Source organism: Lampris incognitus, chromosome 21 (assembly GCF_029633865.1).
Source record: "Lampris incognitus isolate fLamInc1 chromosome 21, fLamInc1.hap2, whole genome shotgun sequence".
NCBI lineage: Eukaryota > Metazoa > Chordata > Actinopteri > Lampriformes > Lampridae > Lampris > Lampris incognitus.
The window spans coordinates 1,046,478-1,118,566 of NC_079231.1; the positions used below are offsets into that span (position 1 = coordinate 1,046,478).

At 46.9% G+C, this 72,089-nt stretch overlaps 1 protein-coding gene across 1 annotated transcript; it reads left to right on the forward strand.

The window, feature by feature from the left end:
* Positions 1-5,092: 5,092 nt before the first annotated feature.
* On the forward strand, positions 5,093-49,077 carry iqcb1 (IQ motif containing B1). The gene is made up of 14 exons (XM_056301448.1): positions 5,093-5,317; positions 5,421-5,586; positions 12,388-12,499; positions 18,824-18,908; positions 19,896-19,989; positions 24,052-24,221; positions 24,484-24,599; positions 29,339-29,457; positions 35,945-36,011; positions 36,381-36,456; positions 43,715-43,863; positions 44,534-44,671; positions 45,189-45,345; positions 47,825-49,077. Exons 1-14 carry the CDS (start codon positions 5,221-5,223, stop codon positions 48,049-48,051), a joined length of 1,773 nt encoding a protein of 590 aa, XP_056157423.1. The 5' UTR covers positions 5,093-5,220; the 3' UTR covers positions 48,052-49,077.
* Positions 49,078-72,089: the final 23,012 nt, after the last annotated feature.

The window sequence follows — 72,089 nt, forward strand, 5'->3', positions numbered from 1 at the left end:
GGAGTGCAAAGGCTGCTAGGTATGGTAAATTATCTAGCCAAGTTTTGTCCCCACCTCTCAGACCAGTGCGTAGTGTTGAGAGATTTGACACACAAAAACAGGGAGTGGAACTGGACAGCACAGCACGAGAGGCTTTCCTCAAATTGAAAGAGACTATAGCAAAGGTCCCAGTACTGAAATATTACAACCCAGATGAGGAACTCACAGTGCGGTGTGACGCTTCAGACACAGGCTTAGGCGCAGCGCTCATGCAGATGGGTAAGCCAATAGCATTTGCAAGCAGAGCACTCACTCAAACAGAGCGTGGATATGCACAAATAGAAAAGGAGTTCTTAGCAATGGTTTTTGGCATGGAAAGATTTCACCAGTACACATACGGCCGAAAAGTGACGGTGCAAAGTGATCACAAGCCGTTGGAAACAATAGTGAGAAAACCTCTACTAAGTGCACCCAAAAGGCTGCAGGGAATGATGCTGCGCATACAAAAGTATGATCTAGATGTAGTATATGTGCCAGGTAGAGACATGCTGCTAGCAGACACTCTGAGCAGAGCTTATCTTCCTGAGAGTGCACCGGATGCAGAACTAGAGACCGTCAACATGGCACAACACTTACCTATCGCAGCAGACAGGCTACATGATATACGATCTGCCACAAAAGAGGATGAAACACTGCAGCTTCTCATCAAAATGATGCAGCAAGGATGGCCTGACGATAAGTCAAAAACACCGAGGGAAATCAAGCCCTACTTCTCATTCCAAGAGGAGTTAAGCCACCAAGATGGAATAGTGTTCAGGAGTGAGCGCGCTGTCATCCCTGATGCATTGAGGAAAGACATCACTTGCCGCCTACACGCATCACATCTGGGTGTGGAAGGATGCCTACGGAGGGCTAGGGAGTGTGTCTATTGGCAGGGCATGAACGACCAAATAAAATCATATATAGCAAAGTGTGACATCTGCAGATCCATGGACATTAAGCAACAAAAAGAAACACTAATGTCACATGATGTGCCAAGCAGGCCGTGGGCAAAGGTGGGCACGGATCTGTTCATGTTTGAAAACAAAGACTACCTCATAATTGTTGATTTTTTCTCAAATTTTTGGGAAATAGATTACCTGGCAGATACCAAGTCAACCACAGTGATACAGAAGCTGAAAGCTCATTTTGCCCGCCAAGGTATCCCAGATATTGTAATCTCGGATAATGGCCCACAGTATTCGTCACAAGAATTCCAGAAGTTCAGTCGACTGTGGGGATTTCAACATAAAACCTCATCACCAGGTTACCCGCAAAGCAACGGCAAAGCTGAGTCAGCTGTTAAGACAGCAAAAAGACTCTCGCTCAAAGCCAAGGCTGCTGGACGGGATCTTTATCTCGCCCTTCTGGACCACCGCAACACACCATCACAGGGTACTGATACCACACCAGCACAGCGGCTGCTCAGTCGCCGTACCAAAACACTACTGCCAACCAAGGCAAGCCTGTTACAGCCGAAAGTTGTGCAGGTGAAACAGGATTTACAAAATAACCAACAATGGCAGAGGGCATACTACGACAGGTCGGCTAAAGACTTGGACACGCTTGCCCCAGGTGAATGTGTGAGAGTTCAGCCTCTCGCACCCCACACTGGCTGGAGAGTGGGCAAGGTGCTGAGGCCGGTCGATAGGAGATCCTATGAGGTCCAGCTGCACACGGGTGGTGTCATCAGGAGTAATCGCAGACACCTCAGGCATGCACCAGGAGCAATCTTCACTGACACTATGGACATGGAGATCAGCAGCCCCAGTCAGCCAGAGAGTGTTGAACCCGGACATTCAGAGTGTTCCTTCTTGCGGTGTCTTAGCAGAACACAAAACCAAGGACACTGGTGACAGGGCCAACCCTGTTACCACCAGATCAGGCCGCTCTGTGGTGCAGCCGCAGCGATACAAAGACTTTGTGACCTCACACAGATGAATGGATCTGCAGCACTAATGGACTTTGGGGGGGCATGAATGAAAAAAAAGAAAAGAAAAAAAAGTGAATCACAAATGTTGTGCAAATGTATTAAAGGTTCTAAAAAAAAGAGGAAACTGAAAGGAGAAGGGATGTAACAATAGGGGCTGTTGTTGGGAACCATTGTTTGGTTCCTTGTTTACACAGGGGTCGTTTGGGTTGTTGCACCTGGAATAACGGACCGAGCATGATGCATAACCTTACGTGCCGACGTTATTATTAAAGTTTATAGCCCCGTGGGGTTGAAACGAGTTGTAACGTCTCATTAGTAGAAGGAAACAACACACTTTAACACCTCTGTCCCGCTTGCTCGCGTCGTTCCGCTCAGAGACTCCACGGTTTGGGCTTGATTGCAGGGTGCTTGGACTCAAGGTGCCGAAGCAGTTTGAGGCTTCATCGCCTCCTTCGACAGCTTGTCTCCACATCTCACACACGGGGGGCTCGGAGCATGCGAGCCGCCGTATTTTAGCTCCGACTCGTCCTACTTTCTGTTGGAGGACGTTTTGGTTTTTTTGCCGTCTCTGCGTTACCGTCGGTCGTCCCGCTTCTCTCCCCGACCTCTCCCGAAGAAACGCTCAAGCCACGTTTGTTTCTACCCGTACTCATGCTAGCTAGCTAGCTAACTAGTTAGCTGCTAGTAGCGCGCGCGCTGACTGCGTGCGTGCGTCTCTTGAGTGATTAGTTATTTGGTCTGCCGAATGCCACGTGAATGAGTGATACAATTACATCATTGTACACGCTTCAAGTATCCGTTTCAAATTAAAAGCCCTCTAGCGTTACACGGTCGAGCCATATATGGCTGGACTCGGCATTTATTTGAATATTGTATATTATATTGTTTCCTTGCGACCCGGTAGAAAATGCTTTGCGGCCTGGTGGTTGGGGACCCCTGATCTATGTGAAGAGGGAACCACCATCCCTGAACCGGGGCGGCGGCGGACTAAGAGTACATCTGTCACCATCTTACCGTGCTGTGGTTGCAACTATTCCCCGGTCCTCTGAGAATAGTCCACATGACCACTGTAACTCCACTTAATGGTCACACCCATATTTGCATATGAAGCTGGTCGTTGGTTTGGGTCGTTATGCCACTGTATTGTTTATAAGGGTGGGGACACCTGCAGTCACTGTATTGTTTATAAGGGTGGGGACACCTGCAGTCACTGTATTGTTTATAAGGGTGGGGACACCTGCAGTCACTGTATTGTTTATAAGGGTGGGGACACCTGCAGTCACTGTATTGTTTATAAGGGTGGGGACACCTGCAGTCACTGTAATGTTTATAAGGGTGGGGACACCTGCAGTCAGGTGAGACTGAAGAGGTCACTTAGATGAGGATGAAATGTATCTGTCAACAAACGTGTCCAGATAATGACCTGGTTCACCTTCCTGATTCCATGTCAGCTGTTAATTCTAGATCTAATGTGTGACTTTAGTTTGAATTTAAGTTTATTTTTCTCCAGCCTGTCAACACAGTGAATTTTTAGTTTACTTTTTTAAAACTTTTTTATTGCTCATGCTGGACTGTAAATACTGTAATTTTATAGTTTTATATTTAATTTTCAATTTTTTTTCAGTTTTAGCTTAATCTGATATGTCATATTCTTTGGCTTTTTTGAGGTTGAACTGGTGCCTAAGCATTTCATTGCCTGCCACGCTGTATTGTTGTGTTTGACAAATAAAACAACTTGAGCTGAACGTCGTATCACTTTGCTCATTTAATTCACATCTGGAAGCAGACCAAGTCCTCTGATTATTTGATTAACTTTTTGAACCAGTTTGGAGTCCACATGGAGGGTTCACGCCTAAACAAAATGTTCTTTAATTCCACCAAATGTGGAAAGTCAACTGAGCTTCTGACAGAATGTTGGGACAAGCTCCTGAAACTGGACTGGGCTGAGAACACTGATGTCCTCTACAAGAAGGGACAGTGCCGTCTCTACTGTTTGAGGAGGCTGAGCTCCTTCAACATCTGCCAGACAATGCACAGGATGTGGTCTGAGTCTGTGGTGGCCAGTGCTCTCCTGTTTGCTGTTGTGTGTTGGGGCAGCCGGTTGAGGGTAGCGGATGCAAACAGGCTCAATAAACTGATCCACAAGGCCAGCGACGTTGTGGGGGTGGAACTGGACTCTATGGCGGCAGGTTTTGAGAGGAGGGCGCTGTTAAAGTTACGTGCCAACATGGACAATGTCTCCCACCCACTCCATTGACGTGCTGGTTGGGCACAGGAGTATGTTTGGTGATAGACTCATTCTGCCGAAATGCACAACAGAGCGCCACCGGAGGTCAGTCCTGCCTGTGGCCATCAGACTGTACAACTCCTCCCTCAGAGGGTCACACACTCTGAGTTAATGGTCATTGGACTGGCCCTTGCACTTGTTTTACCCTGTCAGGTTTTGTTTGTGCTGTTTGTTTTGTGCTGCGGTAGCGCAGTATAGATAGGGTGTTATGTGTTTATATGTTTTGTTCTTATTTTTGTTTCTTATTTTATCTTTGATTTCTATTTGTGTCTATTTTTTTGTTATCTTGTAAGTTTTTAGTTTTTCTTTACTAGAGCGCGTGTCTGTAATAGTACCCAATTTCCCCTCAGGACTCTGATTCTGATTCTGGTTCTGAAACAAGGAACTGGCCCAATTCAAAAAATGGTAATAATTTATATAGGCGATGATAATAACTCCAATATCCTTAACTGGGGGTCTTGATGGCTCTCCGAGGAAAGAAAATTATATTGAGAAATAAAGCATTTCTTTTGTAAACCAGGCGGTGGGACGGTGTGTCCTGGAGCTGCAGTTCTCATGTTTGACCACAAGAATGCAGCAGAAAAAAATGAGCTTTATAGACTCGCCGCCTCCTTTGTTTAAAAAACGGCGTCATGTTCGAAGAAAGCAACTCTGTAGATTAAAAGGCATTACTGTCTCTCAAACGGAAAAGAATTGAAATATATCCCGATTTAACGATGGCACCGCGACCGAGTCCCAATCAACGGACAATAGAAAGGAATGGGGAGGAGACTTCCATGTCTCTGTCGCAGTCTGATGACGTTTGTTACCATGGCAACGAAATGGCACGCAACCGTGAGCGTCCATCTTGTTGCTGTACACCGGTTTTTTAGTTAAAAATACGCCCTCGCTTGTGTCGTTATTACAACGTTATTTTATTCTTATTACTACTTTATTGTTATTTGCTTTCTTATTCAATATTCGTGCCTGGGAAGAGCATCAAATGATTTGTACCGTTGTAGCGGATCTGAGGAGAGTGGTGGAAAACACCGAGATTAGCCGGCAGGAGAAGAACCGCTGGGTCCTATCCAAGCTAAAAGGTGCGGCCCGGTCAAACTCACAAGTCTGTCTCTGTGTCTTATGTCCTTAACGTAATCTAAACATGAAGGGAATCGTCTGCCTGCTTTCTGCTCTGGACCGCAGATGTTCTGACCACGGCTTCCGTCCAGATGGACGAGGCGGATGTGACTGAGCTGAAGAGGGAGCTGTACCGGGCCGGCATCCTGGACTTCTGTGTCCGAGCCCTGAGGCTGTCCGGCGGGGTGCATGGAGAATGGACCGCCGCCACCCGTTTGGCTGAAGTCCTCAGGTATCCGGTAGCACTTCCACCAGCTCTGTGCCACATGTGTAATATTAAATGTGCAACGTGTAAACGACAAAGAACACCAACAACACAAACTGCTGCTGCCTACTTTCTGTGATAGAATACAATTATAGTCATACTTAAGTTGTGTTAGAACCCCAAGATCCTTGATATTGAAGTTACTTTTCAAGTCTGCCTCAACCATCTTAATTTCATCTTCAATTTCTGCCTGCTTTACAATGCTTTTTTTTCTCATGAGAAGCATACTGAATGACAAAGCCTCTCAGTATTGCTTTGAGAGCTTCCCAGGCAATCCCTGCAGAGGGTGCTGTGGGTTCACTTTATTCTATATACAGGTTCATACGACTTCTTGGGGTCTCCTTAAATTTACTCTTGTAAAAGAGATGAGTTAAATCTCCATCTAAACATTCGTGTTCTATCACTGAAAGGGAGGACCTACAGGTCTACTAAAGCATGATCTGAGACTAAAATGCTCCCGATTGAACAAGTAACCACTGACTTTAAAAGGCTTTTGGAAATTAAAAGTCTATTTGAGTAAATGTATGTGGGGTGGGGAAAAAAGTATATCTTCCTTTTGGATCTAACATCCTTCACACGTCCACATAATGTCCACATAACATAGTTCCCCCCATCGCCTCAGGTTAAGAGTCTGGGTGTCATCCTGGACAGCACATTATCTTTTGAAGCTCACATCAACAATGTTACTCGGTCTGCATACTTCCACCTACGCAATATTGATTGTCTTCGCCTGTCACTTACACCTAACAGCACCGCCATACTCACTCACACCCTGGTTACATCCCGTATTGACTACTGTAATTCTATCCTCTTTGGTCTTCCCCTCAAGTGTCTTCATAAACTTCAATTGGTCCAGAATTCAGCTGCCCGTATCATTACCAGAACTCCTTCCATAGATCATATCACTCCTGTTCTTCAACAACTCCATTGGCTCCCTTTTAAATACTGTATTGACTTCAAGATCCTGCTCCTCACCTTTAAGGCCTTTAATAACTGAGCTCCTTCATATCTTTCTTAATTCCTTCATATCCACATGCCTTCCCGCACTCTCAGATCCTCTTCTGCTCTCCAACTCATTACACCATCAGCCCGCTTGACTACCATGGGGTCTAGGAGCCTTCAGTCATTCTGCCCCCCGCCTATGGAATTCTCTCCCACAAGACATTCACAACATTGACTCTCTTTCAACCTTCAAATTCCATCTCAAAACGTACCTTTTCAAACTGGCATATTCAGTCTGATATATTCTTCATTGAGTTTTGTGCAGGTGTCCCCCCGCCTGCCGTCCAATGACTGCTGGGATAGGCTCCAGCATCCCTATGACCCTGAGAGCAGGATGAGCGGTTTGGATAATGGATGGATGGATGATGATTTTAAACTTATCTGTTGTATTAACTTTTTATTGTCTACCCTGTTTTGTTTTGATTTTATGCTGTCTGATACAGTACTGCTGGTTTTTTTTTTATCTGTGTTCTGTAAGGTATCCTTGAGTGCTCTGAAAGGTGCCCACAAATAAAATGTATTATTATTATTATTATTATTATTTCTTTCACATTTCCTGTTTTACATCCTGTAGACCCGGGTCCAAACTATGGACATGAGGCACTATAGGGCAGATGTCACTTGATTAACAGTACTTGTCGTAATATGTGGGCTGTTACGAGTAGAGCAATCTTCTGGACTGCACAGATGTTGATGCTGCCTGGGATACGGTTGGTGAACTTTTCCATTCCCTTCTTCATGAGTCCTAGAGCTCCGATGACCACTGGTGTTGTTTCGGTCTTCATTCCCCACATTCTGTTGATTTCAATCTCCAGGTCTTTGTACTTGGTCAGCTTCTCTGTGACTTTCACTGAGGTGTTTTTTTTGTTAGGTGTTGCCATGTTGATGAGCATGCCCCTCTTTCGCTTCCTGTCCCTGATAACGATGTTGGGCTTGTTGGCTTTTATCTCTCTGTCAGTGTGGATGGGCCTGTCCCAGAGAATGGTGACATCATTGTTTTCAGTGACCGTTTTTTGGCTGATGTTCGTACCACTTCTCAGTCGTCTTGATCTTGTAACTCCTGCAGATCTTCCAGTGCAGGTATGCTGCTGCCTTGTTGTGCCTGTACATGTACTCTGTCTTTGCCAGTTCTGGGCAGCCTGAGACAAGGTCGATGGTTTCTTCGTACATTCCACAGGTTCTGCATTTTGGGTCTGTTCCATCTTTGATGATGCGATGGTGATAGGATCTGGTTACCAGGCTCTGGTCTTGTGCAGCAATTATCAGGCCCTCCATCTCTGCTTTCAGTCCAGTGCTTCTCAGCCACTGGTGTGTTTTTTGTTGGTCCATGTCTGCGTCTTTCATTCTTTTTGGGTACTTCCCATGCATTGCTTTGTCCTCCCAGTTTTTTTTGCAGTTGCCGCTGGCCATGGTGTTTTGCCTTCTGCTTCAGTCGTTTGGCGTAGATGGTAGTTGCCTCATTTTCTGTTGGTGGGGTTTCTGAGACATCAAGCTCTTTCTTGAATTGTGCAGCTTCTTTACTGATGGAGTAGATCTGATGTTTTACTATTCGGAGGAGTGGGTCATCTGTTTTTGTCAGGTATGCATCCAGCCCGATAGTGGAAGTCTTGAAGGTCAGTTTGAGTAGGCCTTGTCCTCCTGAAACTCTTGGTAGGTTCAGCCTGTCGACGTCTGCTTTCGGGTGGTGCATCTTCTCCATGGTCAGTATCTTTCTTGTCTTGGTGTCTAGTCTCTTGATGTTGTTCAGTTTCCAATTGATGATGTTAAAGCTGTATGTCACTACAGGTGTTGCTAGGGTGTTGATAGCTTCAATTCTGTTAGCCACATTGAGCTCACTCTTCAGTACCATACACGCTCTCCTGTGGTACTCTTTCCGGATCTTCTCCTTCATGGTTGAGTGTTGTATGCTGTCTCTTTCGTTCACTCCTAGGTACTTGTATGTGCTATCTTGGTCTAGCTCTTTGATTACGGTGTCAGTGTCAAGGTCTAAGTCTGCAGTCTTGGTAAGTCTTCCTTTCATGAATGTGGCTTTGGCACACTTGTCAATTCCGAATTCCATCTTGATGTTGTCGCTGAAGGTCTTGACGATGGTGAGTAGACCCTTCTGCTGACTGCCGTGCTTGGTAAACGTCTTGAGGTTGTCAATGTAGAACAGGTGGGTCAGTTGCCATTCTGCGATTTGTACCCATAGCTGCTGTTGTTCAGTAGATTGCTGAGTGGCGCTAGCAAAAGGTAAAAGAGCAGTGGTGATAGTGAGTCCCCTTGGAAGATTCCGCTTCTGATGTTGATTGGCCTCGATGTTAATGAGCCCTCTGCATGGTGGAGATTCAGGGTGGTCTTCCAGGTCTTTGTGCTCTCCGTGATGAATTTGACAGTTGTTGGGCAGACTCTGTAGATCTTGAGGCTCTTCTCTATCCAGGAGTGTGGCATGCTGTCAAATGCCTTCCTGTAGTCAATCCATGCTGTTGACAAGTTATTTTTTTTATTTTTTATTTGACCTCTTGCAATATGGATTTATTGATGAGAAGCTGGTCCTTGCATCCATAGCTACCTTTCTTACATCCCTTCTGTTCTGATGGTAACAAGTTGTTTTTGTCGAGGAAGGTATAGGTCCTCTCTGTGATGATGAAGGTGATGATCTTGTACATTGTTGGTAGGCAGGTGATGGGTCTGTAATTCTTTGGGTTCTGTGTCTCCTCTGTCTTCGACAGCAGGTACATGGTTCCCCATGTGACCCATTTGGGACATTTCTTTGGATTCTTGATGATACCATTGTAGGCCCATGCGAGGTCTTCGTGGATGCTGGGCAGGTTCTTGATCCAGAAGTTGGCAATTCTGTCTATTCCTGGTGCCTTTCAGTTGTTGGCCTTGTTGATGGCATTAGTGGTCTCAGTGGTGTTGATGTCTGACCATTCTTGGTTCTGTATGTGTTTGTATTGATTCTGTTGTTGCTGGATCCATGTAGCGCCCTCATTATGTCTTCTGTTGTTCTCCCAGATCTTACTCCAAAACTCCTCAACTTCATCGATTGTAGGTGGTTTGTTGACGTCTATCTTCTTCTTGCCCAGCTCACGATAGAATTTTATGGCATCTTCTTTGAAGATATTGTTTTGCCCAAAGAACTTGCTCCTCTTGTCGAATCTCCTGAGTCTCTGTGCCTTTGCTGGAATCTGTTGTTTCAGCATCTCTTTAACTATTGGCATATCTTATTATTATTATTATCATTATTATTAATAGCATTTCTTAGACTATTGTATATCTTATTATTATTATTATTATTATAACGTAAGGATTTAGACATACGCCTAACTGACAATAAAGCCTTGGGCATTCTAATTGGGATTTACTACTATGATCAAGAGTTGAGTGTCTTGATGCATGCTCAATAATCCAGGTAAGAAAATCAAAGAAGGTTGAATCAGTTCACCTGGACACAATGTTTTGACAGATACATTTCATCACTCAACTAAGTGACCTCTTCAGTCTAAACGGACTGCAGGTATCCCCACCGTTATAAACAATACAGTACAATACAGTTGCATAACAACCGAAACCAACGACCAGTTTCATATGCAAATATAGGTGTCATCATTAACTAGCATTTCAATGGTCATGTATACTATTCACAGAGGACTAGGGAATGTTGCAATCACAGCATTGTAAGATGGCGACAGATGTATAATGACCAAAACCAATGACCTGTTTCGTGTGCAAATATGGGTGTGCCCATTAATACTTAACCAGGGCCTGTTTAATGCAAATCAACTGCAAACCAACACATACTGATTAGTACTTAAGGTTTGACTCTCATCATCCACTAGAGCACAAACTAGGAGTCATCGGGATGCTGGACTACTGAGCTGACAATGCCCCCACCGACACAGCAGCCGGGGAAGGAGAGAAAACCCACATTAAAAAGGCCCTGGTTGTGTGGTTATCCTAACTGGGCATTTGTCAAAGCCAGGAAGATGCCCAAAAAGTGCACCAGCCAATTGAAGAGAGAAGGACAACAGCTGCCTAAGTATAAACCAGTGGTGATTCTGTATGTGGTGGGAGTGCCGGAAAAGCTGAGCTGCGTATTTTTCAAACACCACATCTCAGTTGCTTTCAAACCCCAAAACACGCTGCGCCAGAAGTTGGTCCACCGCAAGGATCAGGTCCCCCGGCACAAACAGAGCAATATAGTGTACACTGTTAAGTACCAGGAGGATTGCTGCTGACTTGTACATCAGGGAAACTAAACAGACGCTGGCCAAAAGAATGGCACAATGCAGGAGTGCTAACACATCAGACCAGGACTCCACAGTCTACACCATCTACAGGCCAGTGACCACTCTATCAAGGATGAGGATGTGCACATCCTTGATAGGGAGGCATGTTGGTTTGAATGAGGAGTCAAAGAAGCCATCTATGTGAAGAGGGAACGACCATCCCTGATCTGTCACCATCTTACAATGCTGTGACTGCAACTATTCCCCAATCCTCTGGGAATAGTACGCAACATGGACATTTTCTGCAGCATTGCAAAAATGTTGGCAATATCCTGAGCAACCTGTGGTGACTCCTTGTCTCCTGAACTGTTGCTATCACGATCTTGATGTGAGCTCATGGACCACAACTGCTTCTTAATGTCCCCACAAGAACTTTTCAGCTTTCGGTTCGAATCCCCATGTTATCTCTGTCTTGGTCAGCCGTCTCTACAGACACAATTGGCTGTGTCTGCGGGAGGGAAGCCGGATGTGGGTATGTGTCCTGGTCGCCGCACTAGCGCCTCCTCTGGTCGGTTTTGGTGCCTGTTTGGGGAGGAGGGGGAACTGGGGGGAATGGTTTGATCCTCCCATGTGCTACGTCCCCCTGGTGAAACTCCTCACTGTCAGATGAAAAGAAGCAGCTGGTGACTCCACATGTATTGGAGGAGACATGTGGTAGTCTGCAGCCCTTCCCGCATCAGCAGAGGGGGTGGAGCAGTGACCGGAATGGCTTGAAAGAGTGGGATAATTGGCCAGGTACAATTGGGAAGAAAAAGGAGAGAAAAAAAGAACTTTTAAGCTGCTTTGACAACCTAGGTCATTGAAGGAGTTTTGAAAGGCAAAACACGTTTGTATAACTCCTGTAGACAATGGCTGTAGGATCAATTCAGCGATGCTAATCAGAGCCTCTCGCTCACGCAGCCATCTTCATTAACTGCTTCACCTGACTGTGGACCAAAGAACGAGAAGGTTCTTGAAAGAATCTGCATGGAGGAATGGTCCAAAATTCCTCCAAATGTGCTCCTTAACCTTGTCAAACAATACATGAAAAGACTCAATGGTGTTATCATTGCCAGAGATGGTTGCACCAAGTACTAAACCAGGGGTGCCATGAAACCTTGATTTTGGATTATTTTTTATCAAATAAATATAGGATTTTGTTTGGTTTCTTCGAATCATCAATAAACTATATTATTTTTCCTGGCATTTTGAGTTTATCTTAATATTGTTTTTTTTATAACATTTTTAATGTTGTATTGTGTTGCTGTAAAGCCCCTTGAGGCAAATTTGTAATTTGTGATATAGGGCTATTCAAATAAAATTAACTTGATTTGACTTGACTTGACTTAGTGCATTGCCAGTCAGGGGTGCCAGTGATTCTTGAGCCCACTGTAAACAGGAAGCTCCCTCTGGAAAAAAGAAAGAATCTGACTGTATCTGGGAACAAAACATGTGAGGTAATTGGTAATTAAGATCATTAAAATATGACATACCCATACATTTTGTGTTTCTAAAGTTCCTGTTGTGTTGGGGCAGAGCCTGAACATGATCCAGAGGCATTTCATAGGCTGCTGCTGTCTTCGGTCATGGACACTTTTCTGTCATTGGCCTGCCAGCTGATGAGAAGGGTGAGTGTTTTGTCTCTTTCTTGTCTGCATTAAAGGGAACATATTATGAAAAGCTCTCTTTTTCAGTGCTGGTGCATATACATTTGGGTATCTGGAGTGCCTACCAACCCACAAACTGAAAAAAGAGAGTCCATTCAGTTTTTTCTTTTTTTTGTGGGCTGCCTAGATCAGAAAACATGGGATTCAACAAACCATTCAGGATTTGGTTCCTCTTCCTATGTCAAGTGCAGGCTCATTATACTACCCCCCCATCTGAGTATCTTCACCCATGGTTTGAGAACTACATTTGCAAAGGTGCACCAGTTTTTTCTTGCAAGTGCTGGACCTGCTAACATTATGTAGAAGCTAAGAGCTAAGCACAGGAACTGCTCTTTTGTTGGCCGCACAGACCAGCAGAAATCGTGACATCAGCCCCCAGCCTCAGAGGACAGAAGAGCTGAGTGGATAAAGTTTATTTTTGATGACAAAATCCCAGCTACAGTCAGCAAAAACCTGTACGTGTGTGCTAACCACTTTGTGTCCGACAACGCAGGACTGGCAACAAAACTAAATGAGAGATCAATACCAACTGTCCATGACAAAACTCTAGACAAGGGAAATGTAAGTATTTAAAAAATAATTGTGCTATGTTTTTCTTTGGCCATTTAGCTCTGGCTAGCGCTAACAGCTGAGGTCATATATTAGATGTAATTTTCTAGAAAGTTATTGGTGTTACTTGCTGCAGGATCCACAATAACGGTAATGCTATTAGTTTGTTAGTTGAATGTCTGTAAGATGAGCTTAATTTGATCACTTTCAAATAACGTGAGAGAAAAACGAGAGAATGGGTGTGAATGTCTTCAGTGTTTCTTGCTGCGAAGGCCACTGAGGCCATTTCACCCTCGCCCCCTGTCTCGCATGTAGCTGATCTGTAGTCAGACTTACAGTTGTGTTCCACTCAGGTAATTAGGGTGTGCTAGGGGAAAATGTGCTTTACGGCCATCTGTAGATGGGCACGCTTGTAGTGTGTAGGTATGTATGTTAGTGTGCATGTTTCACGGCTAGAATGAGCAGAGACCTGACCTCAGAGCAAACTGAGTAATGTTTGGTTGCAGCAATGCAATTACTAATTTATTTCGGATCTGGAGGCACATTTCCCCTGTTGTGCTGCAGGTTGAACTGTACATGCTGGCTTCTAGACCGGAGAGATTAGCAAGTAGCAACTCTTAAAATCACTCTGATGCAGCTCGGTCATTAGTATCATCAGTACTATTTTTCTTGCTTCGCCAAAGTTTATTGCTCACTTTTAAAGCTCTAGGTCATTGTTACGAATGTGTAAATACCTCTGATTTTTACTACCAGAAAAGCTGAAATGGACTATGTGCAACATCTGACTGTGCCAACCATGTAAAGCTCACACTGGCTAAATAACAAAACTAAAAACAGTAAATTCTAATGGAGTAACTCTTCAAATGCTTATGAGATATTTATTTGCATTTACTCCATGTTATAGGCATAGGTTTGCAAGGATTATGATCTGTCAGACGAATTCCCTATAATTAGTTATATCTGCATTTATGCATGCAGTGTTTTATTGTTTTATTGCTTTTTGTGACACTCAAAAAGAACGCATGCATTGAATATTACTGATCTTAGTGTTTAGGCAAGCAAATATGGACAGCTGGCTGTGGTACATCATGTGGTAGATGTCAGCTTTTGTGAGGACATTTATTTAAATGCCAGAAACCTAGCTTTTGAACTGTTGTGTGTGCTTATGCACCGAATAGCAGTTCGGAGTATCCGGCCTTCTTGGAGTCTCTGGGTGGTGTTCTGGATAGGGCTTCACCTTGGGACTCTATAGTTCTGCTGGGGGACTTCAACGCTCATGTGGGCAACGATGGAGAAACCTGGAGGGGCAATTTTGGGAGGAACAGCCTCTCTGACCTGAACCCGAGTGGTGCCTTGTTATTGGACTTCTGTGTGAGTCATGGATTGGCAATAACAAACACCATGTTCAAACATAAGGTAGTTCATAAGTGTACTTGGTACCAGAACACCTTAGGCCGAAGATTGATGATAGATTTTGTGGCTGTATCATCAGATCTGCGGCCATATGTTTTGGACATTCGGGTGAAGAGACGAGCAGAGCTGTCAACTGATCACCACCTGGTGGTGAGTTGGATCAGATGGCGGGGAAGGCTGCTGGACAGACCTGGCAAACCCAAACTTGTGTAGTGAGGATGAACTGGAACGTCTGGCAGAGGCCCCCGTCCATGAGGTCTTCAACTCCCACCTCCGGAAGAAGTTCTCGTGTATCCCAAGGGAGGCTGGGGACATGGAGTCTGAGTGGGCCATGTTCAAAGCCTCTATTGTAGATGTGGCAGGCAGGAGCTGTGGTCAAAAGGTCATCGGTGCCTGTCAAGGTGGCAACCCAAGAACCCACTGGTGGACACCGGTGGTGAGGGAAACCGTCACGCTGAAGAAGAAGGCCTTTTGGACTTGGTTGGCCCAGGGGTCTCCTAAAACAGCAGACAGGTACCGGGAGGCCAGAAGGGCTGCTGCTTCGGCGGTCGCGAAAGCAAAAACTCGGGTGTGGGAGGAGTTTGGCAAGGCTATGGAGGAGGACTTTCGGTTGGCCTCAAGGAAGTTCTGGCAAACCATCCGACGACTCAGGAAGGGGAAGCAAGGCTTGACTCAGGCTGTGTTCAGCCGGGGAGGGGAACTGTTGACCCGGACTGGGAATGTTGTCGAGCGGTGGAAAGAACACTTTGAGGAGCTCCTGAATCCGATTAACACGTCCTCAGTGGAGGAGATAGAGTCTGAAGACTCGGGAAGCCCCACCCATATCCCTGGCAAAGGTCTCTGAGGTAGTTAAAAAGCTCCTCAGTGGTAAGGCGCCGGGTGTGGATGAGATTTGCCCTGTGCTGCTGAAGGCTCTGGACATTGTTGGGCTGTCTTGGTTGACACGCCTCTTCAGTGTCGCATGGAGGTCGGGGACAGTACCTGTGGAGTGGCAGACTAGGGTGGTGGTTCCCATTTTCAAAAAAGGGGACTGGAGAGTGTGCTCCAATTATCGGGGCATCACATTGCTCAGCCTTCCTGGTAAAGTCTACTCTAGGGTTCCCGAAAGGAGGCTCCTACCAATTGTCAAACCTCAGATCCAGGAGGGACAATGCGGATTCCGTCCTGGCCATGGAACAACAGACCAACTCTTTACCCTTGTGGAAGTGCTGAGGGGAGCATGGGAGTTTGACCAGCTAGTCTACATGTGTTTTGTGGACTTGCAGAAGGCTTACGACCGTGTACCCCGGGGCACTCTGTGGGGGGCACTGCGGGAGTATGAGGTACCGGGGCAGTTGCTACAAGCCATCCGGTCCTTGTATACCCAAAGTGAGAGCTGTGTCCGCATTCTTGGCACACAGTCAAAAATGTTTTTGGTGGGTGTCGGACTCCACCAAGGTAGTCCCTTGTCTCCAATTCTGTTTGTGATATTCGTGGACAGGATCTCAAGGCGCAGCCAAGGTGAGGAGTGTGTCCGTTTTAGGAACCTCAGAATTGCATCTCTGCTCTTCGCAGATGATGTGGTTTTGTTGGCTTCATCAGAATGCGAACTCCAGCGCGCACTGGGGCAGTTTGTAGCTGAGTGGGAAATGGCTGGGATGAGAGTCAGCACCTCCAAGTCTGAGGCCATGGTTCTCTACCAGAAAATGGTGGATTGCTCCCTCCGGGTTGGGGATGAGTTGTTGCCCCAAGTGAAGGAGTTCAAGTATCTCGAGGTCTTGTTCACGAGTGAGGTTAGGATGGAGCGTGAGATTGACAGGTGTATTGGTGCAGCATCAGCAGTAATGTGGACGTTGTACCGGACCGTTGTGGCGAAGAAGGAGCTGAGCCGGAAGACAAAGCTCTCAATTTACCAGTCAATCTTCGTTCCAACCCTCACCTATGGTCATGAGCTTTGGGTAGTGACCGAAAGGGTGAGATCGCGAATACAAGCGGCTAAAATGAATTTCCTCCATAGGGTGTCTGGGCTCAGCCTTGGAGATAGGATGAGGAGCTTGGACATCCGGAGGGAGCTCAGAGTAGAGCCGCTGCTCCTTCGCATCGAAAGGAGCCAGTTGAGATGGTTCGGGCATCTGATTAGGATGCCTCCTGGGCACCTTCCTGTGGAGGTTTACCAGGCACGGCCAACTGGGAGAAGACCCCGGGGTAGACCCAGAACTCGCTGGAGGGACTACATGTCCAATCTGGCCTGGGAACGCCTTGGGATCCCCCAGCAGAAGCTGGAGGGCGTTGCTGGGGAGAGGGATGTCTGGAGTGCCCTACTTAGCTTGCTGCCACTGCAACCCGACCCCGGAAAAGCGGCTGAAAATGAGATGAAACCTAGCTTTTGATAACCTGTACATAAACACACAATATACACACTCGATTCACTAGCAGTGGGTTGTCCGTGACACAGCTACCACAGCCAGCAAGACCGTATGACCTTAGCCAATGTACAAACAACAAACAAACAATGTTGAAGTGACATAAATTAATAACTAACCATTCAGAAACATCCCGTTGTATCTTTGATTCTCAAACTTGTTTGGGAGCCTCTTCTTGCTCAGGGTCTGACTCTGGTTCAAACATACATCGATCAGCCAAACATTAAAACCACTGACAGGTAAATGAATAACATTGTTATCTCATTGCAATGGCACCTGTCAAGGGGTGAGCTATATTAGGCAGCAAGTGAACAGTCAGTTCTTGAAGTTGATGTGTTGGAAGCAGGAGAAATGTGCAAGTGTAAGGAGCTGAGCCACTTTGACAGAGGTCAACTTGTGATGGCTAGACGACTAGGTCAGAGCATCTCTGAAGTGGCAGGTCTTGTGGGGTGTTCCCAGTATGCAGCGGTCAGTAGCTACCAAAAGTGGTCCAAGGAAGGACAACTGGTGAACGGGCGACAGGGTCATGGGTGCCTAAGGCTCATTGATACATGTGGGGAGAGAAGGCTAGCCTGTCTGGTCCGATCCCACAGAAGAGCTACTGTAGCTCAAGTTAATGTTGGCTATGATAGACAGGTGTCAGAACACACAGTGCATCAAAGCTTGCTATGTATGGGGCTGTGTAGCCGCAGATCAGTCAGAGTGCCCATGATGATCCGTCCGCTGATAAAAGCACCTACAGTGGGCACATGAGCATCAGAACTGGACCATGGAGCAATGGAAGAAGGTGGCCTGGTCTGATAAATCACATTGTCTTTAACATCAAGTGGATGGCCGGGTGCGAGTGCATCATTTACCTGAGGAAGAGATGGCACCAGGATGCACTGTGGGGAAAAAGCAAGATGGTGGAGGCAGTGTGATGCTCTGGGCAATGTTCTGCTGGGAAACCTTGGGTCCTGGCATTCATATGGGTGTTACTTTGACACGTCCCACCTACCTAAACATTGTTGCAGACCAGGTACACCCCTTCATGGCAACAGTATTCCCTGATGGGAGGTGGCGAGTATTGGGCTCGATATCCTACTTGCTAAAAGGAATGCGAAGCGGTGCGGTGGCCTCTCACTTCCGGGTGTAGTGATCGCCGCGGGTCCATCAGGACCTTAGCATATGGCCGCTCCTATGCAAATGTGTCCACAGCAGCACCTTCTCGTGGTACCTCCTGTTTTCACAAAGTCTGCTGCGGGGGCGACTGGGTTCCCGGCCGTATAACCGGGTGGGTTGATTTGGACTCGTTAGCCTTGGTTGGCAGCCAATCTAGGAGAAGGACAACTCTGATTTCAAACTTGGATAGATGAAACTCATTGGCCTTGTCAGGCAGTTCATCTAGGAGAAGGAAAACACTGATTTAAACCTCCGCTGCCTTGCGGGTATAGTCGTATACGGGAAAGGCTTCGGGAAGAAACCCTGAGGAAAAATCTGCATCCGTCTCCACTGCCAGTCGTCTCGCTAGACTTGCCACCGATAGTAAGGTGGTCTCGGATGAGAGAGTGGGACTGATGATGCGCAACTCTTCCTCATTTTAATCATCATGCAAGTCATCAGTCATCTGGTCCTCGTCGCTGCGATGGATGAATAACACATTCCCCGATGGCAGTGGCCTCTTTCAGCAGGATAATGCATGCAGGATAAAACATGTCAGACATTTCATTAAGACCCTGGGGAACTGTGTTAACTTGTGAAAAGGGGGTATAATCTGTCACCCATAACAATTAATGACAGGACTGTGGTTACCGTAGTGATTGTTAAGAGGACTGTGGTTACCATAGAGACCATTGTAGAAGTGTCAGTATATTTTCTGCTGCTGGCGGTAACACATTCTCATAAATCTGTCAATTTTTCTGTGTACCTGTCTGTCTTTCAGGGCTCAGAATGCCTCCATCTCTTCAAAAGGGTGATGGACTCAGTAGGTTGGCTGCTTCAGTCCTACAGCCAGCTCACCACTCAGGGTAAGAACTGAAACAAAATTTGAAGAGGAAGTTACCCACCGTAGTATTTCACTTTAGCCAAGTTGGTGGACTCTACAGATGATTTTAAATGGTCTCTTTAGAGTCATTTTAATTTCTTTGACTCTTTCTTTCTGTAATCTGTAATCCGGGACTTTCCTCCATTAAAAAGTGTTTTTTTTCTCCATTCTAAAGGTGGAGGTGATGTGGTGGTGGTAGACAGACAGTCAGTCTTCCAGTAGAACAGTGGTGTGATATAGTGGATGTAGGAGGCAGACAGAAACAGACCTGTTGACTCTGATTTTCTGGGACTACAAACCAGGTGTAGCAGGACTACAAACCAGTTGTAGCAGGACTACAAATAAGGTGTAGCAGGAGTACAAACCAGGTGTAGCAGCCATTGTGGCTGGTGTGCCGTCAGCACAGCAGGAAACAGTTCCATCCTTGTAAAAATGGATCCTGGGACCAAAGCTAACACAGGCAGTCTGATGTGTTACAAACTACATCACACTATATGGGAACACTGTTGTACAGTGATTGTCATGGCCACATCGGCATCACGTTTCAATCTTTTTTCCTAATGGAGTTGTTTCTAACAGGTACGTGTTTGCCGCTGCACCAGTGTTCTGCCTACCCGGTCTTCAATGAGATGATTATAGAACAGATCAAGCTGAATAGTTTAGCTTAGCCTCTTTCTTCTGATGACCATGACAATTCTGCCAGGAAGAAAATAAACTCATCAAGAACCCATTCAGAAAGACCACAATGGTCAATCCTCAACCAGTTCTGCAATGGCCATGGGTCCTGCTGGGCCAGTTTCCATAAATGATGTAGTAGCCCAAGCCCATAGTGCACATAAACACAATACAGATTTCTCAGACCTTGCATGAAGCCAATAAGGAAGTTATTGCTTGGCTTGAAAACTGTACATTTGCCTAATAATATAAACTGACACAGCTCTCTCTCTCTCTGTGGGTGTCTCTCTCCTAGTCCTCAGTTCTCTGCAATATGAACAGATGCAGATGTGTGATGATGTCACCGTCATGCTGATGTCCCTGTGGATTCACATCTGTACATCCAACAGGTACACACACACACACACACACACACACACACACACACACATGCACTACCATGCATACATATACCTGTGCTTATCTTCTTGCTGAAGGAGATGGAGGCTTTCTGCATCATTTTATATTTTTCCTTCCAGCATCATAAGTTAGAAGGAGGTTTATTCACTGACTTGATTCTTTTTAGGAGAGGGGAACCCTTAAGGACTTCTAGGACTTCAGAGAAGGCCCAACATACCAGCATTTTAAATCCTGTATTTAAAATCTTTCATTTAATAATACATTTCTCTTCTAATTCTAATTTTAGCCCTAGTTTCTATCAAGTTTGCTTCAGTAATGAAAGGGTTACTGTCATGAAACCATGAAATCGAGTTATCCAATCAGATTTTGTTGTTGTCTCTTGGCAGAGAAAGGGCTAGCTGGCTGGCTCCCTCATTGGTTAGGACTGCAAGAAGTCCTGAGCTTGTGTGTTTATTTAGAAAGTGACAGGGGAATCAGCCAATCATATTTTGCTGTTGCAGTTGGCGGGACAAAAAAATATTGCCCTAGGACTTCTAGAGGTCCAGACCTATCCTCACAAGGGCTCACTCATTTAAAAGGATGATGTGCAGTTGCTGAGGAATCATTACTTGTGATAGACTGAGTCTTTCACATTGGCGATCCAAATCTACTGGTTCACTTAAACCAATCGAACCACACATCACTAACGTTAGCCTGTGTATCAGACGAGTGCAATGAAGTTTAGTTTAGTTCGAGAAAGAAGTTAAAGACGAAGCATGGCTCCAGGAGGAGACGAGAGCAACATTGTAGCTAGCTTGTTAGCATTACCCTTCTCAAGATGCGCTTTCGGGGAAAAGCAACAAGTGATTGGAAATGGAAGGCCAACTCACGCTCTTGTCTCACCTGTGCTTCATCACCTCACCTGTCTGTTGGTGACCATCCCTGTACCCACCTCATCAGTTAAGCGGTCTTTCTTGGCCCTGAAGCGCATCAAGACGCACACCAGAAACACAATGGGACAGGATCGACTGGGAGCTTTGGCACTGATGTCAACAGAAAAAGGCCTTCTGGTGGAACTTAAATCCAAGGACAAACTGCATGATGCTGCCATTGCCCGCTTCACAAAGAAGGACCGATGGATGGACTTTATATTCAAGTAGTCTTAACATCAAGTGTAGTAGCTGGCGTATTAATTTTACATATTGTGATGGCACTTCATAGCTGGTTAATACCGCTTTGCTCATGTAACGTTAGGCCTACTATACTCAATATTATGGCATAAGGTTTGGCATATTTTGCATATGATTGTACTGCAACTTTGCTCATGGCATATTCTGCATGTGAAGGTTGATCTTGTTATTTCTATTCTTTGCTCATGAATTGCTTTGACTTGGTCTGGTCAGTTTGTAAAGAAGAGGTTTTATGATGCTGCATGCTAGCGCTGTCCATGGTGATGTTGTGGGCCAGAAGTGGAGGCCATGTCATGTGACTTTTCATTGTTTTCCAAGTATGGAGAGAGACAAAGGCTATTTGATATCCAATGGATTTGATTTTGGTGGATCTTGAGGCACTGAGTTACTGGCGGTGTGTGTGTGTGTGTGTGTGTAGGTGAGCTGTGTGTGTTGGAGGTTTTCACCGGTGGTGCTGCGATGGGTGCACTTTGTGTGTGTGTGTGTGTGTGTGCGTGTGTGTTAGAGCTGTGTGTCGGAGCTGTTCACATATTAAAAAATACCCCAAAAATTTGGCTGATTACAATATCATTGCGCCGTTGAATGCCCACTGCCAGATCCCACGGCTCACTACTGCTTTTCAGGATATAATGAGGATGGATGTTTCATGTTATGTTGTTTACTGTTGTATAGCATACAGTAAGGGTGTGCTACAGACAGTGTCATATAACAGACAGACAGGGTTGTATACCAGACAGTGTGTCAGATGCTGAGGCAGGGGAACTGGTTCCTCTGGGCTGGGAGTTTGTAGGGTCAGACAGGAGGACAGGTTTGATTGTGAGGACTTCTAGTTGAACTGGGCTAAATGGTCCAGGAAACGTGACAGCCAGAAACAAACAACCTGAGACCACTTTAACTCCACCCAAAGGGCAGGGGCGCACTGGAGTCTCAGGTCTTAAGTGAAACCAGCTGATGGAGGTGAAGAAGACTTCCAGCTTTCGGCTTCATGAGATCTACTATAGCTGCTGTTTTATTCTCTTACTCTCTCTTCTCTTCTATATTCTGCTCTAACCTCTTCATTTGTCCTACTGATTTCGCTATTTTCTGTGCTTAGTTCACTTAGCGCTAGATTCATTAGTTTTCTTTCTCAAACAACTCTTGTGTTATTGGGCAGCCTTTCATTCCTTGTCTGTTTACTATTTCGAGCTAAGCCTAGCAGTTAGCTTTATTGCATCCGCAGTCAAAGCAGCCTCAAGTCAAGTCAAATCAAATTTATTTGTATAGCCCAATATCACAAATTACAAATTTGCCTCAGGGAGCTTTACAGCAACACAACTTCCTATCCTTAGACCCCTCGCATTGGATAAGGAACAAGTGTGGTGACTGTTCCGTAGTTACAGATAGGTTGTCTCAACTAGAGAGCTGTGTCTGTGAGTTAGAGCAGCTTCTTTCATCTAGGATTACGGGCACTCCAGATAGCCTTAGCCCCGGGCCTGACAGCAGACCTGTTATTGTTAGCACTAGCTCAGCCTTGTCGGCAGTTGTTGTGGAGTTTGCCCCTGTTTACGGGCATGGGAAGGCTCGCAAGAGCAAGCCACCAGTCATGTGGCCTGGTCTGTAGTCACCTCTCCCGACTGCAAACCGATTTTCGCCACTCACCAGCCCTGTTGGTAGTCTTACCGGCCAGCGTGCTTCTCTCGCTTCTGTCGACGGAGTAAAGCAGCGCATGCTAGTGATAGAAGACGCCATTACCCGCAATGTTAGATTAGCTGCGCCAGCCTTGGTTCACTGTTTACCTGGAGCCAGATTCTCTGACATAGAGGATAATCTTAGGGTGCTGGCATCACGGAGGGAGAGTCGGGAAACCCAGACACACAGCACCACTACTGTCAGCAACATTGTTGTTCATGTCGGCACCAATAATGCTAGGATGAAGCAATCAGAGATCACAAAAGCTAGCATAGTGAGGACGTTTGAGTTGGCCAGAAAGATGTGAGATGTGTTGGCATCGATTAATTGTCTCTGGTCCCTTACCTGTGAGGGGTAATGATGAGATACATTACAGTAGGCTCACCTCAATGAACCACTGGCTGGCTCGTTACTGTAATGAGCAAGGATTCGGCTTTGTTGATAACTGGCTTTCTTTCTGGAGCTGCCCTTACTTGCTGAAAGTGGACGGCATTCACCCTACTGGGGACGGCGCCGCTCTTTTGTCTAGCAATATAGATAGCTGTTTACATTTAGTTTGACACAAGGCACTTACCATTCAGCAGTTCTCAGGTGATTAGAGAGCCTGCTAGGTTTAAATGTAGTGCGGATGTCGAGTCAACTAGTTTTGTTAATATGTTCAGTCAGGGAATTTCTTAGTACAGATTATCAGATTGACGCTTGGTCTATAACACTGAGGCCATCTCCCTATACCCTACTGTATTGCTCCCAAATTCTCTCCTAAATGTGTGAATCAAAATAATCTAATAATCATGCCTATTGTTCTGTATGAACCACACCAGTTGTGGCTGTAGTTGCTGCAGTAAGCACGGCAGTTTTGCGACAGTCTGCCAAAAATAGGTTTGTGGCAAAAGACGTAAAGAGAGCAGCTGAAGTTGTGATGCACTGGCACAATAAAGTTGAAATGTTCGAATTGAAGGTGCGGTCCGCAAGTTATTAAACATAACATTGGCGACGAAGATGGAGTTTCCGTTCCCACCTCTCTCTGTTCCTTGCTCTGCCCGGTGAGCCGCTGGTTCCATGGACTCGCTGGCATGAATTGATCACAGCTAGGATGGATTAATTTGCAGCAATTGAATTTCCCTAAGGGGATTAATAAAGGAAACTTAAAAGTTAAAATCTAATTAAATAATAAATGAAGATGATGGATGCTTCATTTGCGATGTGTCTCTCCAGGGAGGTTCTGTCGTGTCTGAGTGAGGACTCTGTCATGTTGCTGCTGAATGATGCTATTAGCCAGCTAGCCGTCAGCTCTGACTCTACAGTGGGCAGGACTGCGCTTCAGCTGGTGCTCCTCATTACCACTCAGCAGGATGCTGGTGGCCAGCTGCTCCACAGGTTCAGAGGTGAGAGTAGAACCTGACAGATCAAAACCAGTGAGATCTGGTTAAGCTCTACACTGGCTAATCTAATGTGGTTCTCAGAGACATGAAAGGTGCGAAAACCTGTTAGATATAAAGCCACATATTTTTATGTATATCATTTCTGAATAATGTTAATAACAGTATTTTGGCTTCTTATTTGGTAAGTTCTCCTGAAAAGCTCAAATAAAGACATTTAGTTCTGAGGTTATGTGGTGTGAACTGAATAATGGGTCTTTACGCACAGGTTTGGACAGCCTTTTGAACAAAGACTGGAAAGGGCGGGGCTTCAATCAGGAAATAGATCAGCTGATCACACACCTGAATTCTGATGGACCCCCACCAAGCCTCACCACCGCCCAGGTATGTCAGTCTGTCTACCAGTGTATGTGTGTGTGTGTGTGTGTGTGTGTGTGTCTCACTGTTAATCTGATGTCAGTCAGTTTGGGGGTCGTGTTTTAGAAGATCGCTGTTGAACATAAACTGTTTTCTCTTGAAACAAAATCTTGTAAATATAAAATGTACACGTTTCCATTAGCAGGAGTTCAGACTTCACTTGCAGCTGCTGTGGGGCTGATGTCAGTCTTGGATTAGGGTTAGGGTTTTGACCATCACTGTTGGTCTATACTGTGACCTTGTACAAGGATTTAAAAGTGGTTCAGCTTCATCTGCATAAACATTAAATACATTCGGACAATGTATCAACTGGCTAGCAAGGAGGTTGCACTGCTGTAGCTCCTCTCTCCAACTTTACACAGTACACAAGTCAATTCATCATCTTACATCTCAATTTATGTTGGAGTTTGTTCTCAGCAACACACGGTCTCCTTCCAATACGTCTCTCATTCATCCATTATGTAGCCTCTTGTTCTTCACATGGTTTTTGTGTGTGGGTCAGAGCTCAACCTTACTATATATTGGTAATACTTTGTCTCTGGTCTATGGTTGGTTTCTGGGTCATCTTGTCTCTCAACCAAACCGGAGTACATCGAAGAAGGTTGAATCGGTTCATCTGGACACAATGTTTGCGGACAGACATGTTTTATCATCATCTATGTACCTCTTCAGTCTCACCTGACTGCAGGTGTCCCCACCCTTATAAACAATACAGTGGCATAACAACCCAAACCACCGGCCAGTTTCATATGCAAATATGGGTGTGTCCATTAACTAGAGTTACAATGGTCATGTGTACTATTCACAGAGAGTTGGGGAATAGTTGCAATCACAGCATTTTAAGATGGTGACAGGTGTACTCTTAGACCCCCCTCATTTCAAGGATGGTCGTTCCCTCTTCACATAGATGGCCTCTTTGATTCCCTGTTCAAACCAGCGTTCCTCCCTATCAAGGATGTGCACATCCTCATCCCTGAAAGAGTGGTCACTGGCCTGTAGATGGTGTAGACTGTAGAGTCCTGGTCTGTAGATGGTGTAGACTGTGGAGTCCTGGCCTGTAGATGGTGTAGACTGTGGAGTCCTGGCCTGTAGATGGTGTAGACTGTGGAGTCCTGGTCTGTAGATGGTGTAGACTGTGGAGTCCTGGTCTGTAGATGGTGTAGACTGTGGAGTCCTGGCCTGTAGATGGTGTAGACTGTGGAGTCCTGGCCTGTAGATGGTGTAGACTGTGGAGTCCTGGTCTGATGTGTTAGCTCTCCTGTGTTGTGCCATCCTCTTGGCCAGCGTCTGTTTAGTTTCCCCGATGTACAAGTCACGGCAATCCTCCTGGCACTTAACAGCTACACTATATTGCTCTGTTTGTGCCGGGGGACCTGATCCTTGGGGTGGACCACCTTCTGGTGCAGCGTGATTTGGGGTTTGAAAGCAACTGAGACGCGGTGTTTGGAAAATACACGTCTCAGCTTTTCCGACAGTCCCGCCACATACAGAATCACCACTGGTTTGTACTTAGACAGCTGTTGTCCTTCTCCTCTCTTGGATTAGCTGGTGCACTGTTTGGGCGTCTTCCTGGCTTTGACAAATGCCCAGTTAGGATAACCACACTTAACCAGGAACTGTTTAATTTGGGATTTCTCCCCTTCCCCGGCTGCTGTGTCGGTGGGGACGTTGTCAGCTCGGTGGTCCAGTGTCCTGATGACTCCTAGTTTGTGCTCCAGTGGATGATGAGAGTCAAACCTTAAGTACTGATCAGTATGTGTTGGTTTACGGTAAACATCAACAATCAAATGTCCCCCATCACCAATTGCAATTTCATCGTCTAAGACTACCCTGTCATGTTCCACATCCTCCTGGTGAACTTGATGTGGTGTCCACAGAGTTCATGTGGTCGGTGAAATGTGCTACGTCCTGAGATTTAATTTTAACCCTGGTGTTGTCCACAAATCTGAACCTGTGGCTACATAGGTGGTGGCCCTGGATAGGACATCAGAGCCTCTTTACCACTTCCTCCATATACAAGTTGGCCACTGCAGGTGAGACTGGGGGACCCATAGTGCCCCCATGCCTCTGCCTATAGTACTGCCCCCTGTATGTGAAGTACGTGGACTGAAGACACAGCTTCAGGAGCAGACACACTTGGTCAGTGTTAAGGGTGGTCCTATTACATGACATTCCAGTCATTTAGCCGACGCTTTTATCCAAAGCGACTTACAATAAGTGCATCATTTAACGTAGGAGATCAGGAGAACTACTAGTCATCAGAGGTCATGAGTGCATCTAAACAAGCATCTAAGAGCAAAACCAGTGCTAAAGTAAAAGCGCAAGAAAGAGATTTTTTTTTCTTTGTTATGAGTGAATACAATAAGTGCTAAGAGCAAATAACAGGGTAGTAGTTCTCGAAGAGGTGAGTTTTCAACCTGCGCTGAAAGATGGGCAGCAACTCCGCTGTCCTGACATCAGTGGGGAGTTCATTCCACCCCTGTGGGGCCAGGACAGAAAAGAGCCATGACCATGTCCTATTGCTAAAGGTGGGGTCGTCCTGTAATTTCATACAGACTACCTCCACTGCTTCATCAACAGGAACACATGTGAAGAGAGACGTAACATCATAAGAGACCATTGTTTCATTCTCCTCCATAATGATGTCCCCCACCTTATCCAAAACATCCATAGTGTTCTGATGTGATGTTCATTACTGTCTACCAACGGGTTAAGAATAGATGCCAAAAACTTAGAGAGGTTATAGGTCACTGAGTTAATCATACTAACAATAGGCTGTAGTGACATATCCTGTTTATGTATCTTAGGTAAACTATAGACTATGTGTAGCGCCCCTGGGTATAATCTGTGGTACAACATTCTGTTAATAGCATTGTCCTGTTCTAACAGCTTCAGACAATCTATCACCTTTTTCTTGTAACCGCGGCCTGGATCTGGTTTCAGGGGCTCATAAGTATTTATGTCACTATGTAACTTCAGAACTTTCTCATGAGAGTGTGTCTGGTTTAATACAACAGTGCTTCTGCCTTCTGTCACCATCTTACAATGCTGTGATTACAACTATTCCCCAGTCCTCTGTCAACAGTGCACATGACCATTGTAACTCTAGTTAATGTCACACCCGTATTTGCATATGAAACGGGTTGTTGGTTTCAGTTGTTATATACAACTGTATTGTCTAAAAGGGGTGTTAATACCCCTTTTAGACAATACAGTACAGTACTTTCACCTCCACACTCCTACCCACTACAGAAAAATATAACTGATACTCAGTTATATTTTTCTGTAGCACCAGATGACCCAAATGCTCTCAATCCCTTGACGAATTGCCTGTCTAGTATTAAACAATGGATGAGAGAAAACTTTCTCAGATTGAACGAAGACAAGACGGAAATTCTCCTTATAGGCACTAATGCACAGAGAGAAATGATATCAAGTAGAATGGGAAGTCTGGCTGTACAGAACAAGACTGTAGCAAAAAACCTGGGTGTCATCGTTGACTCTGAGTTGGATTTTAAATCACATATCAACAATGGCACAAAGGGTGCCTTTTTTCACCTAAAGAATATTGCTAGAATTAGACCCTACGTCTCCCTGGAAGGCGCCAAAAAGCTGACGCATGCTTTTATCTCTTCGCGTCTAGACTATTGCAATGCACTTCTTACTGGTTTACCCCAAAAAGAAGTATCGATAGGCTGCAACTAGTACAGAACGCGGCAGCAAGGGTCGTAACAAAAACCAGGATGAGAGATCCCCATGACCCCGGTTTTAGCGTCTTTACACTGGCTTCCTGTAGCACTGAGGGTTGATTTTAACATTATTGTACTTGTGTTTAAAGCTCTACATGGTTTAGCCCCCTCACACCTGTCTGACTGCGTATCTGGTGACGTTCCGAGCGGCTCTCTCAGATCCTCTGGTGCTGGCCTGCTGCTCACGGTCCCTACAACGCACTACAAGAAGTGTGGCGAAGCAGCATTTTGTTTTTATGCACCGGCGGCTTGGAACAGACTCCCCCAGCAAATAAGAGAAGCAACATCCATAGATAGTTTTAAGAATCGGCTCAAGACCCATTTTTATGCTCTTGCTTTTAATTAATTCCACTTTATATTTCTTTTATTCTTATTTTCTATTTTGTACTGTGGTTTTATTTCTTGCCTTGTTTCATGTTTTTTGCCTAGCTCTGTGTTTTATTACTTTTAACTTATTTTATCTGTATTGTTGTTGGGTTTTATTGTTTCCCCTGTTTTTAATGTAAAGCACTTTGAGCTGCCTTTTATGTATGAAAGGTGCTATACAAATAAAGTTTATTATTTATTATTATTATTACTACCATTCCTCCTCTCCCGCTGTCTGTGGACATACCTTCCCCCTCTCCTTCTCCTTCACCCAACAGTAGCATAGTTTCCACCGGCACCCGGCTGGTACGTCATACTGGTGGTGGTCGTTGGTAACCCGGGCCTCGACCAATCCATTATGGAAATCTGATTTATGATATGCATATTTTATTTGGCAAAGGTTTTACGCTGGATGCCCTTCCCGACACAACCCTCCCCATTTATCTGGGCCTGAGACCGGCACTAAGAATGCACTGGCTTGTGCATCCTCAGAGCTGCATTTATCTACTCATCTGAAATGATAATATAGAATAATAAACTCTACTTCACTACTGTGTGTGTGGGGGGGGGTGTGGGGGGGTGTGTGTGCAGGTAACCTCTGAGCACGTGCAGGCAGCCTATGTGATTCAGGCAGCTTGGAGAGCTCACTGCACCAGACGGAGAATAAAGACCCTTCCCCGAGCTGTCAGCACCATACAGAGAAGATACAGGTACCCATTTTTCTGTCTATCTGCCTTTGTTTGTCTGCCTTTCTGCCTGCTCATCTGTCTGTCTGGCTGCCTGGCTGTCTATCTGCCTCTGTCTGTCTGCCTGCTCATCTGTCTATCTGTCTCTCTGTCTGCCTGGCTGTCTATCTGCCTCTGTTTTTCTGTCTGTCTGCCTTTCTGCCTGCTCATCTGTCTGTCTGTCTGCCTTTCTGCCTGCTCATCTGTCTGTCTGTCTGTCTGCCTCTGTTTGTCTGTCTGCCTTTCTGCCTCCTCAACTGTCTGCCTTTCTGCCTGCTCATCTGTCTGTCTGTCTGCCTGCCTCTGGCTGTCTGTCTGCCTTTCTGCCTGCTCATCTGTCGGTCTGTCTGTCTCTGTCTTTCTGCCTGCTCATCTGTCTGTCTGTTTGCCTGCCTCTAGCTGCCTTTCTGCCTGTCTGTCTACTCATCTGCCTGTCTGTCTGCCTTTCTGCCTGCTCATCTGTCTGTCTGTCTGCCTTTCTGCAACTCATGTCTGTCTGCCTCTGTCTGTTCTTTGCCTGCTCATGTCTGTCTGTCTGCCTTTCTGCCTGCTCATCTGTCTCTCTGTCTGCCTGGCTGTCTATCTGCCTCTGTTTTTCTGTCTGTCTGCCTTTCTGCCTGCTCATCTGTCTCTCTGTCTGGCTGGCTGTCTATCTGCCTCTGTTTCTCTGTCTGTCTGCCTTTCTGCCTGCTCATCTGTCTTTTCTGTCTGCCTCTGTCTGTCTGTCTGCCTCGCTGTCTTTCTGCCTCATTTGTCTGTCTGTCTGCCTTTCTGCCTGCTCATCTGTCTGTCTGTCTGTCTGCCTCTGTTTGTCTGTCTGCCTTTCTGCCTCCTCAACTGTCTGTATGTCTGCCTTTCTGCCTGCTCATCTGTCTGTCTGTCTGCCTGCCTCTGGCTGTCTGTCTGCCTTTCTGCGTGCTCATCTATCTGTCTGTCTGTCTGTCTTTCTGCCTGCTCATCTGTCAGTCTGTCTGTCTCTGTCTTTCTGCCTGCTCATCTGTCTGTCCGTTTGCCTGCCTCTAGCTGCCTTCCTGCCTGTCTGTCTGCCTTTCTGCCTGCTCATCTGTCTGTCTGTCTGCCTGGCTGTCTGTCTGCCTTTCTGCAACTCATGTCTGTCTGCCTCTGTCTGTTCTTTGCCTGCTCATGTCTGTCTGTCTGCCTTTCTGCCTGCTCATCTGTCTATCTGCCTCACTGTATCTGCCTCATTTGTCTGTCTGTCTGCCTTTTTGCCTGCTCATCTGTCTGTCTGTCTGCCTGGCTGTCTGTCTGCCTTTCTGCAACTCATGTCTGTCTGCCTCTGTCTGTTCTTTGCCTGCTCATGTCTGTCTGTCTGCCTTTCTGCCTGCTCATCTGTCTATCTGCCTCTGTCTGTCTGCCTCACTGTATCTGCCTCATTTGTCTGTCTGTCTGCCTTTCTGCCTGCTCATCTGTCTGTCTGCCTCTGTCTGCCTCTGTTTGTCTGTCTGCCTCCTCAACTGTCTGTCTATCTGCCAGTTTGTTTGTCTGTCTGTCTGTCTGTCTGCCTGCCTCTGGCTGTCTGTCTGCCTTTCTGCCTGCTCATCTGTCTGTCTGTCTGCCTTTGTTTGCCTGTCTGTCTGTCTTTCTGCCTGCTCATCTGTCAGTCTGTCTGCCTTTCTGCCTGCTCATCTGTCCGGTCTGTTTGCCTGCCTCTAGCTGCCTTTCTGCCTGTCTGTCTACTCATCTGCCTGTCTGCCTTTCTGCCTGCCTTTCTGCAACTCATGTCTTTCTGCCTCTGTCTGTTCTTTGCCTGCTCATGTCTGTCTGTCTGCCTTTCTGCTTGCTCATCTGTCTGTCTCTCTGCCTTTCTGCCTGCTCATCTGTCTGTCTGTCTGCCTTTGTTTGCCTGTCTGTCTGTCTTTCTGCCTGCTCATCTGTTAGTCTGTCTGCCTTTCTGCCTTCTCATCTGTCTGTCTGTTTGCCTGCCTCTAGCTGCCTTTCTGCCTGTCTGTCTACTCATCTGCCTGTCTGCCTTTCTGCCTGCTCATCTGGCTGTCTGTCTGCCTTTCTGCAACTCATGTCTGTCTGTCTCTCTGCCTTTCTGCCTGCTCATGTCTGTCTGCCTTTCTGCCCGCTCATGTCTGTCTGTCTGTTCTTTGCCTGCTCATGTCTGTCTGTCTGCCTTTCTGCTTGCTCATCTGTCTGTCTCTCTTCCTTTCTGCCTGCTCATGTCTGTCTGTCTCTCTGCCTTTCTGCCTGCTCATGTCTGTCTGCCTTTCTGCCCGCTCATGTCTGTCTGTCTGTCTGCCTCTGGTTGTCTGTCTGTCTCTGTCTTTCTGCCTGCTCATCTGTCTGTCTGTTTGCCTGCCTCTAGCTGCCTTTCTGCCTGTCTGTCTACTCATCTGCCTGCCTGTCTGCCCCTGTCTGCCTTTCTGCCTGCTCATCTGTCTGTCTCTCTGCTTGCTCATGCCTGTTTGTCTGTCTGTCTGCCTTTCTGCCCGCTCATGTCTGTCTGTCTGTCTCTGCCTTTCTGCCTGCTCATCTGTCTGTCTGCCTGCCTCTGGCTGCCTTTCTGCCTGTCTGTCTGCTCATCTGTCAGTCTGCCTGCTCATCTGTCTGTCTGCCTTTCTGCCTGCTCATGCCTGTCTGTCTGCCTCTGGCTGTCTGCCTTTTTGCCTGCTCATCTGTCTGTCTGCCTCTGGCTATCTGTCTGTCTCTGCCTTTCTGTCTGTGTGTCTGTCTGCCTGCTCATCTGGCTGTCTGTCTGCCTTTCTGCAACTCATGTCTGTCTGCCTCTGTCTGTTCTTTGCCTGCTCATGTCTGTTCTCTGCCTTTCTGCCTGCTCATCTCTCTGTCTGCCTTTCTGCCTGCTCATCTGTCTGTCTGTCTGCCTCTGGGTGTCTGTCTCTCTGCCTTTCTGCCTGCTCATGTCTGTCTGTCTGCCTTTGTCTGCCTGTCTTTCTGCCTACTCATCTGTCAGTCTGTCTGCCTTTCTGCCTGCTCATCTGTCGGTCTGTCTGTCTGTCTTTCTGCCTGCTCATCTGTCTGTCTGTTTGCCTGCCTCTAGCTGCCTTTCTGCCTGTCTGTCTACTCATCTGCCTTTCTGCCCGCTCATCTGTCTGTCTGTCTGCCTGGCTGTCTGTCTGCCTTTCTGCAACTCATGTCTGTCTGCCTCTGTCTGTTCTTTGCCTGCTCATGTCTGTCTGTCTGCCTTTCTGCCTGCTCATCTGTCTCTCTGCCTTTCTGCCTCCTCAACTGTCTGTCTATCTGCCTGTTTGTCTGTCTGTCTGCCTTTCTGCCTGCTCATCTGTCTGTCTGTCTGCCTGCCTGCTCATCTGTCTGTCTGTCTGCCTTTGTCTGCCTGTCTGTCTGTCTTTCTGCCTGCTCATCTATCAGTCTGTCTGCCTTTCTGCCTGCTCATCTGTCGGTCTGTCTGTCTCTGTCTTTCTGCCTGCTCATCTGTCTGTCTGTTTGCCTGCCTCTAGCTGTCTTTCTGCCTGCTCATCTGGCTGTCTGTCTGCCTTTCTGCAACTCATGTCTGTCTGCCTCTGTCTGTTCTTTGCCTGCTCATGTCTGTCTGTCTGTCTTTCCGCCTGCTCATCTGTCTATCTGCCTCTGTCTGTCTGCCTTTCTGCTTGCTCATCTGTCTGTCTCTCTGCCTTTCTGCCTGCTCATGTCTGTCTGTCTGTCTGTCTGCCTGCCTGCTTATCTGTCTGTCTGCCTTTCTGCCCGCTCATTTCTGTCTGTCTGTCTGTCTCTGTCTTTCTGCCTGCTCATCTGTCTGTCTGTTTGCCTGCCTCTAGCTGCCTTTCTGCCTGTCTGTCTACTCATCTGCATGTCTGTCTGCCTCTGTCTGCCTTTCTGCCTGCTCATCTGTCGGTCTGTCTGCCTTTGTCTGCCTGTCTGTCTGTCTTTCTGCCTACTCATCTGTCAGTCTGTCTGCCTTTCTGCCTGCTCATCTGTCGGTCTGTCTGTCTGTCTTTCTGCCTGCTCATCTGTCTGTCTGTTTGCCTGCCTCTAGCTGCCTTTCTGCCTGTCTGTCTACTCATCTGCCTTTCTGCCCGCTCATCTGTCTGTCTGTCTGCCTGGCTGTCTGTCTGCCTTTCTGCAACTCATGTCTGTCTGCCTCTGTCTGTTCTTTGCCTGCTCATGTCTGTCTGTCTGCCTTTCTGCCTGCTCATCTGTCTCTCTGCCTTTCTGCCTCCTCAACTGTCTGTCTATCTGCCTGTTTGTCTGTCTGTCTGCCTTTCTGCCTGCTCATCTGTCTGTCTGTCTGCCTGCCTGCTCATCTGTCTGTCTGTCTGCCTTTGTCTGCCTGTCTGTCTGTCTTTCTGCCTGCTCATCTATCAGTCTGTCTGCCTTTCTGCCTGCTCATCTGTCGGTCTGTCTGTCTCTGTCTTTCTGCCTGCTCATCTGTCTGTCTGTTTGCCTGCCTCTAGCTGTCTTTCTGCCTGCTCATCTGGCTGTCTGTCTGCCTTTCTGCAACTCATGTCTGTCTGCCTCTGTCTGTTCTTTGCCTGCTCATGTCTGTCTGTCTGTCTTTCCGCCTGCTCATCTGTCTATCTGCCTCTGTCTGTCTGCCTTTCTGCTTGCTCATCTGTCTGTCTCTCTGCCTTTCTGCCTGCTCATGTCTGTCTGTCTGTCTGTCTGCCTGCCTGCTTATCTGTCTGTCTGCCTTTCTGCCCGCTCATTTCTGTCTGTCTGTCTGTCTCTGTCTTTCTGCCTGCTCATCTGTCTGTCTGTTTGCCTGCCTCTAGCTGCCTTTCTGCCTGTCTGTCTACTCATCTGCATGTCTGTCTGCCTCTGTCTGCCTTTCTGCCTGCTCATCTGTCGGTCTGTCTGCCTTTGTCTGCCTGTCTGTCTGTCTTTCTGCCTACTCATCTGTCAGTCTGTCTGCCTTTCTGCCTGCTCATCTGTCGGTCTGTCTGTCTGTCTTTCTGCCTGCTCATCTGTCTGTCTGTTTGCCTGCCTCTAGCTGCCTTTCTGCCTGTCTGTCTACTCATCTGCCTTTCTGCCCGCTCATCTGTCTGTCTGTCTGCCTGGCTGTCTGTCTGCCTTTCTGCAACTCATGTCTGTCTGCCTCTGTCTGTTCTTTGCCTGCTCATGTCTGTCTGTCTGCCTTTCTGCCTGCTCATCTGTCTCTCTGCCTTTCTGCCTCCTCAACTGTCTGTCTATCTGCCTGTTTGTCTGTCTGTCTGCCTTTCTGCCTGCTCATCTGTCTGTCTGTCTGCCTGCCTGCTCATCTGTCTGTCTGTCTGCCTTTGTCTGCCTGTCTGTCTGTCTTTCTGCCTGCTCATCTATCAGTCTGTCTGCCTTTCTGCCTGCTCATCTGTCGGTCTGTCTGTCTCTGTCTTTCTGCCTGCTCATCTGTCTGTCTGTTTGCCTGCCTCTAGCTGTCTTTCTGCCTGCTCATCTGGCTGTCTGTCTGCCTTTCTGCAACTCATGTCTGTCTGCCTCTGTCTGTTCTTTGCCTGCTCATGTCTGTCTGTCTGTCTTTCCGCCTGCTCATCTGTCTATCTGCCTCTGTCTGTCTGCCTTTCTGCTTGCTCATCTGTCTGTCTCTCTGCCTTTCTGCCTGCTCATGTCTGTCTGTCTGTCTGTCTGCCTGCCTGCTTATCTGTCTGTCTGCCTTTCTGCCCGCTCATTTCTGTCTGTCTGTCTGTCTCTGTCTTTCTGCCTGCTCATCTGTCTGTCTGTTTGCCTGCCTCTAGCTGCCTTTCTGCCTGTCTGTCTACTCATCTGCATGTCTGTCTGCCTCTGTCTGCCTTTCTGCCTGCTCATCTGTCTGTCTCTCTGCCTGCTCATGCCTGTTTGTCTGTCTGTCTGCCTTTCTGCCCGCTCATGTCTGTCTGTCTGTCTGTCTCTGCCTTTCTGCCTGCTCATCTGTCTGTCTGCCTGCCTCTGGCTGCCTTTCTGCCCGCTCATGTCTGTCTGTCTGTCTCTGCCTTTCTGCCTGCTCATCTGTCTGTCTGCCTGCCTCTGGCTGCCTTTCTGCCTGTCTGTCTGCTCATCTGTCAATCTGCCTGCTCATCTGTCTATCTGTCTGTCTGCCTTTCTGCCTGCTCATGCCTGTCTGTCTGCCTCTGGCTGTCTGCCTTTTTGCCTGCTCATCTGTCTATCTGCCTCTGGCTATCTGTCTGTCTCTGCCTTTCTGTCTGTGTGTCTGTCTGTCAGCTCATCTGTCTGTCTGTCTGCCTCTCTGCAACTCATGTCTGTCTGCCTCTGTCTGTTCTTTGCCTGCTCATGTCTGTCTATCTGCCTCTGTCTGTCTGCCTTTCTGCCTGCTCATCTGTCTGTCTGTCTGCCTCTGGATGTCTGTCTCTCTGCCTTTCTGCCTGCTCATGTCTGTCTATCTGCCTCTGTCTGTCTGCCTTTCTGCCTGCTCATCTGGCTGTCTGTCTGCCTCTGGCTGTCTGTCTGTCTGTCTGCCTGTCTGCCTGTTTGTTTATTTAAACATTTTTACAAAGTAAAATAGTTTTTACCTGTGTTTATGTGTGACTTTGTGTATGTTCAGAGCCAAGAAGAAGCTACGACAGGAGCAGGAAGTGGCTTTGCGTTTAGAGGAGGAGCTTAAATACCAGGTGGGCATGGCTTTAAACATATCATATAGGGGCGGGGCCTAACACCCTGAGGCGATGAGTTATTAGTGTTCTGGGGGACGAGGTGTTTCCAAAGCAAAACAAGAGTTCTGTAGCTAGTGGATGTGGGGAAGTTGGATCTGTAGTCACATGACTTAGCGACCGATAACGCACTGCAGTTGCTGTTAGCTGTGCTGGGTGTTGCACGGTAAATAAAGTGAATGGTGTGTTGATGGGCAGCCAGTTACCACGGACACACAACACTCAGTCGAGAAGAACAACAGGAAGACTTTAATCAGTCAACTTGGTTTTATTGTGTAACCTCGACTTTGTGTGTGTGTGTGTGTGTGTGTGTGTGTGTGTGTGTTTCAGGTGTCTGTTAGGAGACAGCGGGCCAGAAGACAGTTCCACCAGAAACAACGGGAGCTGCTACAACTTTTGCCACCAGGTAACACTGGCAGTTTTTTTCCCAGTTCAGATGCTCACAGTGTGATAACTCCATGGTCTTCATATTGGTCATAGTTGAGCTTCATAACTATTACAATCTGCTTTTACTTCACAAAGCAGGAACTGATGCTCTGATCACTGAAACTCACACATAACCCGTCATATAAGACAAGTCATAGTAAAACTTTAATGGAACACAGTTATGCTTATCAGGCTTACATTCCATGTATTATATTTATATTATTAGTACTAGAAGAACCCCGCTACAATGTAGCGGTTTGGTTATCCACCCGTCGAAATCTCCCTCCTCTTCATCCTGCCAGCTAACCGCCTTCCCCCTGCCCCTAAACCCCCCCCACTCCAACTCCCTCCCCCCCAAATGCCATTTTTAGAAAATGCATAATTATGCATAATTATTATAATTATATTTTAATGTTCTGCTATTTTTTTGGTCCTCTCTGGAACAATACCTACCACCTCCAAAATAAATTAGGATCATAAGTGCATTTTTGCAAAAATGCATATATTTTGCATAATGCCAAAACATTTCTAAGTCCCAGAAAAATTTTTAGAGGTGAAAAAAATCAAAGATGCTCAGAATCATCTGAAATGCCGAGAAAAGTGGTTTTTAGCCATTTTTAGAAAAATGCATGTTTTGCATATTTATGCATAATTTTAATTTTCTGGGATTTTTCCCTTACTTTCAGAGACAATACCTATCACCTCCAAAAAGAATTAGGATCATAAATGCTTTAGTTTTCAGTCCCGCTATCTACACTAACTAACACACACACACACACACACACACACACACACACACACACACACACACACACACACACACACACACACTACGAAAATATATGAGTAGATTATCTTGACATTTAAGTCTACTTTCAATTTAACTTCTACACTTGAATCTAAACTCCAGTCTTTTCATACTCTTATTCTAAGTCCATCTCCCTCAGACACGAGCAGCCTCAGCTCAGACCAGATTGTGATACTCTATAGACCTCCTGGCTCTTACTTAGTACTTCTTGAGGTATTTGCGGAATTTGTCTCAGGTCTTGTTACTCATTCTAATTCGTGGTGATTTCAGTATTCATCTGATTAAGGCTGCTGATCCTCTATGTAAAGCCTTTCTGGTGCGAGTTGGTACTTTTGGGTTCACTCGGTTTGTTCAAGAGTCGACTCATTGTGGGGGGTCACATGATGCAGCAAGGCTAGATAGACGCTAGCCCGGGGGCTCTCCAAATAAATTCTTTTTTTGTTGACTTTTCCCCCCTTTTTCTCCCCAATTGTACTTGGCCAATTACCCCACTCTTTCGAGCCGTCCTGGTTGCTGCTCCACCCCCTCTGCTGATCTGGGGAAGGCTGCAGACTACCACATGCCTCCTCCGTTACATGTGGAGTCATGTAACTGCGATTCCCCCCAGTTCCCCCTCCCCCCAAACAGGCGCCCCAACCGACCAGAGGAGGCGCTAGTGCAGCGACCGGGACACATACCCACATCCGGCTTCCCACCTGCAGACACGGCCAATTGTTGCCTGTAGGGATGCCTGACCAAGCAGGAGGTAATACAGGGATTCGAACCGGCGATCCCCATGTTGGTAGGCAATGGAATAGACCGCCACGCTACCCGGACGCTCCTACACAAGGATGTTTTACTGCATAATGATGTTTGCTGGCTGAGCAAAGGCCATGTGTTGGAGAGGGTGTGCGACCTGTGCCACGAGGTCGCACAGACAGCTGGAAGGATCACACTATTCCCCCCAGTTCCCCCTCCCCCCTGAACAGGCGCCCCGACCGACCAAAGGAGACGCTAGTGCAGCGACCAGGACACATACCCACATCCGGCTTCCCACCGGCAGACACGGCCACAAACAAATAAATTCATTTCAAAACGTTTATAAACACCCAAACCCACTTTTAATTCAGTCAGACAGCTGTAGTATGCCCTTGAGACCCAGGAACAAACAACTAAAGTCAGCTAGGGAGCAAATCCCGACATCTGCAGGGAAAACTATTACTGGGACTGGCAACCAAGAAGCTCGCATAAAGGCAGCGGCACAGGAACACTTGAGCAGAGGAGACTCACTTATTCTTCAACAAGAGATAAGAAACGGTAAACAAGCCATCTCCAGTAAACTCAACTCTAAAACCGCAGAAAACAATCAGTCTATCTCTGGACTGAAAACTATGCTGGACAAGCTGAGCTCCCGCGTAGCCGAGGCGGAGCAGCGTGTTGGTGCAGCGGAGAACCAGTTGGTGGAGCTGAACTCTCATAATGGAGAAAGTTGACCAACTGGAAAACAACAGCCGACGCAACAATATACATGTCGTTAATCTTCGAGAAGGCTGTGAGGGAAACAATCCAGTAAACATTTCACTGAGCCCCTGATAGTGGAGCAGGCACATCGGGCTTGTATACTCGATCCACTTGCAGACCAGACCAAGACCTGTCCTGATATACCTGCTCAAATATCAAGATTGGACCAAAATCCTACGTGTCACCACCCAGCAGTCCGGAGAGAATAAGGGTCTCAGCACAGGCTTATCATGTACGATGGTAAGCCTGTGCCGTTTTTCCTGATCTGAGTGCCAGCTCAATGAAACGCAGGAAGGTGTACAATCGAGTTAAGGAGCTTCAATCTAAGGATATTCCATTTGCCCTACTCCATCCTGCAACACTGAGGATCATTCCTGTGTGACTCTCCAGCAGAAACATAATGGACGAAAACAGGTGGATAAAAACTGGACAGGCAGCCGTAGTTCTTACGAGCTGCCATGTCTTCATGCTTAAAACTGTCGTCACCTCTTACATTAAAGACGTTCTAGATAATGTAAGTGATGACAGCACCCTCCGTTTACATTTGATAGATTGGTTTCAGTTTAACCGACTCATTTGTGTGCTAACAGTTTTTGAAACGGTTGTTTTTAGTATTTGTAATAATTTCTTGCTTCACTTAAAATTGGATACAGGAAGTCCCCGGATTACGACCGAGTCCTGTTTTTGAGTCTGTTTGTAAGTTGAATTTGAAGGCAAGTCGGAACAGTTATGTACAGTTCACATCTAGCGTCAATTAGTCAAATGTTTGTCTTAGTATATAGTATATATTTGACCCAAAACATCATAAATATTATATTGCAGTAATAATAATAAATGTAACTACAATACAGTATGTATAACTGAGAGAGAGAATGTGTGTATAGGTATAAAAAACTTTAAAGAAACATTTCTTACATTTTAAACTCCCCACCTGCCACTGTCCCTGGAGCAGGTCGTGACCTGCGGAGGGCAGCCGTTTGATGCCAGAAACGAGAGCCCGCTTGGGGCTCGCCTCACCGGTTAAGTGAAAAAAATGATAAGAGCGTTTCACCTCTCTCTGAACGCTTTATTATTTCTTTATTACTCCGCGCTCTCTACGGTCCTTGACTAGACAGTCACTCACCAGCAAAGTCCCAGATAATCAACAACTGTCCCAACCCAAGAACACGGCCTGCGTGAAAAAGCGCAAAGTCCACCAGGAGAACCGTCTGGACTGATCAGTTTTGCTTTATTTTACAGGACTACGCCAATGCCGAACCGACATGCTTGATATGCATGCAGACCGCAGCTGTCTGCACAGCAAATCATCTCAAGTGGCACTTCAACACTATGCATGCTGCCAGTTTTAATGCCAACTACCCCAAAAAATCACATCGCCACAAACAAAAAATAGCCGGTATGATAACATCATACAGGCACTCCGTTTCTACCATCTGTAAATCAACATCGGCACAAGAGAGAGAGTGCAACAGCTGCATCACTGCATGTTTCATGGAGCCTTGCTGAAGCTAAGAAGCCATTCACTGATGCTGAGCTGATGAAAACCTGTGCAACTGATACAGTTGGTGAAGTTTTAAGTCATGATGAGCAAAATAAGAAAATGGTTGTGGAGCTATTAAAGCAGGTGCCATTGTCGGCTAACACGGCAACAAGAAGAGTAGAACGTTTAGCAGAGGAGTGGTTTTCCAATCTACTCACTGATTTGAAGGAAGCAGAAGCCATATCACTAGCCATGGATTCATCCTGTGACCGAACCGATATGTATCAATCCACCAATGTGCTATCTGTGTTGGCAAGATGTTTTGATGGGAAGACCTTTTGGGAAGAGCTGCTTTGTTTGCTTCCTCTGCCTGGGCGCACAACTGGGGAGATCATCTCTAATGAATTAACACAGTCCTTTGAGAAGAATGGCTTGGATGTGAGCTAAATTGTGTCTGTTGTCACTGATGGGGCTCCGTCAATGGTGGGACAAAACAAGGGCTTGGTGAGCGGGCTTGCTGCTGTTAACCCAGCACTCAGCATTTCATTAAATTATTCACAAATCAGTGTTGTGCACTATACTGAGTGGGGAAAATGAAAGAGGTGATGGATACTGTGACAAGACTGGTACATTTCGTTCGCGAGGGTTCTAGTCTGTAACATCTAGTCTGTAGCATGTAGTCTGTAACATGTGGTCTGCAGCATCTAGTCTGCAGCATTTAGTCTGCAACATCTAGTCTGCAGTATCTAGCCTGTAACATCTAGTCTGCAACATCTAGTCTGCAGTATCTAGCCTGTAACATCTAGTCTGCAGCATCTAGTCTGCAACATCTAGTCTGCAGCATCTAATCTGTAACATCTAGTCTGCAACATCTGGTCTGCAGCATCTAGTCTGCAGTATCTAGCCTGTAACATCTAGTCTGCAGCATCTAGTCTGCAGCATCTAATCTGTAACATCTAGTCTGCAGCATGTAGTCTGCAACATCTGGTCTGCAGCATTTAGTCTGCAGCATTTAGTCTGCAGTATCTAGTCTGTAACATCTAGTCTGCAGCATCTAGTCTGCAACATCTAGTCTACAACATCTAGTCTGCAGTATCTAGTCTGCAACATCTAGTCTGCAGCATCTAGTCTGCAACATCTAGTTTGCAACATCTAGTCTGCAGTATCTAGTCTGCAACATCTAGTCTGCAGCATCTAGTCTACAGCATCTAGTCTGCAGTATCTAGTCTGCAACATCTAGTCTGCAACATCTAGTCTGCAGTATCTAGTCTGCAACATCTAGTCTGCAGCATCTAGTCTGCAACATCTAGTCTGCAACATCTAGTCTGCAGCATCTAGTCTACAGCATCTAGTCTGCAGTATCTAGTCTGCAGTATCTAGTCCACAATGTCTAGTCTGCAGTATCTAGTCTGCAACATCTAGTCTGCAGCATGTAGTCTGCAACATCTGGTCTGCAGCATTTAGTCTGCAACATCTAGTCTGCAGTATCTAGTCTACAACATCTAGTCTACAACATCTAGTCTGCAGCATCTAGTCTGCAGCATGTAGTCTGTAACTTCTGGTCTGCAGCATGTAGTCTGCAGTATCTAGTCTGCAGTATCTAGTCTGTAACATCTGGTCTGCAGCATCTAGTCTGCAGCATGTAGTCTGTAACTTCTGGTCTGCAGCATGTAGTCTGCAGTATCTAGTCTGCAGTATCTAGTCTGTAACATCTGGTCTGCAGCATCTAGTCTGCAGCATCTAGTCTGCAGCATCTAGTCTGCAACATCTAGTCTGCAGTATCTAGTCTGCAGTATCTAGTCTGTAACATCTGGTCTCCAGCATCTAGTCTGCAACATCTAGTCTGCAGCATCTAGTCTGCAGTATCTAGTCTGCAGCATGTAGTCTGTAACATCTGGTCTGCAGCATCTAGTCTGCAGCATCTAGTCTGCAACATCTAGTCTGCAGCATCTAGTCTGCAGCATCTAGTCTGCAACATCGCCTTTCCAGAGCATCACTGGAGGAAATGTCCGTGGAACACACAGACCCCCCCCCTCTTTTTCTCCCCAGTTGTATCCAGCCAATCACCCCCCACTCGTCCAAGCCGTCCCGGTCTCTGCTCCTCCCCCTCTGCTGATCCAGGCAGGGCTGCAGACTACCACATGCTTCCTCCCATACATGTGGAGTCGCCAGCCACTTCTTTTCACCTGACAGTGAGGAGTTTCACCAGGGGGACGTAGCACATGGGAGGATCACGCGATTCCCCCCAGTTCCCCCTCCCCCTGAACAGGCACCCCAACCGACCAGAGGAGGCGCTAGTGCAGTGACCAGGACACATACCCACATCCGGCTTCCCACCTGCAGACACGGCCAATTGTTGTCTGTAGGGACACCTGACCAAGCCGGGGGTAACACAGGGATTCGAACCGGCGATCCCTATGTTGGTAGGCAACGGAGTAGACCGCCACGCTACCCGGACGCTCCCACACGAGGATGTTTTACTGCATAATGATGTTTGCTGGCTGGCTGAGCAAAGGCCATGTGTTGGAGAGGGTGTGCGACCTGTGCCACGAGCTTATGTCATTTCATCTCTTCGCTCATGTCTGTTTTCTCTCTCTCTGAATTGTGTCTTCTCCTTTCTCTTCTCCCGTGTGTGTGACTGGTGTGTGTGAGCCTCCCGGTGGGCCTGTGTAGCTTGTCCTCCTGTCAGGTCTCCGTGGTGATGGTGGTCGTGTGGCTCAGGTCCTGGGCTGTTCTGATGGTGTCTGGACACTGCTTGGCATCCTCCTCATCATATTCTTCATATATTTTATAATGACATTATAATTGTCTTGTCCTCTTTCGGCGCTGTACTGTGTAAGTTGTGTCAACACAACATCATGGCACGGTGTGCGTCTTGGGAGTGAGATGCTCCTCTGCTGCTCTCCCTGAGTTTCCTCTCCCTGTTAAAGGTTTTAGGGAGTTGTTCCTCATCCAGTGTGAGGGTCTAAGGACAGCATGTTGTGCTGCTGTGAAGCCCCCTGAGGCACATGTGTAACTTGTGATGCTGGCTATACAAATAAGACGGACTTAAGAGCTATATAAGAATGTTTGTGTGCAAGAATCAGTACAGTTGCCAGACAATGTCCAAGTACACGACGCAGACTGACACACGCGAGCTCGTGCCACACGTGGGGAAGAGTCCAGAAGCCTGTGTTTGGACTGCATGTGGTATTTGGGGTAATGAGTGTACAACAGACATGACACATGACATACAGCCCCCCCCCCCCCGCCCGGCAGTACTGCTGATGATATGTAACGTTTATGCTCCACGAAAAGATACACGGTGGCGGTGGAGTGAGCTGTATGTGTGTGTGTCCGCGACAAATGAGTAATAAGTGTTAAACCATTATACAAGGCTTTGACTTAGAGGAAAGCCCATGAAGCTAAATGTGTGTGTGTGTGTGTGTGTGTGTGTGTGTGTGTGTGCAGGCCTGGTACAGCCCTACCTGTCAGAGTGTGAGCGTTGTGCAGCTGTATTGATCCAGAAGGTGTGGAGAGGTTACCGCCAGAGAAAACGCTACAACACAAAGAAACACACACACACCCTGCACCGTGCAGCAAGAATCCTGCAGAGAGCGGTACTCTCACACACACACACACACACACACACACACACACACACACACACACACACACACACACACCGTGACTCACATGTCGGCAGCCAAACTACACAACAGTGTCACTGTACTTCCGCTAGACGCGCCACAGCCAGACCAGCTCACTGCACCGCCCTCCACGCTGCATGACGCTGCATGGCGCCGCCCGCCGTGAGCTCGGCTGGCTGGCCGGACGCCCGCACACACAGCTGGGGGACATTACAGTCTAATTTACGCTCCAAATGTCCCCCGGCAGACACAAAGTGTCTCTCCAGTTGTCGCGTTTATGCTTGTCGCAATGTCGCCGACCGTCTCCTGGTATCTATGGAAACGTTTCGCGTCACGCGCTGTGTTGTAAACAGCAGCGAGTGTTATTTTTATGAATGAGCGCGCGTAATGTGAACAACGCTCTCAAGCAAAACCATGGCAACGCTCGAACGCCTCGTCCCTTCAATCCAACTGTCCAATCACAGCTAACCGACATAAGGCGCGCGAGTCTGCGACATAAGAACCTGTGTCGTGTACACGACGGCCCTGGGAGACACCAAAGTGTCTGTCATGACGTCAACATTGTCGCGAGACATCTGTCTGCTGGCCGACGTTTGGAGAATAAACTGGGCTTTACTGCTCCTCCTCCTCCTCCCCCCAGGTCCTCCGCTTCCTCCGTAGACGGCGGGCCATGAAGGCCCTGCCCACCCCCCCTCTCTGGACTGCCGAGGCCAGTCTGACAGACAGCCGCAGGGCCGAGCTGAAGAGAGAGGTGGAGGACTATACCTCCCTCCACCCCGTGAGTGAAAACCCAGCGTGTGTGTGTGTGTGTGTGTGTGTGTGTGTGTGTGTGTGTGTGTGTGTGTGTGTGTGTGTGTGTGTCTCTATTCTCGCCTGGTCTTTGTACAGCTGGTGATCTGGTACATAAAGGGTTCAGGGTTTAGTGAGCAGCTGACGGAGGAACGTCTCCACAGTCCAGTCCTCAGTGTGCTGAGCTGGATCCAAGCCTTCACCGTGTTGTGACATGTATGAAGCATGGTGTGTGTGTGTGTGTGTGTGTGTGTGTGTGTGTGTGTCTCTATACTCGCCTGGTCTTTGTACAGCTGGTGATCTGGTACATAAAGGGTTCAGGGTTTAGTGAGCAGCTGACGGAGGAACGTCTCCACAGTCCAGTCCTCAGTGTGCTGAGCTGGATCCAAGCCTTCACCGTGTTGTGACATGTATGAAGCATGGTGTGTGTGCTCTCTCTGTCTCTCACCTGTCTCTCACCTGTCTCTCTCTGTCTCTCACCTGTCTCTCACCTGTCTGTCCTCCAGTCCTCCATAGTGTCAGAGGAGGGCTGCAGCAGGCTCCATGACGAGGTGCAGCGGCTGCTGCTGCAGAAGCTCCAGAGCAGAGAGGAGCACAGGAGGGAGGAGGACCACACACAGGCCTTACTGGTCCAAATCAACACACACCTGCAAATACTGAACGGTATGACTTTAACACACACACACACACACACACACACACACACACACTAGTGTGCAGGAACTGACATAAAAACAATCCGACTGTAAATGTTTTTTCAGGCCAAGTCTTCTGGTTTTGTCTCCAAAGTTTTGAAGGACTTTGAAAGTGTTGGTAAGTGACAAGTTAATGGATCAAATGACACATGTCACCGGTGACACCATGACTAGAAGGAAAACGGCTATAAAATAAAAGCTGTGCACAGGAGACAGCACACCCCTCGTCCTAACCCAAAAGAAAAGGAAGCTAGCCAGGTAAACAAAGACAGGAATCACACGCCAGCGTCGTCAGGCGACGTGATGTCATTCCAAAGCTGACGCCACATCGATCCCTCGTCATGGTTTCTGGCAGCCATCCTGCTCAGCATGGATTCAGCCCAAGCCATAGTCACTGCATGTTTCTCCTCTTCTCCTTTTACTTGTTTTTTCCCCTTTTTCTCCCCAACTGTATCCGCCCAAGTACTCCACTCCTCCGAGCCTTTCGGTCTCCTCCCATACCGCCAGCTGCTTCTTTTCACCTGACAGTGAGGAGTTTCACCAGGGGGACATAGCGTGTGGGAGAGTCACGCTATTCCCCCCAGTTTCCCCTCCCCGCACAGGCGCCCTGACCAACCAGAGGAGGCGCTAATGCAGCAACCAGGACACATACCCACATCCAGCTCCCCACCCCAATCAAGCTGGAGGTAACAGGTGGATTCGAACTGGGATCCCCGTGTTGGTAGACAACGGAATAGACCGCGACACTACCCAGACACCCCTCTTCTACTTCTTTCGGCTGCTCCCGTTAGGGGGCGTCACAGCAGATCATCCGTCTCCATCTCTTCCTGTCCTCTGCATCTTCCTCTCTCTCACCAGCCACCTGCATGTCCTCCCTCACCACATCCATAAACCTCCTCTTTGGCCTTCCTCTTCTCCTCTTCCCTGGCAGCTCCATATTCAGCATCCTTCTCCCAGTATACCCAGCATCTCTCCTCCACACATGTCCACACCATCTCCATCTTGTCTCTCTTGCTTTGTCTCCAAACCGTCCCACCTGAGCGGTCCCTCTAATATACTCGTTCCTAATCCTGTCCTTCTTCATCACTCCCAATGAAAATCTTATCATCTTCATCTCTGCCACCTCCAGCTCCTCCTCCTGTCTTTCATCAGTGCCACTGTCTCCAAGCCATATAACATAGCTGGTCTCACCACCATCTTGTAAACCTTCCCTTTAACTCTTGCTGGTACCCTTCTGTCACAAATCACTCCTGACACTCTTCTCCACCCACTCCACCTTGCCTGCACTCTCTTCTTCACCTCTCTCCTGCACTCCCCGTTACTTTGGACAGTTGACCCCAAGTATTTAAACTCGTATGCCTTCGTCACCTCTACTCCTTGCATCCTCACTATTCCACCATTCACTCATTCTGCTGGGTTCAGCGTGGAGGACAGAACAAAATAGGTGGAGTTTTTAAAACTCCGAGCAGGACAAGTTTGTAATTTTGTTGTTGCCAAAAGAAAAAAAACAGTTCTCAATTAAGAAACTTTTAATAGGTCTGTGGAGCTACTGAGGGGCACCACTTTGTAAACCATGTAACAAACCTAAGCTATGTGTATCATATAGGCTACACATATTGCCTACCTACAAGCTATCTGACTATTGAAACACACCTGATATGCCTACTTGGTTGGACATGTGTTTCAAAACAACGGCTTTCTTCCTGAGGTCTCTATACAATCCTAAACATGTGTTGCACAACTCAGGGAATTCGGACTCACACATTGACTTTTCGGCCGGCATGGTGGCGCAGTGCCTAGCAGTCGCCTCACAGCAAGAAGGTCCTGGGTTCGAGCCCCGGGGTAGTCCAACCTAGGTGGTCGTCCTCTGTGTGGAGTTTGCATGTTCTCCCCGTGTCTGTGTGGGTTTCCTCCGGGGGCTCTGGTTTCCTTCCACAGTCCAAAGACATGTAGGTCAGGTGACTCGGCCGTACTAAATTGTCCCTAGGTGTGAATGTGTGTGTGTGTGTGTGTGTGTGCGCCCTGTGTGATGGCCTGGCGGCCTGTCCAGGGTGTCTCCCCGCCTGCCGCCCAATGACTGCTGGAATAGGCTCCAGCATCCCCGCGACCCTGAGAGCAGGATAAGCGGTTCAGATAATGTATGGACATTAACTCTTCCTCCATTTTGTCTTCTGTGCCTGGCTGGCTGCCTCGTTTCTATTGGCTGTGAGGGTAGCTGTCACAGCGCGCCCGCGCTTTGCTCAGCGCACCGAAAAGCCTACGTGGAGTGGTGCCGTTGTCGCGTTGTGTATGAAACGCCCCTTATGTTGTGTGTGAAATGTCCCTTAAGTCTTGTAAGGTGAACCTTGCACTGACCTCATACAGGGCTCCTCTGGAATCCAATTGATGGAAATTCATCGTAGCGATGGAGAATTTTTATCCCTGTGGTCTATCTGTTGCCCCTCCAGATGCCCCCTCCCTTCCTGTTGCCATGGAAACAGATGTGGAGTTGTTCCAGAGTCGCTCTGTTCCTATTGCTACCAGAGCTCGTCAGTCACACAATGCAATGCTGCAGGCCAGCCGGGACCCGTGGTGGGGGATGCTGGGAGATGCTGATGACATAATTTCCTGCCCCGGCCCAGAAGATCCCACCCATCTGAGGCTTGGACAGCTTTTCCTGGGGGGTGAATTCTGAAAGGCTGTCAGTAAACTGGATAAGAGGACTTTTAGTTACTTTGTTCAATGTTGGTGTCTGGTAGGACTTCTCCAAGAAAAATGACAGGGTGCATAGTGTTTGCCATCTTCATCATGTAGCCAAATGAAGAAGAAGAAGGCAGGTAGTGTTGAGTTTGAAGAAGGGAAGTTGCTGTCTAATAAGCAAACTGTATGAAAACTGAAACAGTGGGAATGTGTTTCCTTCATCGTGATGCTGAAATCTGAACGTTTCTCTCAGAAGCTTGAAGCACAAGATGATTTTTGAAGGTTTAAGAGTTGGTTGGAAATAAGCTGTACAAAATCTGGAGATTTACTGACTGTATGTCTCTCCTCTTTCTTTTATACCTTTAAACTTAAGGTAAGACATTTCATGACAATCATTTGTTTTCCTCACAGAGAAAGAACCTGAACATAAATAAAAATACATAGTAAAAACTTGATGAACTTACTGCTGCTTTACACACTCACAACACACTACGAGTCTACTGTGTGTCTGTCATTACATCACAAAGACTTTTTATTCAGAACCAGAGAATTAAAGCATCAGCGGCACAACAATTCCATATCTTCAGTATGTACTATGGCATGAACTGGTCACCATGGAAACAACATGCATTGCCATGGCAACGTGTATGGGATTTTCCAAAACTTTTCTCTGTTAGGAAAGAGATGCAACGCAACCACATAGCACTATGCAGTACAGCCTGTTCAAACAAAAACATTCTTTTGTGTGTGGGGGTGGAGTGGGGGGGCATCATCTATCAAAATGTTCAACCCCTTTTTCAGCCTGTTCTTTTCTAACTGAATGTAGTATATGTTATCTGTGAAATGGGCTGCTGTCATTAGAGGTAGAACATGTCTGAACTTTGAACTAATTTACTTAATTTCAATTAAAAAGGAATTTAATTAAGAGGAAGAATGGTATGACTTGTGTCCTTCCTCGAAACACGAGGTCCTCAGACAGATGACGAGTTCTTAACATTGGGAAATAATGGCTGTCGTTCAGCTTTTGTAAATGATGCCTCAGACAAACAGAGCGATGCAGTTTAATTTGTGTTGTGGTTCAGGAAAGTGGACGAGACGGGAGATGAGGACCTCTACTCAGACTGCAACAAGACCAAGAGGAAAACAGTTGCACAAAAAAATCATTCACTAAACTACAATTTCTCCAAACACAAAAATATAATGAAAGACAAGAATCCTTATTACACGAGAGTTTTTACAAGCATCAAAAATAACCGCCATGCAAACTGAGGCTTTGGGGGGACAAACTGGGAATTCAACCTCGAGTCATTTTGGGAATTTGGGGAAACTATGCTGTGATTGTATAAAAAGAAAGCATTAGTAGATAACAGTAAATCTAAACTGGTGATTTGCAGCAGAATTGTTGAACAGGACCAGAGGGAAATGTTCACACAGCATGCAGCCTTTAACATGAAATGCAGGTGACATGTGAATGGGATCATTTCCTCTCTAATACCTCCCACAAACTGACTGGACCAGCAATACTCACATCCTCTGACTAACGGTGTGATGGATGAAGATTACCTCCCCTAAACTGACTGGACCAGCAATACTCACATCCTCTGACTAACGGTGTGATGGATGAAGATTACCTCCCACAAACTGACTGGACCAGCAATACTCACATCCTCTGACTAACGGTGTGATGGATGAAGATTACCTCCCTCAAACTGACTGGACCAGTAATACTCACATCTTCTGACTAACGGTGTGATGGATGAAGATTACCTCCCCTAAACTGACTGGACCAGCAATACTCACATCCTCTGACTAACGGTGTGATGGATGAAGATTACCTCCCACAAACTGACTGGACCAGCAATACTCACATCCTCTGACTAACGGTGTGATGGATGAAGATTAACCCCCACAAACTGACTGGACCAGCAATACTCACATCCTCTGACTAACGGTGTGATTGATGAAGATTACCTCCCCTAAACTGACTGGACCAGCAATACTCACATCCTCTGACTAACGGTGTGATGGATGAAGATTACCTCCCACAAACTGACTGGACCAGCAATACTCACATCCTCTGACTAACGGTGTGATGGATGAAGATTACCTCCCACAAACTGACTGGACCAGCAATACTCACATCCTCTGACTAACGGTGTGATGGATGAAGATTACCCCCCACAAACTGACTGGACCAGCAATACTCACATCCTCTGACTAACGGTGTGATGGATAAGGATTACCCCCCACAAACTGACTGGACCAGCAATACTCACATCCTCTGACTAACGGTGTGATGGATGAAGAATACCTCCCCTAAACTGACTGGACCAGCAATACTCACATCCTCTGACTGACGGTGTGATGGATGAAGATTACCTCCCCTAAACTGACTGGACCAGCAATACTCACATCCTCTGACTGACGGTCTGATGGATGAAGATTACCCCCCACAAACTGACTGGACCAGCAATGCTCACATCCTCTGACTAACGGTGTGATGGATGAAGATTACCCCCCACAAACTGACTGGACCAGCAATACTCACATCCTCTGACTAATGGTGTGATGGATGAAGATTACCCCCCCACAAACTGACTGGACCAGCAATACTCACATCCTCTGACTAACGGTGTGATGGATGAAGATTACCCCCCACAAACTGACTGGACCAGCAATACTCACATCCTCTGACTAACAGTGTGATGGATGAAGATTACCCCCCACAAACTGACTGGACCAGCAATACTCACATCCTCTGACTAACGGTGTGATGGATGAAGATTACCCCCCCCACAAACTGACTGGACCAGCAATACTCATCCTCTGACTGACGGTGTGATGGATGAAGATTACCTCCCACAAACTGACTGGACCAGCAATACTCACATCCTCTGACTAACGTTGTGATGGATGAAGATTACCCTCCACAAACTGACTGGACCAGCAATACTCACATCCTCTGACTTACGGTGTGATGGATGAAGATTACCCCCCAAAAACTGACTGGACCAGCAATACTCACATCCTCTGACTAACGTTGTGATGGATGAAGATTACCCTCCACAAACTGACTGGACCAGCAATACTCACATCCTCTGACTAACGGTGTGATGGATGAAGATTACCTCCCCTAAACTGACTGGACCAGCAATACTCACATCCTCTGACTAACGGTGTGATGGATGAAGATTACCTCCCACAAACTGACTGGACCAGCAATACTCACATCCTCTGACTAACGGTGTGATGGATGAAGATTACCCCCCACAAACTGACTGGACCAGCAATACTCACATCCTCTGACTAACGGTGTGATGGATGAAGATTACCTCCCACAAACTGACTGGACCAGCAATACTCACATCCTCTGACTAACGGTGTGATGGATGAAGATAACCTCCCCTAAACTGACTGGACCAGCAATACTCACATCCTCTGACTAACGGTGTGATGGATGAAGATTACGTCCCACAAACTGACTGGACCAGCAGTACTCACATCCTCTGACTAACGGTGTGATGGATGAAGATTACCCCCCACAAACTGACTGGACCAGCAATACTCACATCCTCTGACTAACGGTGTGATGGATGAAGATTACCTCCCCTAAACTGACTGGACCAGCAATACTCACATCCTCTGACTAACGGTGTGATGGATGAAGATTACCTCCCACAAACTGACTGGACCAGCAATACTCACATCCTCTGACTAACGGTGTGATGGATGAAGATTACCTCCCACAAACTGACTGGACCAGCAATACTCACATCCTCTGACTAACGGTGTGATGGATGAAGATTACCCCCCACAAACTGACTGGACCAGCAATACTCACATCCTCTGACTGACGGTGTGATGGATGAAGATTACCTCCCCTAAACTGACTGGACCAGCAATACTCACATCCTCTGACTAACGGTCTGATGGATGAAGATTACCCCCCACAAACTGACTGGACCAGCAATGCTCACATCCTCTGACTAACGGTGTGATGGATGAAGATTACGTCCCACAAACTGACTGGACCAGCAGTACTCACATCCTCTGACTAACGGTGTGATGGATGAAGATTACCCCCCACAAACTGACTGGACCAGCAATACTCACATCCTCTGACTAACGGTGTGATGGATGAAGATTACCTCCCCTAAACTGACTGGACCAGCAATACTCACATCCTCTGACTAACGGTGTGATGGATGAAGATTACCTCCCACAAACTGACTGGACCAGCAATACTCACATCCTCTGACTAACGGTGTGATGGATGAAGATTACCTCCCACAAACTGACTGGACCAGCAATACTCACATCCTCTGACTAACGGTGTGATGGATGAAGATTACCCCCCACAAACTGACTGGACCAGCAATACTCACATCCTCTGACTAACGGTGTGATGGATGAAGATTACCTCCCACAAACTGACTGGACCAGCAATACTCACATCCTCTGACTAACGGTGTGATGGATGAAGATAACCTCCCCTAAACTGACTGGACCAGCAATACTCACATCCTCTGACTAACGGTGTGATGGATGAAGATTACGTCCCACAAACTGACTGGACCAGCAGTACTCACATCCTCTGACTAACGGTGTGATGGATGAAGATTACCCCCCACAAACTGACTGGACCAGCAATACTCACATCCTCTGACTAACGGTGTGATGGATGAAGATTACCTCCCCTAAACTGACTGGACCAGCAATACTCACATCCTCTGACTAACGGTGTGATGGATGAAGATTACCTCCCACAAACTGACTGGACCAGCAATACTCACATCCTCTGACTAACGGTGTGATGGATGAAGATTACCTCCCACAAACTGACTGGACCAGCAATACTCACATCCTCTGACTAACGGTGTGATGGATGAAGATTACCCCCCACAAACTGACTGGACCAGCAATACTCACATCCTCTGACTGACGGTGTGATGGATGAAGATTACCTCCCCTAAACTGACTGGACCAGCAATACTCACATCCTCTGACTAACGGTCTGATGGATGAAGATTACCCCCCACAAACTGACTGGACCAGCAATGCTCACATCCTCTGACTAACGGTGTGATGGATGAAGATTACCCCCCCCACAAACTGACTGGACCAGCAATACTCACATCCTCTGACTAACGGTGTGATGGATGAAGATTAACCCCCACAAACTGACTGGACCAGCAATACTCACATCCTCTGACTAACAGTGTGATGGATGAAGATTACCCCCCACAAACTGACTGGACCAGCAATACTCACATCCTCTGACTAACGGTGTGATGGATGAAGATTACCTCCCACAAACTGACTGGACCAGCAATACTCACATCCTCTGACTAACGGTCTGATGGATGAAGATTACCCCCCACAAACTGACTGGACTAGCAATACTCACATCCTCTGACTAACGGTGTGATGGATGAAGATTACCCTCCACAAACTGACTGGACCAGCAATACTCACATCCTCTGACTAACGGTGTGATGGATGAAGATTACCCCCCACAAACTGACTGGACCAGCAATACTCACATCCTCTGACTAACGGTGTGATGGATGAAGATTACCTCCCACAAACTGACTGGACCAGCAATACTCACATCCTCTGACTAACGGTGTGATGGATGAAGATTACCTCCCATAAACTGACTGGACCAGCAATACTCACATCCCCTGACTAACGGTGTGATGGATGAAGCATACAGAAGCATGGCAGCACTGTTAGTCTTATCCCTCCTGTCTGCTCATTGTGTCCTGCTGCTCTGCCAGGTCAAAGTTCAGAGGCTGGTTTTGGAGCATTTCCTATAAGCCCCTTAGCTCGATTCAGCTAATCAGGTCCTTCCTTAGAGAGAGTGGGTAGAGCAAGATGGCCATCCACTTCCTCCACCAAGCCGGCTGTGACTGGGCAGCTGCATTAGACCGTCACTGCTGACTGGACTGTGCAAAACAGCACAGGGAGAGTGGGAGGGGCTTACTTCACTGCATCCAAAGTTCCACAGACATGGGAACTGACTGCACCTGCACACACACACGAGTTGATTTGTAGTTTTTACACAGTGGGTAGATTGAGTCTATTGTTAGAAAAGAGTGAAAATGAATCTGTGTTACTGAGTCTGCTCTGGTTCTGAACCACCATGTTTGTATTGATGGATGCTGACCTTTGTGTTATTAGGCAATGGGCAGGACTTGATCTTTATATCATTATTATGAAATGTCCCCACCCTTATAAACAATACAGTGACTGCAGGTGTCCCCACCCATATAAACAATACGGTGACTGCAGGTGTCACCACCCTTATAAACAATACGGTGACTGCAGGTGTCCCCGCCCTTATAAATAATACGGTGACTGCAGGTGTCCCCGCCCTTATAAACAATACAGTGACTGCAGGTGTCCCCGCCCTTATAAATAATACGGTGACTGCAGGTGTCCCCGCCCTTATAAACAATACAGTGACTGCAGGTGTCCCCACCCATATAAACAATACGGTGACTGCAGGTGTCACCACCCTTATAAACAATACAGTGACTGCAGGTACCCCACCCTTATAAACAATACAGTGACTGCAGGTACCCCACCCTTATAAACAATACAGTGACTGCAGGTGTCCCCACCCTTATAAACAATACAGTGACTGCAGGTGTCCCCGCCCTTATAAACAATACAGTGACTGCAGGTGTCCCCACCTTTATAAACAATACAGTGACTGCAGGTGTCCCCGCCCTTATAAACAATACAGTGACTGCAGGTGTCCCCACCTTTATAAACAATACAGTGACTGCAGGTGTCCCCACCCTTATAAACAATACAGTGACTGCAGGTGTCCCCATCCTTATTAACAATACAGTGACTGCAGGTGTCCCCGCCCTTATAAACAATACAGTGACTGCAGGTGTCCCCACCCATATAAACAATACGGTGACTGCAGGTGTCACCACCCTTATAAACAATACAGTGACTGCAGGTGTCCCCACCCTTATAAACAATACAGTAACTGCAGGTGTCCCCACCCTTATAAACAATACAGTGACTGCAGGTGTCCCCACCTTTATAAACAATACAGTGACTGCAGGTGTCCCCGCCCTTATAAACAATACAGTGACTGCAGGTGTCCCCACCTTTATAAACAATACAGTGACTGCAGGTACCCCCACCCTTATAAACAATACAGTGACTGCAGGTGTCCCCACCCTTATAAACAATACAGTGACTGCAGGTGTCCCCACCCTTATAAACAATACAGTGACTGCAGGTGTCCCCACCCATATAAACAATACGGTGACTGCAGGTGTCACCACCCTTATAAACAATACAGTGACTGCAGGTACCCCACCCTTATAAACAATACAGTGACTGCAGGTACCCCACCCTTATAAACAATACAGTGACTGCAGGTGTCCCCACCCTTATAAACAATACAGTGACTGCAGGTGTCCCCGCCCTTATAAACAATACAGTGACTGCAGGTGTCCCCACCTTTATAAACAATACAGTGACTGCAGGTGTCCCCGCCCTTATAAACAATACAGTGACTGCAGGTGTCCCCACCTTTATAAACAATACAGTGACTGCAGGTGTCCCCACCCTTATAAACAATACAGTGACTGCAGGTACCGCATCCTTATAAACAATACAGTGACTGCAGGTGTCCCCGCCCTTATAAACAATACAGTGACTGCAGGTGTCCCCACCCATATAAACAATACGGTGACTGCAGGTGTCACCACCCTTATAAACAATACAGTGACTGCAGGTGTCCCCACCCTTATAAACAATACAGTAACTGCAGGTGTCCCCACCCTTATAAACAATACAGTGACTGCAGGTGTCCCCACCTTTATAAACAATACAGTGACTGCAGGTGTCCCCGCCCTTATAAACAATACAGTGACTGCAGGTGTCCCCACCTTTATAAACAATACAGTGACTGCAGGTACCGCACCCTTATAAACAATACAGTGACTGCAGGTGTCCCCACCCTTATAAACAATACAGTAACTGCAGGTGTCCCCACCCTTATAAAAGATACAGTCAAGTCAAGTCAATTTTATTTGTATAGCCCAATATCTCAAATTACAAATTTGCCTCAGTGGGCCTAACAGCAACACAACATCCTGTCCTTAGACCCTCTCATCGGATAAGGAACAACTCCCTAAAAAACCCTTTAACAGTGGTATAATGACCCAACCAACGATCAGGTTCATATGCAAATATGGGCGTGACCATTAACCAGAGATACAATGGCCATGTGTAGTATTCAGATTACCTGTCCTCTGTGAATACTACACATGGCCATTGTAACTAATTAATGGTCACGCCCATATTTGCATATGAACCTGGTCGTTGGTTTGGGTCGTTATACCACTGTATTGTTTATAAGGGTAAGGATACCTGCAGTCAGGTGAGACTGAAGAGGTCACTTAGATGATTATGAAACTTATCTGTCAATGAACGTTTAGTTTAGTTTAGTTTAGTTTAGTGTTTATTTGACAGGGACAACGCACAATTTTACAATTGCACAAGAGTTAGCTGGCAGCTAATTTGCATCTGCAGTCCCTAGGCAGGCAAACAAACAACAATTAATACAGAAGAACATTGTGTCCAGATGACCTGATTCACCTTCTGTGATTTTCTTACCTAGATTATTGATGCATCAACACATTATTATGAAATGCTAAACTAAATTCTATTGGACGGTGGGCAGAGCCTTGGTGTGGCTTTGGGTCTGAAGCAAGACGCTCACCTGGAGGGATGAGGAGGAGGAGGGGGGGGAGTGGTTGGTTGAGGGGGTGAGGAGGAGGACCACCCCTCTGGAGCTCCTGGTAACATCTCGGAAAGAGACACTGCAGAAGAGAGAGAAATAGATAGTAGGCAGACAGACAGACAGACATAGATAGACAAGACAGACAGACATAAATAGATAGATAGTAGACAGACATAGATATAGATAGACAGTTAGACAGACAGGCAGATAAATAGATAGTAGACAGACAGACAAAGATAGACAAGACAGACAGACATAAATAGATAGTAGACAGACAGCGATAGACAGACAGACAGACAGATATAGATACACAGACAGACAGACAGACAGACAGGGATAGACAGACAGACAGACAAGACATAGCTATCGGTAGATAGATAAGATAGAGAACAAGCCCCAACCCTACTCCTGGCGGAGCCCCACCCTGTGACGTTCACTGAACTCTACGCAATCATAGTCCAGGCCTAAAACCATAGGAATAGACGTGTTCCCTTATTTCCATGCGCAAACAAGTGTGCGCAGATTGTGAGGCAAAAAGGGGCCAGGAGTCTTGTGTTTGTAAACGTCACTACGTTCATTTCGGAGAGGTCATCACAGAGAATTGGATTTAAAACGAAACGAAGTGTCTCACAGTTGTTGCGCTGTCGGTTGTACAAATCGTGAAGATGGTAAAAACAAGCATCTGCATTGTTATCGCGTGCCGAAAGGGAAAACTCCCATCGAGAAACGAAGAAGACAGGCGTGGATTCATGCGATCCGTCGGGAGGACTGGAAGACGTGGTCAGAAGAGCAAATATCAAACGTGAAGATTTGCAGGGGACATTTCATATCTGGTGTGTGTCTGTTTCTTACACAAATAAGTATTGTGGTGAACATACGCAAGTAACAGCTCTACATGTGATACTGTCCTAGTAGAGCAACGGCCAAACCAAAGTTTGATGCAAAACTACCGCCCTATGGCGGTCGGGTCCAAAAGGTTTGTAAGAGGATCTGGGATACAGTTGTTGTCATTTTCTGTGTCACTGTCTGTTTCACTTCCTGTTTCATCATCAGACAGGATTCCACCAATGGATTTAACTGTGTTGCTTGCCTTCAAATCCTCTTTAAACAATGATACACCTACACTTGTAAATACTGCTGCATTTATCTGTTCTTTTCTAACAGCATAAGCTTTCTTGAATGTTTGCAGGTGACCAAGAACTGTGTGCTGGACAATAAGTCACGTGTAGGTCATGAAACAGAGGAATTTCTCTAATGTAAGTTAAGAGTTGTTGTTCTGTTTCCTGTGTGGTTATGGGGAAAGAAAAGTGTTCATTCTAGTTAAAACTGAAGGTACAAGATTAGTCATGGTGTCACAGTTGGGCAAGAACACCAGTAACTAGCCAGTAGGTGGCAGTATCGCTACGTGAGCAGCGTGTGTACAGGGAGAGTAAAAGGGAAGTCTTGCGTGAGTTCGTCAGAAAACGGGAATATCTGTGTACACGATGGAAGCGGAAAAGGAACCAACATTCATGATCTATTAAAGAGACATCATCCGAAACCTTCAGGTGTTCGTTTTGGCAGCTTGACAAAACAAAGGGCAATTTTGCCCAGCAGTTTGGTTATTGAGAGCATAGGCGCATCACACGACTCTCCTGAGGATCAGGACACTCAGGTGGCTTCTGGAGGACTCAGGAACTCTGGAGAATAGTGCCCCTCCAAAGTTCAAAAGGTGTAGGATGAAATCTAAGCATCAGAAGCGGCATCGGGCTACAGCAGTCAAAAAGGCTGGGGCTGGCCAAGTCAAGAACAATGCAAAACACAAAACTAGAGGACACGCTCATCTGACAGAAAGGGACAGTGGAAACGAACATTGGGAGGGCATTTCTGAACACTGTCTGAAACCAGCCTCCCCCACACTTAATTCTTCAACTCTCACAACCAGACAAGAACTGATGGGTAATTTTGATGAGGACATTTACAATACACGAAAAGGCTACCCTCAAAGGCTTCTGTATAAATCCTCAGTAAAACCTCCTGTCAGGCTACAGCCAGTTAAGGCTGCACATCGCAAAGAGGTGGTTATTAGAGCACGGTATACCACTGCATTTCTACACCAGTTACACTGTTACAACCGACGGCGGAAAGGGAAAGGTGTTGTCTCAAACAGTCAGGATTCTGTCAACTATTACTCGCTCCTCTGTGCAGGGCAGTCCACCCAAAGTACCCTCAGACATACTATGTGAAAGCCCTGATGTCGAAATGAAAGTTGCCATTGCCTCACAAAGAGAAAGGGGAGCCGGATGTGGGTATGTGTCCTGGTCGCTGCACTAGCGCCTCCTCTGGTCAGTCAGTGTGCCTATTCAAGGGGGAAGGGGAACTGGGGGGAATAGCAGGATCCTCCCACGCGCTACGTCCCCCTGGTGAAACTCCTCACTGTCAGGTGAAAAGAAGCGGCTGGTGACTCCACATGTATGGGAGGAGGCATGTGGTAGTCTGCAGCCTTCCCCGGATCAGCAGAGGGGGAGGAGCAGAGACCTGGACGGCTCGGAAGAGTGGGGTAATTGGCCGGACTCAATTGGGGAGAAAAGGGGGGAAATTGTTTTAAATGACGATAAGTCTGAGGTCATTCTGTTTGGTCCCTCAAATTCTATCAGTTGTTTGGTGCTAATCTTGGTGGTCTGACAAATAGTCGTAGGCAGGTTGCTAGGAATCTAGGTAATATTTGATGTTAACCTTGGTTTTGATAATCCAACTTGTTCAGTCATGCTTTCTTCCAGCTCAAAGTCACCTCCAAAGCTAGGTCGTTTTTGTCAATTGCTGAACTGTAAAAAGTTGTACATGCTTTTATCTATTCTCGGCTTGATAATTGCAATGCACTTTACTCTAGTATCAGCAAGGGCTCCGTCCACCGTCTACCGCTGGTACCAAACGGCACTGCTCGACTCGTTACTGGGATAAAAAGGCATGACCAAATCACGCCTGTGCTCGCCTCACTACACTGGCTCCCTGTTGAGAGTTCAAATTGATTGTACATTTTCATTGTTCACTTTTAAGGCCTTTAACGGTCTTCCTCCTAAATGGTGGTGGTTGCGTGGCTCGGGTCCTGGGCTGTTCCGGTGGCGTCTGGACACTGCTTGGCATCCTCATCATATTCTTCATATATTTTATAATTCCATTATAATCCATTATATTATAATCCAACATATCCTCCTTCAATGTTGTATTGTGTAAATTGTGTAAACACAACATCATGTCACGTTGTCTGTCTTGGGAGAGAGATCCTCCTCTGTTGCTCTCTCCCTGAGGTTTCTTCCTGTGTTTTCTCCTTCTTAAAAGTTTTTATTTTTTAGGGAGCTGTTCCGTATCCGATGTGAGGGTCTAAGGGCAGGATGTTATGAAGCTGTGAAGCCCCCCGAGGCACATTTGTAATTTGTGATATTGGCTATACAAACAAAATTGACTTGACTTAAACCCATCTGTGATTTATTGAGCTGGTACACACCCTCTGGACCACCAGGGTGTGCAGATGGAGTCTTGCTGGTTATCCCCAGGTCACGGTTGTCTCAAAGGATAATGGGGCTTTAGCAGTTAGAGCCCCACACTATGCACCGCTCTTCCTACTGAACTAAGACCAACCAAGTCTTGAGCTTCTCTTACACGTCTTCTTAACACCCTCTTCTCTTTGTGACAGCTTGTACAACTGTATGATGTTTGTTTTTATTTACTTATACTGCTTTTATTACACGGTTTTTATTTACGTATACTGTTTTTATTTATCTATACTGTTTTTATTTATTTTTACTGTTTTTTATTTATTTATACTGTTTTATTTACTTATACTGTTGTTATTTACTTTTAATGTTTGTATTTATTTATACTGTTTTATTTACCTACACTGCATTTATTTATTTATACTGTTTTTATTTACTTATACTGTTGTTATTTACTTTTAATGTTTGTATTTATTTATACTGTTTTATTTAACTACACTGCATTTATTTATTTATACTCTTTTTATTTACTTATACTGCTTTTATTTACTTATACTGTGGCAGGATGAGGAAAAACACTGGAGACGAAGGAGAGTTTGAACTTTATTCCTCAGCTCCAAAACCAAACTGAAACAGGAACAACCCTGCACCGGCGAGCCCGGGAACGTAAACCACGCCCCCATCATAAACCACGCCCCCATCTCACAGCCCTGCTGGGTGAGAGGCATAGCCCCTAGTGTCCGCCACACAGCCCCCCCCCCCCCCCCGAACACCCAGAAGGGACTCCTGGAAAGAAAATCAGTCACTCACTGGAGGCTTAAGCAGCCTGCCATAACGGCAGCGCCGTCCCTCAGCCGAAACAGTAGGTGAAACACAGTCCAAAGCCGGCTGAGAAGCAGAACGCTGAACCCGTGAAGACACTGCCGGGGTCCTGGAAGGAGGACGACCCCGACGGGGAACCTGGGCCGGAAACACAACTTCGCCTGCCACCCTGTGCGCCGGTTTAAGCCTATCAAGCGTGACACGCTCCCTACGCCCACCCATATCCAGCACAAAACCCTTAGGACCCGTCTCAAGAACCCGAAATGGGCCATCGTATGGGGGTTGGAGGGGTGAGCGGTGAGCATCATGCCGTACAAAAACAAAACGAGCCGACATGAGCTCCGCAGGCACGAACGACCGCGGAAAACAGTGGTGAGCGGGGCCTGGAACCCGAGTGCTGTCGGACAAACAAGGATAAACGGCCGGACGGGGTCGAGGAGCGGAACTCCCAGGCAACAATTCCCCAGGGACGCGGAGCGGCTGACCGAGCACCAGCTCAGCGGGTGACGCGTCGAGGTCCTCCTTAGGAGCCGAACGCAACCCGAGCATAACCCAAGGTAAACGATCCACCCAGTTACCATCCGAGAGCGCAGCGCCGCCTTGAGCGACCGGTGAAAACGTTCACACAACCCGTTAGCCTGGGGGTGGTACGCGGTAGTGCGGTGTACCTGCACACCCAAGGATCGCGCAAGTGCCGACCAGAGCTCTGACACGAACTGGGGGCCCCTGTCTGAGGTGATATCTGACGGAGTGCCGAAACGGGCGACCCAGGAGGAAAGAAAAGCGCGTGCAACATCCGAGGATGTTGTGGAGGATAGAGGGACAGCCTCTGGCCACCTGGTGGTCCGATCTGCCATTGTGAGCAGGTGCGTAAAACCCTGTGAAGAAGGTAGAGGGCCCACCACGTCCACATGCACGTGGTCGAAACGTCTGGCCGGGATCGGAAACGGCTCGAGGGGCGATTTAGTGTGCTGGTGGACCTTAGCGCGCTGGCACGCTACACGTGCAGCTGCCCACCCCTTGACGTCCTTGCGGAGGCCAGGCCAGACGAACTTGGAACCGACCAACTTCACCGACGCCCGAACTCCAGGGGGCGAGAGGGAGTGAATCGAATCGAAAACTCGACGGCGCCAGGCCACTGGAACAACGGGGCAGCGACGGCCGGTGGAGACATCGCAGAGGAGGGCAGGACTGCCTTCCTGCATCACAGCGTCCTCTAGCTTGAGGCCGGTACGTGTTGACCTAAGGACAAGGACGTCCGGGTCGCTGGGCTGGTCGGCAGCCATAGCGGAGAAATCCACACCGAGGTGCACAGGACACACAAGCACACGCGACAGACAATCAGCAACAGGGTTGGACTTCCCGGCCACATGCTGAATGTCCGTTTTGAACTCAGGGATGGCCGCCAGGTGGCGCTGCTGACAAGCAGACCACGGCTCAGTCACCTGGCAAAAGTCAGTGGCTTATGATCCACATAAGCCGTGAATGGGCGACCCTCCAGCAGGAAGCGGAAATGCCGGGTTGCAAGGTGCAGTGCCAGCAACTCCCGGTCAAAAACGCTGTACTTGCGCTCGCTATCCCGCAGTTTGCGGCTAAAAAATGCGAGTGGCTGCCACGCATTCGCCACACGCTGTTCAACCACAGCCCCCACGGCTATGTCAGACGCATCGGTAGTTAAAGCTATGGACCCCATGGGTGTGGGATGGGCGAGGAGGGCAGCGTTAGCCAGGGTGCACTTAGCTCCGTCAAAGGCCTGGACCTGTTCGGGAGTCCAGTCGACAGGGTCGTTAGCCTTCTTAAGCCGCAGGGCTTCGTAAAGTGGCTGAAGGAGGTGGGCAGCGCGAGGGAGGAAACGGTTATAGAAATTCACCATGCCCAAGAATTCCTGCAGTGCCTTAACAGAGACTGGGCGGGGAAATTCCGCCGCCGCTTGCACCTTAGAAGGCAACGGGACCGCGCCTTGCGGCAAAATGCGGTGACCCAAGAAGTCAATCACCGGCAGTCCAGACTGACACTTGGCCGGGTTGACTATCAGGCCGTGTTCGTCCAGACGACGGAAAACCTGTTTCAGGTGCGCCAGGTGCTCTTCAGCTGACGGACTGGCCACTAATATGTCGTCGAGATAAACGAACACGAAAGCAAGGTCACGCAACACCGAGTCCATCAGCCTCTGAAAGGTTTGCGCTGCCCCCTGTAATGAATGAAAGGTCACGTGTTTAACTTGACCTACTCACGGGTGTACGTGCAGTGCGTGTGACGTATACAGGAAGTTAGAAGCGCATGTTATGAAGGTTGTATGTCGGATGAACGCTAGTAAAAGCTACACAGTTAAGAACCTACGAAGTCGGCTCGTTCTTGAATTATTCTTATGTCAGTAAGACAAGGCGTCTACGGACATTACATGGTGTCAGAATAGTCTGTGTATCGGAACACGAGTGGTCATGCCGAAGTTTAATCCGCCGAGTGAATTCAAGTTTGACTGCCCCGTTGAATGGCGGGAGTGGAAACAACGGTTTTCGCGCTTCAGGCTCGCGACAAAGCTGGATAAAGACGACGGGGAGATTCAAGTGAGTTCGCTGATTTATGCAATGGGCAGCGAGGCTGAAAAGATATTCAGCTCGTTTGACTTCGCGGCGGAGGGTGATAAAGTGGACTATGATATCGTACTGAAAAGGTTCGACGACTACTTTATTCCCCGCCGTAACATCATACATGAGAGGGCGGGCTTCTATCAACGTAGCCAGCAGCCAGGAGAGACAGCGGAGATGTACATCCGGACATTGTATGAGCTGTCTGAACACTGTGAGTTTGGGGACAAGAGGGATGAACATATCAGAGATCGTCTGGTAGTGGGCATAAAAGATAAGGTGCTCTCCCGTCAGTTCCAGCTCACAGCGGACCTTACTCTGGTGAAAGTCATTGAACAAGTGCGCCAGGCGGAGGCAATAACAAAGCAGCTCAGCCTCCAAGCTAACCAACCAGAGGCCCAGCTGGCTAACGTCAATGTTGTCCGACGGCGGGACGGACGCCAAAACAAAAAGGGCGGACAGCGTCATGGTGGCAGCAGTCCGGCAACCAACAAAGTAGAGGAATGCGGGAGGTGCGGCAAGACGCAGCACACCGATGAGCGGAAGTGTCCTGCAACGAAGAGTAAGTGCAACAAGTGTCATAAAAAGGGACATTGGGAGCGTGTATGTCACTCTAAAGCGGTGAGAGAAGTCACTGAAGAGGTTAAACAGCTGTACTTTCTGGGAGAAGTTGGCAAAGAGAGCAGTCAGGAAGATTGGACTGTTAGTTTAACAATAAGTGATGTACCAATAACCTTTAAAATTGACACGGGGGCTGACGCTACTGTTATCAACCAAGGGACATTTAAAAAGCTGAAGCCAAACATAAAACTGGGACCTCCTGACACATGCTTCATAAGCCCAGGTGGAAACATCAGCTGCATAGGACAGTTTCAAGCCACAACCAACTACAAGGAGAAACAATACTCCTTTCCAGTGTATGTGATCAAGGGGAGAGGCAGCTGTCTGCTGAGTCGTCCAGAGGCAGTGGAGATGGGTCTAGTGAAGCGGATGAATGAGGTCAGTGGAGTTTTCGGTTCAAGTGGACTGCTGAAAACAGACCCAGTGAAAATAGCTCTGGTGGAGGGTGCCCAGCCATACGCGGTGCATACAGCCAGACGGATACCGCTGCCACTTGTACCACTGGTTAAGAAAGAACTGCAGCGCATGGAAAATGAGGGCATTATTGAAAAAGTGACTCAGCCCACAGAATGGTGCGCCGCTATGGTGCCGGTGCTGAAACCGAACAAGAAAGAGGTTCGCTGCTGCGCTGACCTCAGGAGGCTGAATCGAGCGGTAAAACGTGAGAAATACGTGCTGCCCACTATGGAGGAAATAATGCCAAGGCTCGCAGGGTCAAAGTTCTTCACAACGTTGGATGCAGCAAGTGGGTTTTACCAGATCCCCTTGGATGAAGACAGCAGGGGGCTCACCACTTTCATCACCCCATTTGGGAGGTATGCTTTCTGCCGCCTTCCATTTGGTATAACGAGTGCTCCAGAGATTTTCCAGAGAAAGATGGCGGAAACTCTGACCGGGCTAGAGGGCACAGAGGTGTACATGGATGACATCCTTATACATGGAGAGACTGAGGAAATCCATGACCGGCGCCTAGCAGAGGCACTGGGGGTCATTGAAACAGCAGGTCTCAAACTGAACCAAGCGAAATGCAAGTTCAAACAGAAACAAGTCCGCTTCCTTGGTCATATCATCAACGAGGCAGGCATCAGACCTGACCCGGACAAAGTGGCCGGAATAGAGAACTTTCCTCAGCCCCAGAACGTGACGGAACTCAAGAGGTTCCTCGGGATGGTGAACTATTTGGCAAAATACGTCCCAGAGCTGTCCACTGTAGGTCAGCCGCTTTATGGACTGCTTAAAGCAACGACAGAGTGGCTGTGGGGACCTGCACAGAACACAGCATTCCAAGACCTTAAAGCAGCACTCGCCACCGCCCCGGTACTCACCTTTTATGACGTCACTAAGGCTACGGTGGTGTCAGCAGATGCCAGCAGCTACGGGCTGGGGGGCGTTCTGCTCCAGCAGCACGGGGAACACTGGAAGCCCGTGGCCTACTGTTCCCGACGGCTGAGTGACGCAGAGACAAGGTACGCACAGATCGAGAAAGAGTGCTTAGCCAGCGTCTGGGCATGTGAAAGGTTCGAGAAGTACTTGTTTGGGCTTGACAATTTCAGACTTGTCACCGATCATAAACCACTAGTGCCTCTCATGAATAGCAAAGACTTGGATAATGTGCCCATTAGGTGCCAGAGACTGTTAATGAGGCTGATGCGTTTCAATGCAGTGGCTGAATACGCACCAGGCAAAACTTTAGCTGTGGCTGATGCACTCTCCAGAGGCCCAGAGCAGTGCTACGGAGATGGTGCTTCTCATGATGATGTTGCAGCGCACATTGATGCCATCGTGTGCCAGGTGCCTGCCACACCTCAAAGGATGCAGGAGATAAAACAGAGCACGGATGGGGATCTGCAGCTCCAGACAGTGTTGGGCTTCATCAGACACGGCTGGCCTGAGTATGTCGATAAAGTGCCGGAGACAGTCAGAGACTTTTATCAGGTGAGAGGTGAGTTATCTGAGGTAGATGGTTTAGTCATCAGAGGCAGTCGTATCGTCATTCCCACAGAGATGAGGGAGGTGATCTTAGACAGAATACACGACGGGCACCAGGGGATAGCTAAGTGCAGAGAGAGAGCTAGCCAGTCAGTGTGGTGGCCCAAAATGACAGAGCACATTACAACAAAGATACAGCAATGTCAATTCTGCAGAGAACACAAGAACACACAGAGAAAAGAGCCTTTAATGTCAAGTGAGCTCCCATCCAGACCATGGCAGAAAGTTGGCATAGACCTGTGTGAGTACAAAAAGCAAAACTACTTGATAGTGTCTGACTATTATTCCAGGTTTTTGGAGATCCTAAATCTACCAACAACTACTAGCAGTCAGGTTGTAGCTAGGCTGAAGGCTACATTTGCACGTTTTGGTATTCCTGAAATTGTAGTTAGCGATAATGGGCCACAGCTAGTTTCAGAAGAGATGAGGAGGTTCAGTGAGGATTATGATTTCATCCATGTGACTTCAAGCCCACACTACCCCCAGAGTAATGGACAGGCAGAGAGGGCTGTTCAGATAGCCAAAAGCATATTAAGGCAGGAAGACCCTCTCCTCGCCCTGTTGACATACAGAGCTACACCCTCTTCTTCCACTGGAGCCAGTCCAGCGGAATTGCTCATGGGTAGGAGACTCAGAACCACCTTACCCACATTGCAGCATAACCTGAAACCGGCCTGGCCTAAAGAGGAACTGATCAAAACCGCTGACGCCGCAGCCAAATCGAGGCAGGCTTTCTACTACAACCGCAGGAACGGCGTGCGGACACTGCGCCCACTGAACTCGGGTGACGCAGTACTCACCAAACCTGATGGACAGAAAACATGGACAATGCCAGCAGTTGTTCACAGTCAGAGCTCCACTCCCAGATCCTACATAGTGGAGACAGCTCAAGGTGAACATTACAGAAGGAACAGGCGCCACCTGTTGGCCACACCCAAAACACTCACCTTTGTCAGCAGGGATCCTGACCATGTCACTCCAGGGGAGAGTGGAAACACGGATGAGTCCCGAGCAGCAGAAATGCCAACTTCCACACCATATGTTACTCGCTCTGGCAGGGTGAGCAAGCCAGCAATCCGGCTGGATTTGTGAGGCGTATGGACTTGTGTACTGTGGGAGATTTTTAATTTTTTTGTGAAAAGGGGGGTGATATACAGGTTAAAATTGTTGGCAGTAAATGTTCAGAGAAATGTTTAGAAAATAATCTTAGAGGGGGAGATGTAATGAATGAAAGGTCACGTGTTTAACTTGACCTACTCACGGATGTACGTGCAGTGCGTGTGACGTATACAGGAAGTGAGAAGCGCATGTTATGAAGGTTGTATGTCGGATGAACGCTAGTAAAAGCTACACAGTTAAGAACCTACGAAGTCGGCTCGTTCTTGAATTATTCTTATGTCAGTAAGACAAGGCGTCTACGGACATTACACCCCCTTCAAGCCAAAAGGCATGCGCATGAACTCAAAAAGCCCAAACGGGGTGATCACTGCGGTCTTGGGCACGTCCTCTGCGCGCACAGGAACCTGATGATAGCCGCGCACCAGGTCCACCTTAGAGAAGATAGTGGTACCTGCCAGGCGTATGGAAAAGTCCTGTATGTGTGGGATGGGATAGCGGTCATTGGCGGTGACGTTGTTCAGGCGGCGAAAATCGCCGTAAGGCCGCCACGACCCATCCGCCTTGGGCACCCTGTGAAGCGGCGAGGCCCACGGGCTGTTGGAACGCCTCACTATACCCAGACGCTCCATGATGGCAAACTCCTCCTTAGCTGGAGCCCATTTTACCGCGTCGAGGTGCCGCGCGCGCCCCAAAACTGGCGGTGCCAGAGTGGGAATGAAATGTTGTACCCCGTGTTTAGTAACCGCGGTGGAAAAGGCAGGTGTAGTCACCGATGGAGAATCCGCCAGCAAACGCTGAAAAACATCCCCTGATGCTAAAAAGTTAGCGTGTGTTAACGGCCCGGCTCCCCCTGTCTCGCACGGAACAGTGGCGAAAGACACAGCATCAATTAAACGGCGGTTTGCAACATCAACCAGCAGACCATTAGCACACAGAACATCCGCGCCGATAATAGGAACAGTAATGGCGGCCACTACAAAGTCCCACTCAAAATGGCGCCCGTGGAAGAAAACTGTCACCAACCTTGTGCCAAACGTCGCAATGGACGAACCGTTAGCTGCACTTAACTGTGGGCCGCCGCCTTCGGCCGACCTGTCTGTCTTAGCAGGAGGGAGTAGGCTCTTTTGCGAGCCTGAGTCCACCAGAAACCGTCTTCCTGACATCGAGTCCTTAATGAAGAGCAGCTCACTACGTCCGCCAGCACCCACAGCTGCTACTGAGCGCTGTCCTGGAGTTTCCCGCCGCCTCAAACGTGCACGGAGGGACGCAGCGCCTCGCCTTGCCGCCGAACCGCTGGTGGAAGAAACAGAGGCCGCTCCCGCGCCGTCTCCGGACAGTCACTCCAGCCACCACTGCCGGGTCCGCGTCCTCCGACGTCGGCTGCAGAGGCTCCGATGCCACACTCTGCACAGAGAACCGTCTGGTAGCCAGCAGGACCCGATCGGCCTCCTCAGCCAAACCTCGGCAGTCACCAGCGGCCAGACACGGGGAGTTAGCCAAAGCCGCGCGCACAGGAGACGGGAGCTGGCGCAGGAAAACGTGCGGGAAAAGGAATCCGCCTTCGTCCGAGCCTAGCAGCGACAGCATATTGTCCATGAGATCCACAGCCGTCCCGTCGCCCAAACCGGATAGGGAAAGGATTCTATCTGCCCTCTCTGCGGCAGATAGGCTGTACCTCCGGAGCAGAAGATGTTTGAGGGCGACGTATTTATCGTGTTGGGGGGGGGGGGCGCTGTTTTTATTTACTTATACTTGTTTTTATTTACTTTTACTGTTTTTATTTATTTATACTATTTTATTTACCTATACTGCATTTATTTACACTGTTTTGTTTACTCATACTGTTTTTATTTACTTACACTTGTTTTTATTCATTTAAGCTGTTTTGCTTAATTTATAGTTTTATTTACTTTTACTGTTTTTATTTATTTATAGTTTTATTAACTTGTACTCTTTTTATTTACTAACAGTTTTTATTTACTTACAATGTTTTTATTTACCTATACTGCATTTATTTATTTATAGTTTTATTTACTGATAGTTTTTATCTACTTTTACTGTTTGTATTTATTTATACTGTTTAATTGACCTATACTGCATTTATTTATTTACACTGTTTTATTTACTTTTAATGTTTTTATTTATTTAAGCTGTTTTATTTACTTATACTGTTTTATTTACGTTTACTGTTTTTATTTATTTAGTTTTATTTACTTATACTGTTTTTATTTACTTATACTGCTTTTATTTACTTTTACTGTTTTTATTTATTTATACTGTTTTTATTTACTTTTACTGTTTGTATTTATTTATACTGTTTTATTTACTTATACTTTTGTTATTTACTTATACTGCTTTTATTTACTGTACTGCATTTATTTATTTACACTGTTTTATTTACTTATACTCTTTTTATTTACTTAGTTTTTATTTACTTTTACCGTTTTTATTTATTTATAGTTTTATTTACTTTTACTGTTTTTATTTATTTATAATTTCATTTACTTATACTCTTTATTTACTTACAGTTTTTAGCTACTTATATTGTTTTTATTTACTTATACTCTTTTTATTTACTTAGTTTTTATTTACTTATACTGCTCTTATTTACTTATACTGTTTTTATTTACTTTTACTGTTTCTATTTATTTATGCTGTTTTTATTTACTTTTACTTTTTTATTTATACTGTTTTATTTACTTATACTGTTATTTACTTATACTGCTTTTATTTACTGATACTGTTTTTATTTATTTATACTGTTTTATATACTTCTACTATTTTTATTTATTTATACTGCTTTCATTTGCTTTTAGTGTTTTTATTTATTGAGTTTTATTTATTTATACTGTTTTATTTACTTATACTGTTTTTATTTATTTATACTGTTTTTATTTACTTATATTGTTTTTATTTACTTTTACTGTTTTTATTTTTACTCCTACTTACGTGGTCATTCATATTTTTGCCTTGTCTGGTTTTACTTCTTTTGTAAAGCACTTTGTACCATTGTTTTAGAAAAGTACTGCATGAATAAAACATTATTATTATAGACACACACACACAGACACACAGACTGATAGACAGAGAGACACACAGACACACAGAGACAAGACAGATAGATAGATAGATAGATAGATAGATAGATAGATAGATAGATAGATAGATAGATAGATAGATAGATAGACACACAGATAGACACACAGACAGACAGATACAGATAGACACACACAGACAGACAGATAGATAGATAGACAGATAAACACAGACAGACAGACAGACAGACAGATATATATAGATACATACATACATAGATGGACAGACGGACGGACGGAGAGATAGATAGACAGACAGACAGACAGACAGACAGACAGACAGACAGACAGACAGATAGATAGATAGATAGATAGATAGATAGATAGATAGATAGATAGATAGATAGATAGATAGATAGATAGATAGATAGATAGATAGATAGATAGATTATAACACGGGCTGTCGTACCTGAAGAGTGTGTGCGGTTGTGCAGGTAGTGGGGGGGGTAGGGGGCGTGTCGGGCTGCATAGTGTTTGTAACCATGGTTATGTGATGTCACTGGGAGCCCACCCCCGTATGGGAAAGCCCCGCCCCCTCCAGCTGAGCACAGAGACTCTGGTGGGGAGACATACCAACCACCTGAAATACACACACACACACAAATACAAACACACAGACACACACACACACAAACACAACTTCAGTATGGAGCGTATAGTGTAGGTTGAAAGATTAGCATTTAAACAAAGACAAGTATTTATATAACATTTAATATTCGGTCACAGTGATGGTAATAGTGATGGTCACAGTGATGTAATTGTGATGGTCACAGTGATCGTCAAAGTGACGATCAGTGATGGTAATAGTGATAGTCATAGTGATGGTAACAGTGATGATCAAAGTGATGATCATAGTGATGGTCACGGTGATGGTAACAGTGATGTTCGCAGTGATGGTCATAGTGATGATCAATGATGGTAATAGTCATAGTGATGGTCACAATGATGGTCAAAGAGATGGTCATAGTGATGGACATAGTGACGATCAGTGATGGCAATAGTGATGTCATAGTGATGGTCATGTTGATGGTCACAGTGATGGTCATAGTGATGGTTACAGTGAAGGTCATAGTGATGGCCACAGTGGTGGTCATTGTGATGTTCACAGTGATGGTAATAGTGATGGCCATAGTAATGGTCACAGTGATGGAAATAATGATGGTCACAGTGATGGTCATAGCGATGGTCACAGTGATGGTCAAAGTGATAGTCATAGTGATGGTCATAGTGATGGTAATAGTCATAGTCATAGTGATGGTCATACTGATGGTCACCGTGATAGTCATAGTGATGGACATAGTGATGATCAGTGATGGTAATAGTGATGTCATAGTGATGGCCACAGTGATGGTCACAGTGATGGTAATTGTGATGTTCACAGTGATGGTAAGAGTGATGGCCATAGTAATGGTCACAGTGATGGATATAATGATGGTCACAGTGATGGTCATAGTGATGGTCATGGCGATGGTCACAGTGATGGTCACATTGATGGTCATAGTGATGGTCAAAGTGATGGACATAGTGATGGACATAGTGATGGTCACAGT

Excerpts from the sequence above, each read along its gene's own strand:
- iqcb1 (XM_056301448.1), top strand. The coding sequence starts at position 5,221 with ATGATTTGTACCGTTGTAGCGGATCTGAGGAGAGTGGTGGAAAACACC. Across the intron at positions 29,458-35,944 it reads ACCATACAGAGAAGATACAG|AGCCAAGAAGAAGCTACGAC; the intron begins GTACCCATTTTT and ends GTGTATGTTCAG. Across the intron at positions 43,864-44,533 it reads CAAGAATCCTGCAGAGAGCG|GTCCTCCGCTTCCTCCGTAG; the intron begins GTACTCTCACAC and ends TCCTCCCCCCAG.